The following is a 72089-nucleotide window of genomic DNA, read 5'->3' as shown; positions in this document are numbered from 1 at the left end:
GTTAGTCTGGACATGATCATTGCATGATAAAATAGCTTTTTGAGTCTACAATCCACAATTGTATAGAAGAATCGGCATTATGGGGCGGTTGACCATACATGTACACAGTCGGGATTGAAAGGAATGCCGTCTCCAAGAAATCGAACCAAACGCCCTGCATATTTATATACCGGGTAAATAATCACACACAAAAAAACCTTTTTAAAAAACAGATCAGAGAGCTATAGAAGCTCTTATTGAGCTCAAGTCACAACCACGGGTCAAGGATCAAAGGGCCACCTTAGCCTCCACGACAGCCAGGGAGGCACAGCCATCCATTGGAGGCTGCCAAACTCGTCGAGTCCCACGCAGACACATAACACTTGAACGCAACCGGGCGAAAGCCAGCCTGCAGCGAAGATGTGCAACCAGCATGGAATACGCCTCCCCCCCCCCCCACGCAGCGACTGCCGGCGCACCAGTGCAGCAGCACCCTTGCCGCATCATCCGGTGGAAGATAGGACAAGGGGGAGAAAAGTGGACCGCTCCACTTCCCGGACTCTCAGATCATACCGACGTCGTTTCTCTGGTTCGCCGCGCCGGCAGCAGGCGGAGAGAGAGGAGGTGCGGTTCGAAGACGCAGAAGGTTTGAACACCTGTACGTCAATAAAAGTGCGCTCGAACCCCCCCCCCCCCCCAAACTCCACTGGCCACCACATCCAAATGAGCTTGATCCTTGGTTGATGCTGACCGGAGCTGGAACTGCTCCCCAGTCAGGGGTTGGAGATCTGGCTCCACTGCGACGTTATGGGCGACGCCCTTCAGTGAGCTTGCCAGGATGTCGTGCACTTCGTTGTGGCGGATCGAGGAGAACCCACTAAAGGGACAGGACAAGGCGTGAGCACTAGCAGTAGTACTTCAGTAGTAGTATTTATTATTTTACTTGCGTATACCCAACAGGCCTATGGCCTTCTTGCAGGGCGCCCAAGGAGAAATTGTAAGCAGCTAGCGCGAAAAGCAGGCAAGTTACGCTGCCATCGTATGATAGCGGGTAGTGCATTAAAGCGGTCAGCACCAAGAAATGAGAGACTGTAGAGGCCTGGACGGGACATGAATGGGGAGAGAAAGAGACTACAGGATGTTTGGGCTGTGGTTTGGGAGGCAGTGTGGGTAGCATCATTTCAGGTCGTGAAGATTTGGGAGATGAGGGGACTGCCAAGGGACCTGATGCACCGGAAAGTAAAAATAAATAGCTTAAAAGAGTGAGGCGTAGGCTGAGTGGGTGGAGGTTGTGACAACGCAAAATGGGCTCAACGTCAGCACGGGAAGAGTAGGCCAATACAATACGAACGTCTCAACGATTCAGTCCTAGAAGCTTATCGTATTCTGCAGCGTGTAATGAATAATTATGATGTGCTGGCGTACTCTTATTTGCTCTGTATAACTCCGAGATAGAAAGCTCGGCGAGCCTTACTGTCCAGGTTGTCTCTGTCTTGCCTAAAAGCACCTAGCTTCATATTAATGTCATCACGGAGGTGGGAGATATGGGATCGAAAGGCCAGATGCGCATCGATGTGTAGACCAAGATACTTATCATGTGGGTGACGGGGTGATGACAGTGGTATAGCACAGAACTCATGCATTCACCGGAATTGAGTCACTGGCACGATGGATGGTAAGGAATGCTGAATGCCGTCTCGCAAATACAGGTGGTGGGCAGGCGAGAAGGGGTTCAACCGTGTCGGAGGCAGAGGCCAGCCCGGAATTCCCCCTTCAACAAAGCGAAGCCCTGTCGAGCAATGGATCGGCAGATGAGCCAGCTTGATGCTCCTTTCTCCTCTGCCAGACTGATAGCGAGATCGAGTTCGCTGTGTCCGGTGCGGAACGTATCGGCAGCAATCTCCAATTCCTTTCTGGCCGCAGAGCGAACCTGACTCTTGGCTCTGCGTACACAAGCTGCTTAGCAACGGTTTCGCCGATGCCTATTGGGCGCACACACGTTTCTTAGCTAGGGGGATAAGCCGGCATGCCGTGTAGGCTTCGATCGATGCTGGGTTGATGTACTGAGTGGCAATTCGCCCGGCACGCCTAGCCAGAGCATCACAGAGGTTCTTGTTGTTGTTTATTTTACTTCGCAGATTCTAACGGGCAAGTTGCCCAATAACAAGAAAGCGAAGGCAAAGAAAATACTAATACTAATAAAAGAAATAACTAGGTCGTCTGAAATGTCCCCAACGGCTGTGCACATACATGTACATCTCCAGCCGACTGCGTCCATCCCAGACGGCCCTGCAGAACCGGCGGTATGCAGTGCAGGTTGGCAGAGGGGAGGATGGGGTGGCAGGTCCGGGATAGCAGGATCAGCGACGTCGATTGTTGCTTGGGACACGTTGAGTGTGCCGTCGGGACTCTCCTGCCTGGGCCTCCGCAGCCCCCCCCCCCCTACCCACCCCACGCACACACTACATTGTCACTACATTGTCACATAGCACAACTCAACCATTCGCTACCCTGTTATTGAGCATTCCTGCTCGTTTGGTCTCGCGAATCCAAATAAAATCAATCAATCAAATCAATCCTCCCCTCGCGAGCAACAGTACAGGTACCTGAAACCCATGTACTCTGGCCTGCAGTACGGACCCACTCCGAGTTCAACAGTCGCTATGGGCAACGGCGGCCTCACACTTTCTCCTCCCGACAAGAGCGTATTCACGTTCAAATGAACCATAGCAGGGCAACTCGTTTAGTGCGTACTCTGATAAGACATTTTCCTTGCTTAGCACGTCTCACTGAAACTACAGTGAAGAATGTTGTGATAATAGCTATGAAAAGTATGAATGCCGCAGACATCACCACGCAACATGACAATTTGTTCAAGGTTTGGTTTTGTGTGTTTCCAAAATCGATTTTCACGTTCCGATCATCAGTGTAAATACGGAACTAAAGAGATCAAGGGAAAAACAAAGGTTAAAAATCCAAAGAATGCTGCTGATGCTTGGAGCTGTGCAAGATTATTACTGTAAGAACATTGTCAAGGATAGCTTCCAGTTTGTAGACCTCATCCGCACTCGCCAGATTCCCGCTACAGCGCACATGTGCTCATTTGATGTAGTCAGTTTGTTCACGAATGTACCGTTCGAACAGACCATAGATATTTGTGCGGATGTTCTCTATCACAATAACTCTGTTGACACGCCATGGCTGCCTGAATCCTCCTTCCGTACACTGATGTCTCTTGTTACTACGGGCGTTGAGTTTTCATTTGATAACGTGATGTATAGGCAGGTGGATGGGGTAGCCATGGGATCACCATTAGGTCCAGTGTTGGCAAATATATTTGTTGGCTACTGCGAATCTCTTATGGACCAGTCACTGTGGCCGGAGTTTTACGTTCGTTTTGTCGACGACTCGTTCACATTATTTTGATTCAGTACAACAGTGTGACGCCTTCTTGGACCGATTGAATAACTTACATCCCTCTCTGAAATTCACGGTTGAGCATGAACAGAATAACACCTTGTCCTTTCTAGATGTGCGTGTGGAGAAGTCAAACGATGAAAATGTAGCTTTGAGGCGTGCGATAATTGCTCTTTTGGGCACCTACTACTACTACTCTCGATTTCGGGACGGTCCCGCCCAAATCCGGTTGGTTGGGAGGCATGTACTAGCACGGGGAGCCCACACAATAATGTACAGTAGAACCTGTAAGTGAAGACCACCGTGACTAGCGACCAGCCTAGTACTACAGACCACTTCGCCAGGTACAGACGGTCTCACATTCATTATAATGGTTGTGCGGTGCAAACCTTTAACTAAGGACCACCTGCCACTAAAGACCGCTTTCCCTGGCCCCAAGGTTTGAGAAAAAAATTTTCCTTGAAATTAATCCTTGCTGGGTGTTTTTCATCTAAATGTCCCGCTATTATCTGCAGAGGTGATTTCTTCCCTCGTCGATTTCTTTCCTGCTTTTATACCTCGATATTTAGGTACTTGTTTCCCTTCTTCCCATGCTTCATCTTCCACTCTCCTCTCCCCCATTTCCCCATTTTTCTTGCGATATTTATGTGGGAGACTTCCGTGATAAGCATCCATTTGCTTTTGGAGAATCCTTTTAAATAAATACAATACAATACAATACAATACAATACAATACAAGGGGTGGTCGTTAGTCACAGGTTTTACTGTACGCTGATGAGACCTGCTACTCAGGTCGAAACCAGGGAGTCGTAAAATACCTATTTGACGACTCCCTGGTCGAAACACACAAGTAAATTCAAATACGAAAGACAAAATACAATCAGTTAGCTGTTCGGAGGTTCAGTACATCCACACGTCTGCAGGTTTGAGGTTGTTTTGTACAAATACAAGGAAAAGCGACTCTGGGTCATGGCGGGATTTTTTCTGATTTCTTCTCCAGTGTATGATTTATTGCATTTTAAACCAGTGTGTTAATTTGCCCGTAAAAGAGGCCTCTGACTCTGGGTCATGGCTATAATTCCCAAACTTTTTGAGTCAGAATGAACTACTGTAGTACGACTATCTCAATGGTCACAGACTACCGAACAAACCAAGGTAGCGTGAAGAGTGTGGCCGAGGTGATGAGAATAAAAAGCAAAAATGTTGCGACTGCATAGCATTTATGCTGTGATCGACGAGTTAAAGGGGTGGGGGGGGGGGGTGGGGCGGATGACGGGCCAAACCAGTTGTGTGTGACAAGACAGTTAACATTCATTTTGGTGTCAGGCTTAATGCAGCTAAATCCGTTCGTGTTGTATTCGGAAAACTTGACCCCGTCCAGAATCCTGCCCTGCGTGTGGATGCTGCAGACCTACGTCCCTCGACTACCCACCGCCATCTAAGAATCATCTTGGGTCCCGACCTTTCTTTCCAGGTCCACTTCAATACTGTCACCGCCATATTTCGTCGTCCCGTTGTTCTGCTATCCTATTATGTCACCCAATCTGATCCCTAGCCCTGCTCTCATTGCCCGCCTCTACAAAGGATACGTCCGTCCCTCCAACGAGTATGCTTCACCTCCGTGGAACAACAAACTCACCCCAGGAAATATTGACACCTTGGAACGATTGCAAGCACCCGTGGCCAGGCAGTATTTACATTGTCGGAAAGCGGCCATTCCTCATAGCATGGAGAACGTGTTTGAAGCTGCTGAATGGGAAAGTCTTGCGTGGCGGCGGCACATACATTGCCTCAAACTGTTTTACCGTTTCACACGCCAATACCCCAAAACGTAAAAAAACACACCAGGCAATATGGCGGTAAATACACGCTTGCCCTCACACACTCTCTAGGCTGCAAAGTTATTCTGGCACAGAGCTCTCCTTCTCACCACCAGCAGCAGCAGTTCGCGCCTGGCGCCTAGTCGATGCATGGTTGGTGGTATCCGACATAGCAGGCTGGTACATCAGGTAGCGCATAGCAGATGGAACAGCAACGGCATAGCTCGATTGCGACATACAAGTACGTTTTGTCCCCACTGGACTCATCAGGAAATCTTCTTCTTGGCTGTCTTCATATGGAGTTTGACTAGGGAGAATGAAGTTGAAGACACCAATGCAGCTGTACTTGTGGTTGATTGAAATGGTGGTAAAATACACACCTGGAAATATGGCGGTAAATACACGCCTGCCCTGCCCAGGTGTGTCTTTACCACCATTTGAATCAACCATAAGTCCTGCTCCATTGGGGATTTCGTGTCTTCAACTTCATTCTCCTGAGTCAAGCTCCGTGTGAAGACAGCCAAGAAAAGGAATCGAGCTATGTCGTTGCTATGCCATCTGCTAAGCGCTACCTGATGTACCAGCCTGCTATGTCGGATACCACCAACCATGCATCGACTAGGCGCCAGGCGCGAACTGCTGGTGTGGTGGTGGTGAGAAGGAGAGCTCTGTTCTAGAATAACTTTGCAGGCTAGAGAGCGTGTGAGGACAAGCGTGTATTTACCGCCATATTTCCAGGTGTGTTTTTACACACCATTTGAATCAACCATAAGTACTGATGCATAGGTGTCTTCAACTTCAATACCCCAAAACGCACACTAATATCAACATAGTTCTACCTAAGAGTGCACGACGCCTTCACTTTTCCCTCCTGTTCTCTCACACTGGTCCCTGTTTCCGCTCCACTCTGCTACATTCCATGATCACCACGCCCTGCCTACCGATATCTGGATATCTGAAACCCGTGGTGTATTTAGACGAAGAGGCTTCATTGAACGTTACGTCGCGAGCGGATACAGCTGAGAGAACCAGCAAGACAATTCTCGAAGGATCATCGGCACTTGATTGAAATGAAAGTGATTCGCGTGCAACAACGCCCCGCTCATTTCTGGATGTCACCCCGGCAACTGGAGCGGATACGACTGAAACAGCTCAATGCTGATATTGCTAATGGATTTGTGGTCAACTCGCCAACTCCTTCTAAAGAAACGCCCCGAACGTCCTACGTTGGAGTTATCAGAATGAGGATCATGGACATGATTGCAGGCAAAAGGAGACAGCGGTCGCAATACGTAGCCATGGACGATGGGGAGGATGATGCTAGATTAATACGAGTGAGCCCATTAAAATAACGTCCGCAGCAACAATAGTGGGCCGTGCCTACTGAACCGTAGCCAATCCAGCTCCTTCAAGTCATACGCGTATGTCACGCGAATTGTGAATTAATTAACATCGCGTGAATAGTGGATTTGGGTGGGAGTCATCAACATGGCAATGGTTTACTGTAGCAGGCGCTGACAGTACACGCGTACCCGGGATGATCCCGGATTTGCAATCTGATGTTATCTCCAGAATCCAACGAACATTGAATTGAGTTTTTTCCGAACTGGAACCTACAATGTACTTGACCAACAAGAGCCTCCCGCCGCGCTGGCGGCTTCTGACGCAGCTATTGGTGTTTAGTATTTCTTTTTAGAACTTTTTAAATATTCGACGTGGAGACAACAACTCTATTTTTCATATGTATTTGTTAACGGCTTTGTGGCCGGTTTCCTCACTGTAATAATCATTAAAATATCATAGTGGCATTGCTCAGTGCTACCACATAAAAGAAAAAGAAAAAACGAAGAACAAAACAATGTGCTTGCCCTCCACCGACTACCGGTACATTATCATCCGCCCTGCAAATGCACCGTCTGAAGATTGCCTGGATGCGTGGAACTTACTTCACGCTGCTGCAGCTAAACAGATCTTCACCGCCCGTGTGTGTGTATGCGACTAGACTACCGGTATGTGTGTTATTTGTGTGTTCGTTTTCACCATGGCATTTTCACCATGGCACGTTCACCATGGCATGTTCACCATGGAATTAGCAGATCCCTCACAGGCCAAGCCTCTGACTCTGAGACACCCTTCAAATGATACGAAAATAGAACGTACGCCGACCGCATGCATGTATCCTTCACCCACTTCATCACGTGACAAGGACAATGATTATTAGCTAAGGGGCCGTCCGTAAATATCGATATTTTGTTCAAGATGATATTTGTTCATTTCTCCCCTCCCTCCCCCCTCAAAACGAACATACACATGTTTATGCAAAGGATCGATATTTTTTAATGAAGTTCAATTTCCTCATGAAACGTGACCAGCTGCAACTCTAATTTCACCATACACCTACATGTACATGTAGGTTTATGTTGCCACGGTCGAACAACCTTGCCATGGCTATGCTCATGAGGTTGACTTTCACTTTGTGTAGGTCATAAACTACTTCGAAGTATTTGTTCGAACAGTGCCCGTCCATAGATAGAGTTCGATATTTTTTTCTCAAAGACGAGATGAACAGGGCCCAAACCCCCTCCCCCCAAAACGAACGAATATCTTCTCTAAAAAAACATCGATATTTGTGGACGGCCCCCTAAGGCTTGTTTTGGTTGAAACCATGTTGTTTGGTTGACAGCATGTTACAAGGCGGAGGACGCACTGTGTTCGGAAACAGTGCCCTATTATTACTACAACCTCCACGGTTGGCAGAGCCCCTGTCTTGCGACCATAGGAACCGTATGGGTGTTAGCCCTGGTTAGACCCTTATTATACTAAGGTTTTTTCTTTAATCCTAAATAATACAATCACTCACCAATCCACGGAGTTGACTGGCTCAATCAATTTCATGCACACGACCGTCCATGTCTCACCAGATGGCTCAATGTCCTATGAACTATACCGCAAGCCATGTCACAGCGGACTGGTACCAGACTACAACTCATCAGTTCCCAACAAGCAAAAGAAAGCAATTGCTTCCTTTGAGTTCCTAAGTGCCGTCCGTCTATCTTCAGATGCTGATACCCTTAAAAGGAAGTGAAGAAAAAGTAACCAACATCCTGCGTTCCCATACGCGTAGTCAGTTATAGTTTTGGCACGTGGACGAGCTACATGTATGCGGCCCCGTCGTGGCAGAGTGCAGAATGAATACCGTGTCACCCTCATTGCAACACCGAATATATCCACAACAAAATTCATAAAATTACTCCGTAAGTACAAGATAAATGCCCAGCTGATCTACAGGAACTGCCGTCTAAGTTCGATGCCTTGCACATCTGGCCTCAGCAAGCCACCATGCCGCAGGTATGTAAACCCGTCCAAGCCCCGTGAACGGGGACGGCCCAAAGCTGCTTGTGTCACCTGCATGTCTGGCTCAGAAGTTTGCACAAAGCGAAACGTCATATTATATCACCTCGAGTGCAAATGTGGTGATAGATATTATGTCGGGGAGACTTATCGCAGCCTCGCCACCAGGACTAAAGAGAGAGTGGTGGGCATGTTCAATTTCATTCTCCCGTTTTGATTGTAGTAACTTAAAGTTTCATGCCATTATAGCAATCTTCAGACAACTTTCCTTCCTATGCTACTGTATAAATACCATACTAGCTGTGCATCACTGTAATCAGTTGTCTGAAGATTGCTATAATAGTATGGCATGAAACTTTAAAGGGGATGTGCATCGATTTTTCAAGTAGGGCTCAGATGAAAGACAATTGGATATCGGTTCCGATGGTATATCTCTCGCTTGCGTACGGCAAGGGAAACTTGCCATATCGCCGATTTCCTGATCCCGTTTCCATGGCGACTACAGGTGATGACGCACATTCTGCTTAGCTCCGTGAGAGAGAAGGTCGATCACTGCAGAATTGTGTCATTTTCAGTTGTCTTTTTCAGTTGTCTTCTTGTATTCACGAAGTGAAAGAAGTACTGTGTTCAATGCTGTTAGTGCCGTGAACTGTTTATTAGTAGTCCTCTCCGTTGTGTACTGGGACGTGACACCGACAGGGGAAAGCTGGAGTGCGGAGACGTTAGCTGGCAAAGCGAAAATCGTGACGAACCAAGTGCTGAAATCTTGGTTGGGACAAATCAAACGTTCAGCATTTACCTCAACCAAGGACCATGCCGTTTGCTCTTTCTACTTCCTGAAGATGGATGCGCTGCCTGCTGGAGACTCTCCTATCTCTCGTAACATCTTCTGAAGCCAGGTGAGACGACGAGTAGCGGAGATTAGCGAACGAAATAATGTCGTATGTTGGTACTCCTGACGGAGAATATTCTCCATGCAAAGGACGCGCGACTAGCCAATGGTGTGTGTTTGCTGGACATGTCCAAGGCTTTCGACAAAGTCAAGCATGACATTCTCGTACGCGATCTGTTCGAAGTTGGTCTTCACGGCCCTGCACTCCAGTGGTTTGCAGACTAGCTCGAAGGACGCACCCAACACGTGCAAATCGCTGGATACGTTACGTCGTTAGTGTCTGTGGCACATGCTTATGTGTACGAGCGTAGGGGTGTGCGGATAATGCTCGAAGCCGAGATTGCTAACCACCTCCAGGAACGGAATCTAATCCTGAACACGAGCAAAATATATGCCGATGACACCACGGTATATAAGTGTATCACGACCCGAGCCAATATCCCAGATGGAGTCGCAACGCTCCAGCAGGCTGTTGATGCACTTGCCGACTAGGGCACCCTCTGGCGGACCAGGTTTGAGCCAACGAAGACATTACTGTCAAATGCCGTGGAAACTCGCTACCGGTAGTCCCCCATGCAAAGTACCTGGGCATCACGATAGACGAGCACGTTCGATTTGACGAACACGTTACCAATGCTGTAAAGAAGGTCACGAAGAAGGTTGGAGCACTCTGGAGAGCCCGCCGTTGCCTCACAATGTCCAATAGTCCTACTAGTTTCGTCATCATCCAGTAACTTTCGGCATTCTTTGCTGCCGTGATGCGTAGCTCGTGCTCTTCTTCGTTGCGCTTTCCTTCCCCTCTTGGACCTTTCCGAACCTGAGCCTTCCAAGTTGGAAGTTTGTTGGTTTGCGCCTTGGAGAAGTGTTGGAGCTAGGTGTCAGGTCGCCGAATGTCTCAGTACTCCTTGTCAGTTTTGTGCCATTTTGTCGTACTCGCTGACTGTATAAGATCTGGTTACGTTGGTGGACAGTTAGTCATAACTCGTAACATTTTGTCCTTCTCCTTTTTCACCATTATTTATATTTTATTTTTCTCTTCATTTCTAGTCTTCTTACTGGTTGTTATCGCTTTCAGAACTGCCCGTTTGACATGTAAGGCCACCCTTTGTTAATTCATTGTTTAACGTCCTTTTTTTCGCGAAAAGGTACGCGGGAGGGCGGAAAAAAAACAAAAGCCCATTGCAAAAACTGGAAACCCCAATCAAACATTTTGACCAGTAAAGCATGTGATACAATATTTCTGGGTCTAACGGCACTTGCAGGCATAGAACAACACTCTTTGATGGTACATTGGAGCACATGCCTGATGAATCCAACAAAACAGGTACATAGCATGGAGTTAGCATGTCATGAATTCATTACATCTGGATTTTTACTAGGACACACACCGTACGATATTTAAAAGCCAACAAAAAAAGAAAAAGAACACAAGACAAAGTCATGCCCGGGAGGCAATCATGTATTTACAACTTCGCATATTATTGGTACTACTACTTTCTTGTTTTTTTTCCGGTCGGAGGCAAAAAGGTACGCGGGCGCGGACGTTAAACAACGAAAAAAGAAAGGGTGGCCTAATGCAAAATAAAATGAACAACAACGACAAATCCGACCCGTTGAGTCAAGTTCGCGCCGTGTCGCAGTGCAGTGGAGTGCACACCACAGTGACACTGACAGTGTTCACAGGTCTACAATGCTGGGCCGCCCTGTGCCCGGTGTGGCATGGACTAGCTCTCTTGATCGGATTTCACTGAGCAGCACGGCGTAGTCATAGTCTACCAACATTCATGACTGTACTTCCTGATGTACAGTGCTGGCAACTGAAATCCGACGCCTTGCCGGCGCGCCGCGCCGGCAAGGCGTCGGATTTCAGTTGCCAGCACTGTACTTCCTGATTGACACAGAAAAGTAGTTGGTTCTCGACTCGATTATTATTATTATTATTATTTATTCATGATTTTGATAGGGCAATCCCCACAGTACAGACTCAAGGACTTAGGTACTAGGTACTCGATCGACTGCTTCTTTCCGCTCAAATTATTTCCCGAAAGCTCGACTGCTCCGCCGACTGTCGAAACCAGTACTCTACGACAGTCTGGCGGTAGTCGAAAGGTATTCCGAAATTCGAAATACCGAGCCTCCCTAGACTAGCTGTAGTATTATCGAAACGGTGTTAGTACACGTCTTCCCTGCTTCCCTTGCTGGGAAACAATTTGTTTGCAAGAAAATGCAGCCTTCCTTGTTCTCGTGTATGCTGTGGCGCATGCTGAGCGTTCACACTGTGACCGGATGCAGCCGAGTATCTTCGTCAATGGCTGGGCGTAGGCTCTACCGGGTACCGCTCGGCTTGGGGAGACCGGCAGCGGCCGATGCCATCCGCCATCGTCAGTTGGGCACGGGAAGTGATGGATGTGTTATGAGATCGAATTCCAAGGCGTCCCTGTGGCAGCGATAGTCCTGCACAGAATCCTCAGTCAGGAAAGCGTCCTACGGAGGGACGAGTTCCTGCGAAGGTTCGGAACCGAAGAATGCGACGAGCGGAAAAAGCTGTGCCATCCCTGCATCGGCGCAGAAAGCACCGTGGCTGGACCTAATGGCGAGTACAGTAGTTTGGCAACGAGAATGGCAGTGCAACCAGCAGATATACCTGCGATCCGAGTGTCGCTTGTGTACTTGAAAGATGCATCGCGGCCGGTCCGCGATACTTGCACTGGAAGAAGATAACGCATCGTGGCATTGAGTCTGAGAACATCCTCATGAGGAATGCCTGCCCTTGGACAAGAATGCGGGTTACAGCCTGCCCTTAGACAAGAATGCAGGTTACGGCCTGCCCTTGGACAAGAATGTGGGGTACGGCCTGCCCTTGGACAAGAATGCGGGGTACGACCTGGCCTTGGACAAGGATGTGGGTTATGGCCTGGCCTTGGACAAGGATGTGGGTTAGGGCCTGCCGTTGGACAAGGATGTGGGGTACGGCCTGCCCTTGGACAAGGATGTGGGGTACGGCCTGCCCTTGGGCATCATCTCATTTTGGCATTCTCACACTGAGTGGTCTCAATGGCAGGCATCCTGGGCTACTCAACAACAATTTGGGAGAGTGAATGGCAGTCGAGTTGCAATCGCCGAAGCGAAGCGGCTGGAACAGGATCTCCAGCACCTACCCACAACTCGTTGTGCGTAGTTATGTTAGTGCCTACGAGATGCTCCGGATCACAGACCCAGGGTCGTGCAGAAGCAACGTGCCGCATACTCGGTAAGGGATTTCCGTAAAGGTTTTCACTCTGTAATATCTGACATGATTGATATCCTTGCTAGCAAGATTACATGAAACCCAGAGTGAGAAGCTTCTGAAATTGGCTGCATGGGTCAGGGCCTGCTGGAGAGCCGGGTCAGCCGGGTCACGCGCCCGGCTGGGGAACTGCACGACCTGGCTGAACAGATAACACTGGGTCCAGTCTGACCCGGCTGAAAAATGTCTCAAACTGACAATGGATTCCTAAAATACCGGTATTTTACGACTCGCGGACCCCATCTATATCTGTTGCAAATCTAGCGCAACCGTACACACTACAGTCTACAAGCGACAGAAACTCGGCTAGGATCAACTGGGGTCAGCTGGTTCGAGCGCGATCTGGCCAGCGGCGAGCAGGAAGTCAGGACATTCAAAGTCGATGGGACAGGCAGTCAAAAGCGTAACTTTGGCTATAGCTTTTGACACAGTTGCAAGTTTTCAGCCGACTGGTGATTTGGACGATGGAGCCCGCAGCGAAGAGAAAAAGAACTCACGCTTTCCAAGACTCTTGGAAGAAAGGTCGACCCTGGCTGGACTACGACCATGCCAGTCTATCCATGTCATGCGCTTTGTGCAAGACGCATTTCCAAAGTGTTGGAAGCTTCACAACAGCCGACGGAGGGAATCGAGTTTGATGTAAGGTCTTCAATCATTCGAGAGAGAATCGAGAGAGAGTCGAGAGAGCTCGACTGAGGAACAGCGCAATATAAAGGGCCTGGGTAGCTATGGCAAACATGGGCGCGCAAGTAGCTACCCAGGCCAAATGAATAATGCATGAACTTGTGGGCCTAACACACCACCCCTACGTTAAAAAGAATCCCCGCGTCCTCACGGAGAAAAAAAAGAAAAGAAAAAAAGAGAGAAACAGGTGTCTAAATTCTTTTATCTGCGAATAACTTCTGAGAGAACGACATTTTTTTAAAGGAAAATAGTTAAAACAGTAGTAAACCCAATCATAAAAATTAATGTAATCGACATTTAAGGCATGCGTATAGTGTTGTAAATCTTGGGGCGAGGCGATCTAAGAAGAACGACAAGGACAACGACGAGGAAACGACAGGCACCCCGGAAGACAACAACTTCCGAAGCGCCTGCCCGCACACGCAACAAGTTCACACATATACTCAAAACAACAAGAATAGCACTACACAAGAACAGGCGAAAACCTGGCGAAAACCGTCGAGGTGCGAAGAATCGAATAATCCTTCATTAACGAGACAAATCCTCAATTGCACACTCGCTCTGAAAGAGTGGGCGTGTTAGCAACATCATCGGGACAAACGGACCAAGACCCACAAGACACAAAACGACGCACACACAAATGATATAATCCGCAAGTTCAAATAAAAAAAAGGAGAAAAAGAAACGCACACACAAGAAACAACAACGCACACACAACCTGGCAAGGACGATGGCTGCAAATCGGCACGAAAAACGACTAGGACTACCTTGTTCAGGCAATCAGGACAAGGACATCACAAGACAAACCAACGGCTGGCACGGACGATAGGGCCCACGACGAGGGAACACATGACGAGGACGACGATTGGGTGGCGGGTGAATGCCAGGCGGTAGACCACGAGGATCTCAGGGTCGCGGGCTTTGGCAAAAGTTGGGCGCCAATGTTGGAAGCTTCACAACAGCCGACAGAGGGAATCGAGTTTGATGTAAGGTCTTCAATCATTCGAGAGAGAGTCGAGAGAGAGAGAGAGAGAGAGAGAGAGAGAGAGAGAGAGAGAGAGAGAGAGAGAGAGAGAGAGAGAGAGAGAGAGCTCGACTGAGGAACAACGCAATATAAAGGGCCTGGGTAGCTATGGTAAACATGGGCGCGCAAGTAGCTACCCAGGCCAGATGAATAATGCATGAACTTGTGGGCCTAACAAAAGGAAGACGAGCGGCGGTGGATTTGGTCGCGATGCGTGGTTGAAAGGGAAGAACTCACTGCTTCGAATTATCGGCATGCTGCTCGGCTCCACCCTAGCTTTCGACATCCGCTCAAGTAATCGTTCCTTTTTTCAAATTGTTTTAAATCAGAATCCAATGGAACTGCTTTGCATTCTTCACGTAATGATTGTCGTTTACCTTCTACGTTTGCGGACTTTGATAGTTTGCCTTGTTCTCTAAAATTTCCGATTTCCGGCAATAAATTCGCCTTTCTGTTTTCCTGCGTTTTGAGCAGGCTTTTTGGTTGTTTTTCTGCCGGATGATCTGACCCAGCTTGACCCGGCTGGCCTGCATGCACCAGGTACACTCTGACCAGGCTGTGTTGAATGTCTAGAGCAGGCCCTGTGGGTGTCTGTCATGGCGGAATTCCGGGGTTACATCACAGTTGGTGCAGGTATGCCGCGGGAAGTGGCGCAGTGCGTTCAACTACAAGTAACTGAGTTGCAGTTGTGCAGCAGGAGGTCTGAGCTGCAGTTGTTCTGCAGGAGGTTTGAGCTTCAGTTGTGCTGCAGGAGGTCTGCTTGAATCCTGCTTGTATGCCCTACATCAGTTAATATTAATGATGTAGCTTTTTATGATCCCTGAATTTCGCCATGACAGCACTTCATCCGAGCTGCACACTCCGGGTGTCATGTAAAGTTACAGGAAAGCCTGTCAAGACGACCACTCTCAGGGACGTCGGAAGCCGGGTATTTTAGTGTGGTACGGTTAGCCATCTGAACTACAATTTACCTGTGGGGAAGGGGTGGCTGAGCTGAACATTTCGGAAATTTAGACCCCAGATCGGTGTATTGTTAGGGATTTACAGGGCGGGCAGGGCTACAATAGTTATATCAGTGCATGATCACTGGATTGTACGTAGGAATGGTGGGGGACCAGTCCGGTTGTTCAGGCCATGGCTGCACCAACGTTTGGGCTACCACTCCAACTGGTCACGATCCACAGTTGAAAAGGTCATGTCTAACCTCCGAATCATACACAAAGTGTGAAAGGATGAACTCGGATGGAGAACCAAGGATCAATTGATAGCAAAGAAAAGGACCAAGGAACTATGTCGGTCAGTGTCGTTCAGTGTTATAGCATGAGCTGATTGTCAAGTAACTGGTGGTGTTCGTCGACATTAAAGCGCAACTTGTAGTTCCTTGGTCCTTTTCTTTGTTATAAAAGACCAGTCAAAAACTGCTCCCGCTGGTCTTGGTATGCGGTGTTGCGGTGCCGCACCACAGGAACTACACTGGCGGCAAGTTAAGTCCAATCCCAGGAGCAGTGCACCAACATAGCACACACGACCGCACCAACCTCGAAGCATCTGTACAGTGCATGCAAGCATACTCTGGATGATCAGGTGCTACTCTTGGATGTGAGCGTCCCATTCAACCACAGGCTCAACCGAGAAGGGGTCCAGGGGAGAATCAGCACTGCCATCTACAATACACCTGGAAAGATAGTTTATTTTATTTTATTTTTTACAAAAAGCCATGTGGTGCACGCAATGTGAACATGCAGCAGCCATGGTGGTGGGCCATGGGGGCCAGTTGCCGTTACAGGTCTACCCTCATTAGTATGACATCAGTTATGACAAACCTTATTAGTAGACAGTGGGGAAATACTGTGTCTTTAGTGGGGAAACACACCACTGTGTTCATCTACTCCCGTTGTACCCAGCCCTGGGTGTCGGGTAGCACGGCGTCCCAGCGAAGCAATATGAGATGCCGAGGCAGGGGTGGTCCCCCCCCCCCCCCCCCCCCCCCCCCGGTATCAGAGCTTCCTTGCTCGCAGGCTCAGCCCCAGTGTTCTGGAGCTGGAATGAAAACGTTTTCTCTCAGATGTGACCAGTCTAGTTCAAACTTACAACTTTTGGCCAAACCAAAGTAGCCGAGGATGGCCACAGGCACATCCCCCCCCCCCCCCCCCCACACACACACAAACACAACACACACTTGTACAAACATTGACGCGAGATAGAAGACCGAGCTCACACCTGAGCCGATTCAGGCAAACACATAGCTGCATTCTGATATTTTCAAAATCTCTATGGCACTGGCTGAAAAGCTCGGTCCGTTCGGCTTCCGGCTGAGGGTGATGTTGGGCAGTTGTGGTTCCCTATTGAAGTTTTGGCTGGATTCTCTGCAAGAGATTTTCTACATCATTAACGTTATAAATATAAAGAACAGATGGGTGCGAGGTAGGAGCCCCTTCCCACTACGTACTGTCACGAGAGATGAGAGCCAGTCAGAAAGTGCGATAACTGGCAGTGTGACAATAGACAGGTTCCGGAGTACGATTTTTCGTGTCAAAATCTGTAGAGGCACTACGGATTTTTATACGTCGTTTTCGAGTTTTCGAACAGTGAAATGTTCCGGAGTACGGAACTTATGTGTTTTCCGTCATCGCCTAGGCTACGATCACAAACACGTCACGGCACGGAGAATCATCGGATTCTCCGTGCCGAAAAATCTTATGAGGCACGCCTCGAAAAATCCGTAGCGCCCATGCGGATTTTGGCACAGAAAATCGTACCCGTAACCTCTCTAGTGGCTCGTAACTCGTAACTCGTACCCATGTGTTCTTTATTTCTACATTCTATTATCGGCTCAATAATTATCATTAACGTTATTCCCGCTTCAGGAACTGCATCTGTGCCTTGATCCTTGAGGGTGGTGGCGGTCGGTCCTTCGGATGCGGAGAACTCGGTCTAATCGAGTCTCCACGCAAACCGTGAATTAAACAGATGCATGTACATGTATGTCTTGCTTTCCATTGCAATGTGTTTGAAATGCGTTTGAATTGTTCCTCGGCTCCTTTTGTTGTCTCTGTTCACTATTGCACAGGTATTCTCATCCGCCAGCCATGTACACATTACACGGTGTACGTCCAAGCAGTATGGGCGTAATAAGCCCTCCTCGCTTGCAGCTCATCCGTCAGGCAAGGTGTTTGCTGTCGATCACGACAGTCATGAACATTTCACTAATGCATGTATTTAACCAGACAGCTAGGAGACAACAATTTATACCTACAATCGATAGGAAAAGCTGAATCGGCAAGTGGACAGTTTATTCTTGCAGTACCGAACGGCGCAAACATTCTGCAATAACAGCGACGAAAGTAAGAAGAACTCGCGAAGAGAACCAGCTGCCTTTCATGGTACGGTACGGGACATGTACGGGATAGCGCCAGGCATGCCGACGCGACAGGCACAAACAAACAATTACCGAATGTGAACCCTGGCTAGCGCCAGATGTTACTGAAGTAACGTCATTTGCATTGCTACAGGGATTAAACCAAGTTTACGTGCAACACTCAATAGGAATCTTCATTGTAAGATAACCAGCACGTACTAACAACACTGAAGTGTGGCTTGTAAGCATTCACAGTTTGACCTGGTTCTCGGTAGTCTGTACACGCCCTAAGCTGAAAACTGCGCGTGTATATCTCTATGCCCTAGAGATACGCGCTTGCATAGTCCTCTCCAATTCTAGTGTTGTCCAACATTCGCGTGTCCTGTCAAGTTTGATCTGCGTGAGTGTGTGGCTCTGAATTTTTGTGACGGGTTTCTTTTTGCTTCTCTTTCTCTTTTCTCTCTATCGATCCTCCCTATCTGTGTATTCCATTCTGCCACGGTTTGCTCTCACCCTTCACCTCTACTGATTATTAAATATTGGCCATCTTTTGATAAATTGATAATCCTTTTAAAAAACCTTTCAACCTTTGTTCAGCATGTGCATGTTTGTGCGAATTAGCCTCCGGGTCGCAGGGCAGAGCCTAGCTGCTGTGAATCCAGAGGTGTTGGAGGATGCAGGAGAGAACGGGTACTGCCCTGGTTACCAAGGTGATACCATCTGCTGTCTCCATGACAAAAACTTCAGTCTCCATGGGGATACTGGTAGAGAACATCGTGCACCTGCGTTCCCGCCAAAGCCGTTAGACACGGTGGTGCGTGCGCTGTGGATTTTTTGAAAACGTGCACGGCGTCCAACACTGCCGCTAGTTTTGTGAACATAGCCACTGGGGGCGGAAAGTCTATATGAAAGAAGGATCTGGAAGGGGTGGAGGTGGGGAAGCAACAGCATCAGCATAACTGCCAGCATCTCAACTACCAGGTCTAGAAACAAACTCTGTTGCTCTGAACCAGCAAAATAAGCTAAAAAAAAGATCAATAACCATCAGGAAATTTTTCATACACCATCCCCCTACATACAGTATAGCACCACACAGGCACAGTCATACATACATACAGTCAAGAGTACTCTTTATACAGTAAATATCCATTTTGCACTTATTGACTGTCCAGAATGTTGTGGTAGCAAAATGTGAGCTCCTCGGAGTCGGCTTTGAACCTTGCAAAGCACGAATGACAAGCAAAGACAGGATCCACATGGCCATACTACCTGGTGTTGTCTATGTTCAAGCACTGTGTGCATTTGAACATTTCCTCATACCACACTAGACAATACCTCCATGCATGACATCATCATGCATGGAACTAGAACTGAACAGGAGGATTGGTGGCATACATGTATGATGTAGCCAAAAGAGAGGATGCAAGTGGAAATTTGTTGTAACTAAAGTCTCATGCCGAAGCCACCATCAGACAACTGGACACCTGGATCGGTGACATCCAGGCCATCATTCATCCCTAAACGATGGACCAGAACTACTACTTCATCGGGGAAAAGATGCGCTCACGCGCGCTGCTGATCCCGCAACCCCTTCCCTAGTAACAAACCAAGCAGAAATCGACTCCACATGTTACTCGAGATTTGAGTATTACTCGAGATAGATAGATAGATCCGAGTGTCAGATATACTTGATAAAGTGCTTTATCAATATACTGGATAAAAGCACCAAAAAATGAAGTGCGTGTGTGTGTGTGTGAGAGAGAGAGAGAGATAGAGAGAGACAGACAGACATACAGACAGACAGAGAGCGAAAGAGAAGCAGTTTTCTCGTGCGTGCACACACACACACACACACACACACACACACCGACGCTCGTACAGCCAAAGTACGAGGACTACAACTAAAACGGCTGGCCAGCCAGAAGGGCATGTTTACAAGACACTTGCAACAAGAGAGCAGATGCACACTAAATGCAATACACGATAAAGAAATAAAAGACAACCCGTCCGAATTTGAATTTCAAGTTGGAATATATCTGTTGTGGGCCAGTCGCACAGCAACGTTTGTGGGAAAAAAAGGAGCGGAAATGTTCAAGGCAGGCGGCTAGGTGATTGCAGGAGTCCTGTGGAACTAAGAAACTACACAACATGACCAGCCAGCCTACACAACATCTGTGGCCATCACGTTGGCCTGAGCACTAATAAGCTAGCGCAGAGTTAGCGTACAGAACGGACGCGGGGAACAAGTACCACGCAGACCAGAAGAAGGCAGCGGAGGCGAGAGCTAGGCAGACTCGACTGCAAAGAGAGGGGAAAGCAAAGACTAGCAGCGGCAGCAGCAGCGATGATCGCTGGCCTGCACAGTGCCAGCAGGCTTGCACAGCAAGACTGATAGACAGACATCGCACCAGGACTGCACGCCTTGAGCGCACAGTAAAATCCTCAAAACAACATGATAATTATGGTACTGCGACGGAACCTATTGGCAAGGCGCTAGAGTTAACACAACTGGAGCCATCGACAGTGCAAGTATAAAACACACACACACACACACACACACACACACACACACACACACACACACACACACACACAGACACACACACACACAGACACACACACACACACACACACACACACAGGCACACACACAGAGAAAGAGTTCCAAAACTCAAACCAGCCTCTTCGCGGGCGGCTCCAGTTCTTCGCTCAGGGTGTACGCTTCCTTCTCGGTCTTGTATGGCATGTTCAGAAGATACTCTCGGACCGGGGACCGCGAACCACACGGATAAATACTAGCCAGCTGGTAGCGCCACAGCTCTGCCTGAATAGTCGAGCGTAACTGAACTAGCTGCCCGCTGACGCTGTCGTCAGCAGCAGCGGCTTTGTCCTTTCGGCCTTCAGTAGACGGCAAGGGCGTTTGCTCAGGTTGCTGTTCCTCGTCTTGTTGCCGTTGCTGCTGCTGTGACGGGGCTTTCTCGGAATCGGCCGGTAAAGTCGAAGTGGAACACAAGGATATCGTGTCACCGTCACCGGGAATAACGCACGCATCGGCAGTGACGTCCGCAGCATCCGCCGCCGTCTCGTCGAAATGCGTTACATCCACGGTGGTGTTAGTGGACGTGGTCGGAGTCAGCAACGGGAGTTTCTCGGCCGACCGCATGGCAAAGCCGACGGGGCTGGAGCCATCTCCGCCGCGCGCAACGACCGGCGTGTCTTCTCGACTCGACGGCTTAGAGGAGCTGCCATCACTGGCAGAGTCAAAGACGAGAGCACCAGGCAGGTCGCTGGTACCCCCCGCCGGCAAGCCGCACACCGTGTTCTTCATTAGGTCCATGTTGACGCACTGGATGTCGAAGGAGGACAGGCCGGCGTTCACAATGCTAATGCTACTGGTGCGCCGAGACAGCTGGCCTTCGGGCGAGCTGATGAGCCAGTCGTCGGAGACGCTGTGGGGAACGGGCTGTCTCATCGTGCCATCCTGGTCATCATCACCATCGTCCTCCTCCGCTTCGCACAGCTCGCCACGGCGAGGTAGATCGTGCAATGATTGGCTGGATTTCTGGATGGTCCGTGCCGCCGACGGTGTACGAACAGCCGGGCAAGCTGTTCGCTGGCCGCCACGCGGCGAAGGCGACGGAATCGACGGCGCCACCGGCCCCTGCGCAGCACACCTTCCCTCCTTGGTAGCGTCGTTGTTGCTGATGGCGTTGCAGCTGTGCGAGCCGCCGAAATGCCGCCGCTGACTATCCGAGCGGCCGAAAATGCTCTCCGGCGTCAGAGCCGGTGCTCCGTCGCTGGTGACGCTGCCCGAATGCGAACTGGAGAGCGACGAGGTGGATCCGCAAGACGGCACACTGCCCAGGCTGGCCAGGCTGCCGCGGGTCAAGCGAGGCACCTTGAAGCTGCGCCGCGCACAGCGACTGCCAGGGCCTGCCGGTGACGTGGCGACTAGCTGCGTTGTGTTGAAGCTGTCCGCTCCTTCGTCCTGTTCTTCCTCGTCCTCCTCGTCCTCATCATCGTCTGATTGTTCGTTGCCGGGCACTATATCATCCTCGTCGCCGTCAAACAAACTGCTCGGGTTAACAGGTGCGTGCCGGCCGTCGAACGCCATGCAGTCGAGCTGCGCAAAGGACATTCGTCGCGACTTAATGATGTCCTTGCGTGTCTGGTGCGAGTCGCCCTGCTGCGGGTGGGTCGCCGCCACGCCGCCATTGGCTGCGTGGTCGCCGGGCGTGGCAACGGACGACGTAGAGCCGTTGCCAGGGGTGTCCGCTAGCGATACGGGACCGCTAGCGACCGGTTGTTGCCGCTGGCCGGAGGCGTCGGTGGTGTCGCACGCGCCACGCGTCGAGTCCCGGCTCTCCACCTTGGTGCGAGCGGGACGATTGGGCGGGCCACCACTGCTGCTGGTCTTGCTGCGCTCAGACTGGTACGCCTCCATCTGCACTACCTTGGAGAGGAAGACGCCGAGGAACGGCACGCACGGAGGAGTCTCCAGTGCCGTCTCCAGCGACTGACGGTAGGTGGCGAAGTTCTCTTCCTCGCTCATGATGGTCGAGAGCTTCTTGAATTGCCTAGAAAGTACGAGCATAAAGAACGGAACAAAGACCCGATGAATATGTGAAGTTACGATGCAAAACGCGACAGATCCATTCCATCACTTTTCAGATAATGACCAAAATCAATAGATGATATGCCAAATAACGTGCAACTAGTCTTAAGAGGGCATTGCAGAGTAGTTGAATACAAAGTTCAAAGTTGTACGGTTACCTGTGACTTGCATTCCTGCAGAGCTCAGGGCCTACCATGTACACATTGTAGTATAATTTGTATGCAACTTGTGTGCGATGCCCTCTCAAGTCTAGTTGCGCGTTATTTGGGATATCATCTATAAGAATTCATATGCGGTTTGTATCTCAATCCATATTCGGCCACCATTTTTTAAGTGGTTCTGATCAGATTTTGAATGCGAACATTTTCCTGAATGTGCCTCCAGACAGTTTGATTGCACTGAGCTCAAAATCTAATTTCGTCAAATCTGGCGCTTGTCATGTATAACAATACCCAATGGAATCAAAAAGGCGCAGTGCACATCAACCAGCGGCTTCATAGCAATCTAAAGATTACGATCAGCTGCATTGTTTCAGCGGTCTACTTCGCTCTGTGTCAGCCATCAGTGCAAAAGGAGTCAAGAACAAGCCAGCACAGAAATATTCACACAGCTGTGGACGACTCCCAGTGCCGCAATCCACACAGTCACACAAAGACTGTCGACGTCAAAAATCCCGGAGCATCGTTGGAGGTTAGTCGCAACAGCACTCTGAGAATATAGCACACAGACAACCACATACATCATCCCTCTATTTGAAGGCCCTCTCGGAGGCAATGCCGCACACAACAAGAGGAGAGAGACCGAGAGAGACCAAGAGACAGAGACTGAGGGAGAGAGAGAGAGACCGAGATTGAAAGATGGAGATCCACAGAGAGAGAGAGAGAGACAGACAGACAGACAGACTGAGAGAGTTACAAGAGGTGCCAAGGAAAACCTACTTTTTCCGTCTGGTCGAGACTTCCTTCCAGGTCTGTGACAATCGATACACAGCAGCACACTGCAATCCACCCAGGATAGCTCGGAGTGAATTGAAGTTGCACAGAATACGACATTCCACCGCCAACTGCAAAAATGAAGGCAAGACACCATTGGCAGGCAAGACTGATGAAGGAGATAACAGTGTGTTTTTAGTTCTTCTAAAGAAAAAGGGTGACAAAACACATGGCTTGACAGAAATGGTAACAACCTTGCCGCAATAAATGTTTGTAATTAAAGGTCGCCCTTTTTCTTTACTCTCACATTGTTGTTGCTGATACACACATGCAACGCTTAGTTCTCAAACCCTAATTCTTCTAAAGCGAAAGTTTGTTCTTCTTACAACAAGGTTTCACTGTACCTTGATGAAATACATGATGACCTGCGCCCGCACTTGCGGCGTGGGCTGCGACAGTATCTCCGTGGCAACGGCCAGGGCTACGCGATTGAATGCATTCACCATGCTGACGATATTCGGCGCTAGCTCCTCCTGAACACACATGCACAAACAGGGAAAACAGAAAGACTGAGCACTTGATTCGTTCATGTCGAGAGGAATACAAAAGTGCATTGCCAATCTAGGGGTTATGTGATTACAGTCTACTTGTATATACAGTAGTGCTGCATCTGATAGCCTTGTTTAAATCAGTAATTACCCCCCCCCCCCCTGCCGAAAAACCAGCGGGGAAAGGACACGGTGTGGTGGTGTGTGGTGGTGTGGTGTGTGGTGTGTGGTGGTGTGGTGGTGTGGTGTGTGGTGTGTGGTGGTCTGTGGTGGTGTGGTGGTGTGGTGTGTGGTGGTGTGTGGTGGTGTGGGTATCAAATGTATCTTAGGATGCTGTACATGCCAAACTCACAGGTACAGACTCACTCGCATAACCAACACATGGCGAGCCTCGCACCAGTTTGATACACTGCACTACTCTTTTCGCAGTGCATGCACTTTCATTGTAACCGAGCAGAGTGGGCAGCTGCACTTTGCTGTCCCTACAGGATACAGCGATTCAGCGGACGCGCAATTTTCTGCGTTATTGGTTTTCATCCGCGTTTTAGAGAGATCTTGCATACAACCCGTTTCCTACATGTCACGTGCCTGTTATCAGGTCGTTGCTAGCATTTACATAATTGGCAGTACTCCAGCGCACATAGAACACATGGGACCATTCCTAAGGACACCACATGCGCACACACACCACACAAAACGAAACTACTTACGTACGTGCACCGTCCAAAACAATTATATTGTACTAGCAATGTCGACATAGGAGAAGTAATTTATAACAACGTGACAATAGCACACAGCATGGCATTACCATGCATTACTAAATTCAAGTCAATTGAGACGAACAAGTCGACAGGTGAACATGCATCACAAAGTTACCTATCTGGAATAGATCAGATTGTATCTCGAACTCCTACAAAATATACAGTTACATCTACATGTACATGTACTTCAAATGTACCTAGCTGCATTATACATGTCCAGTGTACATATGGACCTCAAGTAAACTGAAAGCAATGCGAACAAAATCTCAGATGTATGTGAAAAAGAATCATTGTTCCGAATAAGAACACTTACAATGTACTCTCAAAACTAGTCTAATTACTAGTGCCACTTGGTCAAGGATGTTTGCGTCCAACGTTAACTCCAAAGCAGCAGCGAATCAGCTAACTTCCGTACCACCCAATAGGCAACACTAACACCAAAATGCAAAGGCATATTCCTGGAACTGCAAGTAAATCTGACACAAAACGTTCTATCATTCCACGGAGAAAGCTCCTTCCGATCTTGTTCGACCCTTCATTCATGTGACAGCTGATTGGAACCTTCCTCCTCCCTTGACTATGTTTACCTTATTTGTCTACAACTAGGCACGTGGCATGTATAAACTATAATAAACACATGGTGCGTCGTGCATTATGGCTGATTGTATGCCCTCGTGCGTAGCCCTCGGTCGTGCACCATAGCCCATGGCCCACGGGCTACGGTGCACGACCTCGGGCTACGCACTAGGGCATCAATCAGCCATAATGTCCTCCGTACCATGTGTTATTATATACGTTATTCATGGGAAATGTACAGTTGTGGCAAGTGAAATCCGACACTTGGCATAAGGGACTGCACCATGCAGTCTGCAGCCCCTGCAGCCCTGCATACGTCATTCAGTACAGGTGTTACATACAACTTTATCTGTCTGATGACAAAACTCGTACTCACAGTCAAGGTTCAAAAGGTGCTGGCAAAAATGAATGGGGATTGGATACCAATACTCCTTATGAGTACCATCAAGAGTACATAAACCAGAGTGTGCAACTGTGCATATCAGATCTGAAACAGCGCAGTTCGTGCACTACGTCACCCTGATGAGATCAGCCAAGCCGCGACTTGCGTAGAGCTCAAATTTTCATGTTTCATAGCCCGGAAATCAGCCAAGTTTGCTTGATTTTAGACGTCCTGTTTCAGGATTTCGGTGTTTTGTGTGACTGTGTACGCTGCGTACATCCACCGACAAGTAAAGTCACCAGGCTATCCGTCTCAAAAAACCGAAATCAGGACAAACTCAGTGAACTGCACCACCGCGACTGGTTACGCAACTTTTCACCGTACCTGTGGCTTACCATGCCGTCAGAAATGACGTAGTGCACGAATTACGCTCCCACAGGAACCATCCCGAGTTGCACACTCTGGTTTATGTACTCTTGGTACCATGCCTGCGAACTGTGTGTATCTACGCTGTGACCTTTCGATCTGTTTGTGATGCATACGGCTCTATAGTACAAATTAGGTGCAGTGCATTACATCATTGGTGTCCATTTGATGTGCTGTCCCCTATGGCAAGTGTTGGATTTCACATGCCACAACTGTACAAGAAAATAGTACATGATGTTGTGATCAAGGTACGAGTACCGTAAAAAATACCGTTGTTTGCTGAGGGTGTCTACTGACCGCATTATACCTCATACTTGCCGCACAATCCCATTATGGCCTGTTTTCACCCGCATAATTTTAGGATTTCGTCCACGTTATTCTGTGGGGCCAGACTTTGAGCCCAAAATAGCGCATCTAACATGCGCACAATACTCAGGAAGATACGGTACCTCCCAGGCACGCACAGGTAATGCGCATGTGCAGTTGTGACCAAAGAAATCCGACCCGTGCCCTGAAAGCAGCGCTGAAGCTCATGCGGTCCCGGCGGCTCTCGCTGGGTTTTAGCCAACTTTCTCGAACCGTGCGTGATGTAACTGAAAAGGAAATGAGGCGCTATTTTGAGTTGCGGGTCGGATTTCTTTGGCCACACCTGTACTTTAGTTATAACCGACGTACTGTGTATCCATGGTCAAGTGACTAGTGGCTTGTCGAATACAGTTCTCCAACTAAAGTGCCTTAGGCAAAAAAACAAAAAAGTGGCTCGTTTCGCGTCTGCAGATTGGCAGAACCGAAACAAGCCACTTTGTTTGCTTTGGCCTCACAATGGCATAGCGCTCGAAATCTAAATCTACGACTAGAATGAAGGCTGCAGATATCGCCACGCAACATGACACTTATTCGAAATGTAGGTGTGTATTTTACTTTTTTTCTTCCAGAATCGGTTTTCTTGTTCCGATCATCAGTGGAATATACTACAGAACAAGTGTCATGTTACGTGGTGATTGTCTGCAGCCTTCGTCCTATCCATAGCTCTCATTTAAAAAAAGCTGGTCCGGGAATAACCTGACAAACAGGACTGGCTGATTCAGAACAAGTGTCATGTTACGTGGTGATGTCTGCAGCCTTCATCCTATCCATAGCTCTAATTTAATTATAATTAGGGCTGAAACGGTTACACATTTGTGCTTAACGGTTAGCTGTTAGCATAACGGTCGGTTAACCGGTTATAACCTATAAGACTACAACATGGAAACTTCATTGTTTTTGACGCCATTTTTATGCTTTGACTGAAGAATTTTCATGATTCTGTACAAAATACTCGAAAATAGGTAACATCTGCTGGGTAGCTAAAAAGCGGAGTGCACAATTTTCACCTTACACCTGAGGTCATAACTTTGGTGTCCTTCACTTGATTTTCACAATCTTGGGCTCCTTGAGAGCAAAGCGACGATACTAGTTTCCATCAAACAATCTCCACATATCAGGCGCAGGAACACAGCGAAGTCGTTTCCAAGCCCGATACGCAAGCAAATCCGTCCCATCAACGCCATTTCACTTTCTTCCATCGCAGAACAAACAAATATTTTGAGACGTTTGAACTTCAGGCCGCTACGTCACTAGCTTGTGCTCAGTTGCTCCAAAGGCACGCAAAAAAGGATTTGTTTCACAAAAGGTGGTCATGAGTATCGATCGAAAATTTGAATTAAATATTTGCAGAGATAGGAATTCGACACGCGATATCTCTGGAGTCAGACATTGCAGATCTTCGGCGATTGTTGCAATGGAGAGCTCGGAGTGTCCGCTACCACGTAGAGCCTTCGATTGTTGAATTTGAACAAGAAATGACGGAGTTATGAAGGTTCCTATTTTTCGAAAAATGTTCGAAAAAATCGCTGCATAACCGTCGATCAAACGGTTATCCGTTTGTTTGGCCCTAGCGGTTACATAACCGGTTATTCGTAGTAACCGTTTCAGCACTAATTATAATACAGTAAAACCTGTAACTAAAGACCACCGTGACTAGCGACCAGCCTGGTACTACAGACCACTTTGCCAGGCACGGACGGTCTCACATTCATAATAGTTGTGCGGTGCAAACCTCTGAATAAGGACCACCTGCCGCTAAAGACCACTTTCTCTGGCCCCAAGGGGTGGTCGACAGTTACAGGTTTTACTCTATGGTTGTTTGCTTGATGTCGGATAACCCATCATACCCTGAGTACTATGCAAGGACACCGTACCTTGTTCTTCTTGATCCAGCGGCAGTCCTGCAGTTCCTTCATGCGGATCTTGCGTAACTGCTCGCCGTCAATCAGCGCCAGCTCCTCTGCCAAGTGCCGGACGCTGTACTGAAGCACCAGCGAGTTGCTCAAGTTGTTACGAGCAAACAAGCCCGTCATCTGCACATCACAACATACGAACGGACAGAGACGCAGTACATGCACATGCACACACACACACACACATTCACAGACAAACACACACACACATGCGCATAGCACGAGCAGAGGAAGAAACAATGGCTATCAGGGAACGCCATGGGTAGCATCACGACGACATACGCACGGGAATGCCACGGACCAACTACAAATACACACCTGACCACACTAAGATAATCTGCTGAGAAGAATATGTTCTGCCATAGGCGCCGAGCACCGTGACCTGTTGTCAACGTTCCTTTGTGCTCAGAATACAATATTATTAAGCTAAACGTCAACGTCTAAATTGCTACGGAATACTACAATTTTTCCTACTCCTACCATACGCTGGATATAAAATAAATAAAACATCCATTTCGACTATCGACGACTGACAAATGAAGCAAATGATGACATGCTATTCACTTCCGGATAGCAAGTAGGCCAGTGCATGATCAATGACTTAGCTCGACTACGGCGCGCCGCTTACTGATTTTTCCGAATCCGACTTTGGATCGCCACCGGCCTGGCCACTCGGGTGCAGGAGGCGATGGCTTAATGTGCGGCCTAGCAAGCTGATCGGATCGGACACGTTGCGCCTGTGCTGCTTTGTGAAGCCAGGCAGGCTGCTAGACGGCACAACTACAACGCTGTTCCTGCTACGGGTGGCGTTACTAGTATCAGGAGTGTGAGCACCCACACTAGTGCCAGGAAAGGACTGAGCTGGCATGCTATCAGTGCTGGTGCGTGTCGCCAGTTTGGATTCAGTGCGTGCTCGCAACGCCTTATTCGGATGGAAGCAGGGCTTACTCGCGGATAGACTGGCCGTGGTGGATCGGACTGGGCTACAGGCACTAGTAGATCTACCAGACCAGGTCTGAGGCGAAGCAGAGCAGCTGGTCAGTCGCCGTCTGGGTGGGGTGAGGGGCGAGAGAGGCACGGACGTGCGACGACCTGCCTTGTCATACTGCCGTCGGAAATCCACCGCCTTGATCCGGTTCAGTGAGTCCTGGCGGGTGAGCAGGGACGGGCGGACAATGCTACTTTTCTGGTCGTCCAACAAAGCTCCAATGGAGGAAGTCGAAGTCGAGGTCGAAGACGAATCGGTCGCGTCCAGTTCGGAGATGCGCCCAAGAACTGACAGAGACTGCGAAGAAGCGACCCGAGATCTATCAGTATGGTTCGCCACGGCAGGACTAGCCATAGCTCTTGCTGCTGAACTGCCAGTGTCAGAATTCAAACCACTCACCGACTTTGCCTCTCCGGACGAGCTGGATTTGTTCACCTCAGCTCGAATTTCGGTGTTCTTTTCGCGCTGGAGATGTTCGCCACCTGGAGCTCCATGCTGATCATCAAGGTCTTCATTATCACCACTATCGCCTCCACATCCACGGAGAAACAGTGAGTCGTGGTCTTTTCCACCGGCTGCAAACCGTCTTCCAGCAAAGTAACTGCAACTGTCAAGCGGAGAGTTTTGCTCATCCACCACGTGGTGCCCAATGAAGTGGTTCTCCATCATTTCGCAAACGAACCCCAAACTAGCTAAATTTGGAGGAGCGCACATCCTGTCGTACGGATCAGGACAAACAGTAGGGTCAGGTGCGACAAAAAAGGAATATCGAGCATGAACTCTCACTCCTGTTGTGAGTAGGGGCAATCAGTGGTACCAGGAGTACATGGGGGTTATGTAGTCCCGGTGGTACTCTACGATAGAAGTGACAATGGTGCAGATTCGGAGTACATTTACACTACAAACAGTGTACATTGCCTACTTCTGTAGTTCCTTTGACCAGACACTGCTACTCTACGCACTCTACTACTATACTCTACTACTATACAAGAACCCTACTACAACTGCAACAAGTACAGAAACTTGAAGCAACAGTCAAAACGAAGAAGCGAGAGTTGGAAATGGTCAGGAAGTCGGCAATCACATAGACACGAGCGCCACTCTGGCACTGACTTCGAACCAAAGCAACCGGCGCACAATAGCAAACTAAAATCATGTACATGGCCGCCAGCACAGCACGCTGACTCGACTACACTACAGGCTCAAGCAGGCACACAAAAGTAAAAACTGCTCTTTTCTGCAATGCACGCGTGCACGGGATCTGTGGTAGTTCCGCCGAGCTGTGATGAAGCGCAGTGAAACGGATCCAGGACTGCGTGTGCTGGCTGCACTGACAGACTCCGTGCAGTGGCAGCAGGCCGGCCAAGGCTTGAAGGCTTGAGTTGAAATGAAACCAGAAATAGCTCAGCGACTCGAGTCAAGTGCTTCACGTGAGGGTGTGATCTCTGGAATGATGACTCCGGCCGGCAGCCCCTACTCTACTCCACCAAAACCGCTCCGTACATGTAGCAGTACATCCAGAAGCAGCGGAACAGAGCAAACTAAAACCTCCCGCTAGGCTCCCGTTCGTATTGCCTACACTAGGCTACAGCGGAGTGACAGAGCTAGCTTGCTTCAGATCCGTAAACTCTACCAAGCGATCGTTTACCACGGGTCTGGAGAGAATTCGTGGCATTTCCGATCCGATGGTGCTTTCGCCATGACTCCGAGCATGAGTATGACAGCAGGAACGAGCAAAAGATGAGGGGTAAAACTATGAGCACCGTCCGATGAGAGAAGACTTCAAGTGTGACTGACAGTGCGAATCGCGAAGTACTTGTGCCTGCACATCACACTTGAGAAAAGAGTTCACGCGTTGCTGCCTGGACCATGGACCACCGCCGATTGTTCCCGATCCAGGCACTTGGCTTGGATCTTTCCATTCTGTAGATCTCGAGTGCGCTGTGTCATGTAGACCGTCCACATGTCGTGTACTTCACCTTCCTTCCTTCTTCTACAAGGGACTCAGCAATAGTGTGCCAACAAAACGGAACCCAACGGAGCGCAGTATCAGCGAGGGGCGAAAGGCGAATAACAATACCGTCGCACCGAGCGCCGCTCTCAACGAAGCCGAAGACGACACGAATTATTTTCCCTCGTGCAGCAAGCGCTGGATATGGCCGATCACAACACACCTACAAGAAAGGAGCCTGATAACGAGATGCTGGGGTGCTGAACAGGACGGGGGAAAGGTGTGCTGCATGCTCGCTACTGCTGCTGAGTGCTGGCATGCTCATGTCATGAGTCATGACCATCAGGGCAATGACAGATGAGGGATTGAGGGTCAGCTGTGCTATGTCAATGCCACTTGCCAGGACAATGCCAATGGTCACCTGGGGCGGCTGTTGGCAGTGTTGCAGAGTTCCACGGACAAAATTTAATCATAGGGATTGATGATCATTCCACAGCTTGCAAAGCAACATGCAGAAAGAAGTACGCGGAGCGTAGATTCTACGCGTGGCGAGGGGCCGGCTTGGAACGAAACATTGCTCCATGCATTCAGGAATGTCCAGCAGGCAGCCTTCCGAATGATGAGAACAAGCCTCCTTGATTTACCACCCTGCCAGTCCCTAGACTGATGGTGGACAGCCGGTATTCAAACTCTGTCTGCCGATCAGATCATCATAGACATAGATCTACAAGAGTAGACCTACTAGCACTGGACAGAATGGATATTCTTGATCGTAAGTACTGATCTACTGACCACAAGCAAAGGTTGGCTTTTTCTTCATGGCTTCACGGGATTAGCTTAGAGCCTTTTTGACCACAACTGTGAGACAGCTGCGGTGCAGATCTACAGAGTCAGTACATATTCCTGCGAACACTGGCATGTGTGTATTTTAGGTCAAATGTGAAAGTCATCTAGTCACTTCTTCCACCATGTGGCCTGGCCTGGGCCTTGATTGGTTTGAGTCTGGAGCTGTAATAGACCAATCCCGAAAAGATTGTCTGGGTTCGAAAGGGGGCATGTCAACTGAGAGTACACTGTACAACATATACATGGCACTACCTGATCAGCATGCGGCACAGGACGTGTTTGATAGTTCGCGTGTGAATGCGAGGGTAAGTACACGATTTTCTCGTTAGTTGCATGCAAGAGAGACGATGCGACAGAAAGCGAAGCCCTTTGTAGTTTTCTCTCTCGCACTGGTAATGGTCTGCTGTTGGAGTTGAAATGCTAAGACATAATCCTTGTTTCGCTCTTCTGTGTAGTGTGAAGAGGTCAACGAACATGTAGAGCTCACTTTGATGAAGTAGGCAAGGCTGTGAGCGCTGTGGCTCAAAGCGATAGGCCCTAAATCTTACGAGATATTTCGAGTGCTATTGTTTGTTGCGAGCGCTTCGTCTTCGATGAGTCCTGCCTCTTTCCTGGCAGCTGCCCTCCTATAGGACCAACCACGAAGTGACTGTACTCATCTGCAGCCGATCAATGTTATATTGCACAAGAAGATATCGTTTTCGCCAAGCCAGTGCCCCGCCAAAGACCATCGCCGTGTCACACCGTCGGAACGAGTTCATGATGAGAAACATCATTCGCGCGAGCGTGATGAAGAAATATTTCGAAAGACAACATAGTCTTTACCCCCGGGACGACAACTATGTGCACGTCCTGCAAGGGGAGAATGTCACCAGCGACATCAACGAAGACGACGGCAGCATTTCGGAAACCTGGAGGCAGCGGAGGTCGTCAAGCTCCTCCGCGACCCGGTACATGTACAGTATGTGACATGTCGACACGAGCGTGCGGAAACACAGCATACTCTGTAGTACTGTTGCGAGAGTTTGCGGAAGGAGTCCAAGTCGGGAAATCCATCAGCTCCAAAAGCTACCTGTAGGTGGGCGATGAGACTCCAGCTTCAGACTACAACAGTCAGGACTTGTAAATAGTTGAACTTTGTGAAGCATCAGATCGAGAAGTTAGCTGAAATCGTAGCTGTTGCAGTATGTCGGCGCTATGTAGCTTGCATTTTTTACGGAGAGTCGATCGCCACGCGAATGTTTCTCTCCTCACCGAGAGCTATCTGGCCTCCAAACTCCGTCAGGGTCTGCCTAAGGTACCGAAGGTCCTTTGACTAGCTGCTGGCAGGACTCCATCAAATCCTTTAGCTTCAGCTCGGCGAGCAAAAGTCTCTCTCTCCTCCGCCATGAGCTGACACACACAAACTGAATACAAAACGATACACTTCACACGTGCTGGCTTGCACGCGTGCCCCCTTTCACGAACCCAGACAATCTTTTCGGGATTGGTCTATTGTCTGGCCCCGAGTGGGTCATCAGATTATGGCTACGGCTGAGTTCCTGCAAGGGTGCTAATGGCCAGCAACTAATTATTACTTATGTAGGGGTACATTGCTGTTACAGGAAACCCCTCGACAGGCGAACCGCCTTTGGGGAATCCTTAATAAAAATATATAAATAAATAAATACAATACTTGTTATGCCAGCAAGCTGCTCTGCATCACCTCAGTCAGGTTCTCACTGCAAGAAACCCTGGAGGTCCTCACTGCAAGAAACCGCTGGTCACCCGTTGCAACCAACCAACCAACCACCGTCGCCACCAATGCTTCCTGTTGACTGACTGACTGACTGACAAATGAAACACTGTTCGCAGGGAGTGGGACTTTCTTGCAGGTTTTACTGAGTGGAGGGTCTGGCATTCTTCTGGCGTGCTCCAGGCGGCAGTTATGAGTCCGTCAGTGGGCAGACAGTGCAAGCTCCAACGTTTGGAGGAGCCACCGTCTTCTACAATCACCGCCGAAGTCGCAGTATCTCAGTCCGTACAATGAATAAGAAAAGAGTACTATACTTGTAAGAAAGGGTTTGCTCCCCACACCGGAGCTCGCGCTATTCCGCCGACTTTACTTGACTGTGAAAGTCATCGCCGAAGTCGCAACCACTACTTAGTACTATACTGTATACTTTTTTGAAGTAGTACATTCAACTTGCCTTGTGGTGAAAATGTACTACAAAGTAAGTTGTATAGGCACACGAAAGCTGTACTTTGGCATTGTGCTGAGCAGAAAAGTTGTACATCAGCATGAGTATGCACGAAGGCGGGCGGGCAGGGCAGGGCAGGGCAGGGTAGTGGGTTGGTCTAGGAGCATGACTGAGAGACGAGAGGTACCAGGATCAAGTCCTGCTGCTTGGAAGCGGGTGGATTTTCTAACTTCGCTGCAATCTGTAATTTTTTTAAACTATTCGACAAAAAAGACAAAATATAATTCCCAATGTCGGAATATTATTATTTTTGCTTGAACAGTATGTGATGTGTGAGAGTGTCAACTCACAACACAGCTTATAAGAACTTCACTGCACCCCTGGGTCTTGGCACCGGTGACTTGCAACTTCAGCGCCACCGTTGCAGCGCGATACATTTCAGTGCCAGCACTTCAGCGCATGATTTCACAGCGCCAGCTTCTTCAGCGCCATGACTATCAGCGCGGTAAAGTACAGCGCCAGCAACTAAGCACAAAAAAGTAAGGCGCGGTAATTTACAGCGCGAAGAAGTATAAACTTAGAAGTGCGACTTCGGCGGTAATAGTCAAGAAGTTGATTGTTCCAACTAGGAACACACGCTTCTTGCCGAACTTGACACTTGACTGACTCACGACTGCCATCCAGAGCACATGAGGAGCACATCGCACCTTCAAGAAAGCACCACTCCCTGCAGCAGCAGCAGCAGCAGCAGCAGGGAGTGGTGCTTTCTTGCAGGTTTGCCAAGTGGAAGGTGCGACGTGCTCCTCGTGTGCTCTGGATGGCAGTCGCGAGTCAGTCAAGTGTCAAGTTCGGCAAGAAGCGTGTGTTCCTAGTTGGTACAATCAACTTCTCTAAGAAGTATAATATAAAAAATTATATAATTGTATAATAAAATGGTGCTGAGAAACATGGCGCTTAGATCTGAACTTGAGGGTGCTGAAACGGCATGGAATCTTGGCACCAATGCCAATGGTTCTGAAACACGAACTATGCAGTTGAAATCAAAAAGTGCTGCACTTCTGCTCACAAAAGCACAAGTGCTTAGAGACGTTCTGCAAAACGAAAATGCGCACGAAGTTTCGGGACGGCCCTTACGGAAAAGTGTGCGAACTTTGTGTTCTGCACATTTTCGTAGTTTGCACGTGCCCAGGTGCATGTACACGGTGAACCCGTTGACCCTATCTCACAAAACATCTCACGGAAGTTCATTTCCCGTTCCCTGCAAGTTTTGCTTCTAAAGTTGCGAAAGCGCGTGCAAGGTTTCACGTTTCATTACGCAGAGCGAAAGTTTGTACGCATTTTCGTTTTGCAGAACCTCTCTCTTATATGCGACCGGTCACTGTGTTTGGCACACTCAAGAAGTCATTTTTGTTCACATAAAAGGACGTGCATATAGTATATGGATGTGCACAAGACCATAACATGCATATGCCCCGTTATGGATGCAGATGCCAGTCTTCATGCACTTCCACACTGGCATGGTCTGCATATGGATATTCCCCGGCAGACTTGGGTGAAAAGTGGAAAACTGAAAAGTGATCCTGGAGATTTATGTAACTGTACATTGATCTCAATGTCAACACGTGAATTATGTAATAAACTGCCGGGTGCTAGCTAAAACATTATGTGTTCATAGCATAGGAGAAGTGCTCATATGCGGATGCGTGCATAATGTTATACAGTTGCGCTCACTGAAATTCGACCCGAAGTGCGAAACTGACGCCCTGGACCAGTTCCGATTACATCACTACTTCTGCATGTGTACGTCCAGCCGCATTCGTACCACTGCCAGCGCGTCAAGGGTTGTGTAGGTTGAGGGCGCCAAATATGCACTTTAGGTCGGACTTCACCAAGTTGTGCATGTGTGCACGGAAGCACGGCAAGAATGGCGTCCGGACACAAACGAGAACGCGCAACTCGGCAATACTAGTAGTCGGTATATGAGATCTGGAAAATGGGATTCATCACTTTACATCTTTTTCACTAAAACATTATGTGTTCATAGCATAGGAGAAGTGCTCATATGCGGATGCGTGCATAATGTTATACAGTTGCGCTCACTGAAATTCGACCCGAAGTGCGAAACTGACGCCCTGGACCAGTTCCGATTACATCACTACTTCTGCATGTGTACGTCCAGCCGCATTCGTACCACTGCCAGCGCGTCAAGGGTTGTGTAGGTTGAGGGCGCCAAATATGCACTTTAGGTCGGACTTCACCAAGTTGTGCATGTGTGCACGGAAGCACGGCAAGAATGGCGTCCGGACACAAACGAGAACGCGCAACTCGGCAATACTAGTAGTCGGTATATGAGATCTGGAAAATGGGATTCATCACTTTACATCTTTTTCACGAGTTTCGGAAACCATGATTCACAACTTCCCGCAATCTTTGCACTACATCAGAAATTCAGAACAACCTATGCCATCTACTTTTTCACTCCAAAACTGGCTAAGTGGCAAATTCTAGTGGTCATATGCAGAATAGGCGGATAGCCATTACATTCCTACAATCGCGGTCTTGAGCACCGTCAGCACAACGGATGGTTCCTCCGGTGGTTCCTAAAACGTATGTAGGTCATACCAGCGAGGTTTAGTTCGACATAATCCGGGGGGGGGGGGGGGGGGGTTGGCAAAGTGATTAGAGCATGGGCCTTCCGAACATGAGCGTGTGGGTTCAATTCCCAGGTTGGTTGAACATTAATTCTACCTCCAGGAGACCCATCTGAGGATCGTTACCTGACTTCACTGACTTCGGCTGGAGGGGTAAAGGCGACAAGGGAGATGAGATCAGCACTGCCCTCACTACGTCGAGCTCCGTGAAACAGGAGGTTTCCAACACCTCAGATTCGACTACGGGCTTCCTTTATGGACCACCCACTCCTTTTTTAATCTGTGTGTACTTTACGTGTGTGTACCGCGTGGTGCTCAGCGACCCATGGACTCGCGTTTTCTGTCTCACGGCATGCCGTGTGTGGGAGCTCACTCACGTCGGGCCTGAACAAGAGTGAACTGCAGAATGGATGGCACTATGAAAGCTGTGAGGGTCCGTAGCCGGAGACCTTTCCAAAGCACGAAATCAAAATATGCAATGAGTGTGACACTCTTCGAAGCTCATCCTCCCGTTCATTTCAGTTTGTCGCAAATGAATTTTTCTTTTTCGAAGCATAGATCAGCGTTTCCTCAGTCCTGTCGTTCTTTATTCTACGTGAGGGCTCACGTAGAAAGGGGAGGGTAGTGATACTCCGCCGTAACTCGGGTCAAGATAAAAACAGACGTGCTGAAAAATCAAATAGCGTGTGATGTCTATCTTGAACAGCAATCCGAGGCACAAAATAGTCTCAACCAGCACACCTATAATCGATACGAAAAGGTGAATACAATTTTTTCAAAGTGCTTTTGTTGTGTCCAGCACCCGAAACCTTATCCAAGGTTTCGCTTCTGTCCAAAACAATAATGTTTTACACGCAATCGTACTTTTACAAGTTTTGAATCCATGTGACTAAAGTCACTTAACCCTTTGGAGTCCATAGCTTTTTTTGCTTCCTCGGAATTTATGGCAGTCACAAAAATGCGCACTCAATTTCCAACATAACTTTGGTTCTACTTCACCGATTTTGGCTTGGGCTCGTTGGAAAGCTCTTGATGAGAGAAATACAATGAGCCCAAACTCGCCAACAGCAATACTTATTGTCCGCCACAACGCGCTCCAAATGCGAGTCCAGCTCCAGATCTGAGACGAAATCGGTCTCCTGTAGCCATTTCACTGAATCTAGCTCGGAACTAGGGGTCAAACGGGTGTACCTTTAACTAACGAACGGGTAATTTTCTTAACGGGCGGGTTAACGGGTGCCCTTTAGCAGCCATATTAATTTTTTGCGCATTTCTCACATAAATCATGATTTAAATTTGTATATTCTCAGGTTGTATTTGATACCACATTATGATTCGCAATTGATTCGGGTCTCATAATAATATTATGGCAATGAAGGTTTCAAATGAATGTCATCTGTACATTTGCCCATGTACACAACTTCACAGGCAGTTACAATCGTACATGGTCCTAGTGCTACATGTATTTTGATACACGTACGCAAATCAACTGCAGATCGATGTGATTCAAGCCATGCAAGGACAGAGTAGTTTAGCAAAACTTCCGTGATCTCGCGCTATTTGCTACGTTTGCAGAGAGCTGGTACTCTTCACATTCAGAAGATGTTCGCACCCATAGCTAGCTGGGGTGCCTGACACAGCTGATGTGCTGCTGGCCAGCTAGCTGCTAGCTCGTTGAACTCGTGAAACGAATCTTCACAAATCCGAAATCTTGTATGCAATAATTTGAACTACTTTTCAACTACAGTCAAACCTCGTTAGGACGAACACTGATAAGGCGAACTTTCCATTAGTACAAACTAAGGTCAATCCTATGGTTGGCCAGGCATCAATTCTAGTCAAAATTGTTCGTTTAAGACGAACTTCTGTACAGCGAACTTTCGCGAAGACGAACTATTTTCAAGTGTGATTTGAACAAAGTCAGTGTGGTCATGTACATGTAGTACGAACTTTCGGTCCAGGAGCGTGCGCGTGCGCTGGCTGCCTTTTTTCTTCTTTTTTTCAATAGTCGAGGTCATTACTTTACGTACAGTGCAAATTGTTTTCAAGCGCGTTTTGAACAAAATAATCAGTGCGTTGTACGAACTAACTTTCGACACAGTCGTGATTCATTGCACTTTAAACTTTGTCATTGTACTTACATGTACATGTACCTGTTTCTGGCTTATGCTAAGAATAACATGCTTCCCATGTACCACAGCATGCACCTTCACGTAAAAACAATCCATCTGATATGCATATCGATTTTTTGTCAGATCTGGATAAGAAGAACTCCCGATAAGACAAACAAATTTGTTCAGTCCCTTGAAGTTCGTCCTAACGAGGTTTGACTGTACATGAATACCAAGCTCGTCGATTGAAGGAACAAACTACAACCATGAGTATCATAGCTACCACCTACGGACATCACCGTGTGTGACACTTCGACTGGTCACTCAGCCTGGTGACACTAGTTCATCTTCAAGCACTGTGGCAGTTTCGATGTCGGAGAACCATCGTAATTTTCTAGTAACTCAGCTGCCATACAATCATATCGATGTCGGAGAACCAGCGTAACTTTCTAGTAACTCAGCTGCCACCTCGAACGAGTTCCAAGTCTTGCATTTTCTCACATCACAATCAAAAACCTCCAGTACGAGGATTTTTACGTGCACTACAGAAGAGAAAGAGTGTCTTTCAGCCTGCTACTGCCTGACAAAGTCGAAAGCGGGAATGCACAGGTAAAAGGAAAAGAGTATCCGCACTCCAATTTTGAGTCTCGGCATACGATAGGATCATCGAGATACCTTTTTTAATTTTTTATTTTTTTTATTTTTACAAACGGGTACCCTTTTACTAACGGTACCTGAGATTAGCGGGCGGGTACCCGGTACACCCGTTTGACCCCTACTCGGAACTGTTCAAAATGTTTTCGAGTAGAAGCTTACCTCGCCGTGACTTTGCGCCGCGCCGGTCCGGCACATGTCGCCTGTCATGAAGCTGGGAAAAGCCCTTTTTCATACACTGCTGACTCGCAGCACGCAGCGCAGAAAATTCAAAATGTTCGATCGCCCGCCGCTCACTCAAACTTTATCGGAGAGCCTTCGGACCTGTTCGAGGCGATAGCTGAGAGTTTTTTTCTACCCCCTAGACCCTTCGATTGCTGAAATTTGGTCAAGATTTGGCCGAGAACCGAAAGTTTGACTGCACCCACGTGCATACAAAATGCCCATGGTTCGAAATCGAACCATGGACGCCAAAGGGTTAACACAACAGTACAAACGCTGTATGAACTTTACATAAATCACACACATTCGAGTATCCATTACGTGTAACTAAACATCCCTGCTGAAGTTCTAAGAAAAACAGTAAATGTATGGCTCCCGCGAAAGTAAAGAAACGTCAAACAAGTTGTGCTTCAGACACCCCTCTGCCTTAGGGGCCATCCGTAATTATCGATCTTTTTCACGAAACGAAAAAGTTTAGTTATGACCCACCCCCACCCACCCACCCCCCTGAAACGAAAAAATTAATTGACTTGAGACTTTGTGCAGAAAATGATCTTGATTGGCTGTTACAACACAGTGAGGCCACATTTTAATTTTGTGTGATTGTGCAAGTAAGTATTTAGTTACAAGTATGTTTTCTTGGAAGTCTGGTACTACTTCTTGACCATGGAAACATTTATTTTCACCTACCACAAAATGAGCACCTCTACGTCTAAACACGGGAATTGTACACTTGCAAATCGTCAGAGTTCCGACATTGACATGATACTGCCAAAACAAGACGACTTCGGAGCGGAAACAAACGCCATAGCTATCACAGACTTTAGTGGTCGTGCGGCGTGCCTCGTTCGCAAATGAGAGCAGCATCGCCCCAGAATCGATGTCGGAGAGCTCCGTAAGGTCGCACGCACGCCGCGCTGCCGTCAATCAGGTACTTGCAGTACGTAGAAAGTCGATGGCCTAAATTTCCGTCTCTGGAAGACTGTCGACACGGGGATCACTCTCCATGGCTTCCCCACCATAAGCACGATCAGATTCTTCCAGGTACATTACGACATCGTCTTCAGCGGCTGGCGCTCCCCATATTTGCGTGAGAGTTTACTTGGCGTGCGCCCCGCTCCGTAATTTTAAATTCTCTTGCATCGGCGGCTGGAACGAAATATTTATCTATCTGTCGTCGGTCCCAGAGTGAATGACCATGATGACTGCTTGGTCCTCGTCGGAGAAGTCATCCGAGGACGGGGACGAAAGGAACTCACTGCACTGAGTACAGAGTGGTATCAGTGCCAGGGGCGTAGCACCCGCTACGACTGGTACGGCCATGGCCGTACCACTTTTCGAAAAGTGTGGTCCGTCCGAAACGTGCAAAACCGTGATAAAAAATCAGGATCCATCGATGGCATGCATATAATGCGCATCAGACTTTGACCTTTTTCTAGACTCGTAGATCTGTTATGCATCTGTAGTCGTAGACCCTACTGAGTACTGTACTCGACTCGACTGCACACTACGAACGACGTTACGTACACGTAGAAGTGCGCCAGAAGTTCCCAGAACGCAGGATTTTGTGTCTTTTTTACAAAATGTTCCCGGGGGAGGTCCCCCGGACCCCCCCCCCCAACCCGGCCTTCGGCCGCAAGGACCTTCGGCCGTACCACTTCCAAAACCCCTCCTACGCCCCTGAGTGCATCCGCGCGGCGTACTGTCTGTCGATCTACTTCAATGTAGATCTACATCCAGTGAGCGTTGATTTTTCCGCTTTCGATGTTTTTTCAAAACGAAACCGGTCGCTACCCACCCACCCATAAATGAAACTTTTTCGTTTCGTGAAAAAGATCGATAATTACGGATGGCCCCTTAGGGGCCGTCCGGGGTTACCGATTTTTTTTACAAAACTAAAAGTTTTTGTATTTTTCAGTCCCCACCCACCCACCCGCCTTTTCTGCAGGTAAAACGAATTCCAATAAAATATTGATGTCAATTTTCGACACCCAGAAGTAACTGAGCATTCTCCATCGGCATTCAATAATTATTTTCAAAACGAAACTCTATCCAACCCACCCAACCTTAAACGAAAACTTTTCGTTTTGAAAATATTATTCGTAACCTTGGACTGATACTGTATAGCAGGAAAATATAGCAAGAAAATTTCGGACGGATTTTATTTTCGTATGATTTCGTACTAAAATTCCGTGCTAAAATCTGTTCTGCTGTTGGCGAGTTTGGGCTCATTGCATTTCTCTCATCAAGAGCTTTCCAACGAGCCCAAGATCTTCAAAATCGGTGAAGTAGAATGAAATTTGTTCAGGTGAAGTGATGTACACTATATATGCGTACTGCACGCGAACACGTGCATTTAGCATGCAGCACTGTACGGAAAAAATCCGTACGAAAGGTCGAAATTCGGCTTTGTCCGAAAATATTCCCGACCGAAAATTTCATGACATTCAGTATTCAGTATTCACTTTGTTGTAGACCCTCTTGATAGGTGCAGTGCTTCTGAGGAATCCAATAACAATTCACAAAAAGTAACGTGCGCAAACGCGACACAGTCACACACACACACACACACACACACGCAACCCCCCCCCCCCCCCACACACACACACACAAATGGGCAAGAACACTGACACGGACACTGACCTTGTTCATCTTCTTGGCGCCGGCATTCATCTTGTCCAAGATCTTCTCGAAGTCCGCTCCGCTACCAGAACCAGCTGGTGAGGGGCACGGCGAGTCTTTCTTTTCCAGTAGTACCCTGGCGGCCGAGATCAGATGCGGATCGAGGGCGGACACGCGCCCGCCGGGGCTGTCCGGGGCGCGGGCGAGCGACGAGCGGTTTTTCGTCGTCACGCGTCCCTCCTTCACCGCCTGCAGCAGGTCGTTGACCGAGGACGAGTTGTTGCGCAACCGGCGGCTGAGCACGTTGACTAGATGCCGTCGCTTCTTGTCCCGGTGAGACTCGGGCGGCGTGTTAGGCCCTGTGGCGGCGGCGGGCGGGCCATCCAAGGCGCTTCTCGCCGCAGCCGCCGACTGCTTCAGCGGTAACGATGTGTGGGAGGCAGCCGACAGAGTGTTATGGCAGTCCGACTTATCCTCCTGCATGGTTTGGCTGCGGCTGATGCTGAAGCGGCGGCGTTGGCTCTTCTTCACTGGCGAGGTGCCAGTCGACGCGTCGTTCGTGGAGCTTTCCACCGCATCCACGACCGAAGGCGGCAAGTCCCAATGCAGCTGCTGACGGGTATTGCTGCTGATAAACTTGACCTCTGCCCCGCCGCTACTACCTGTCGCATGGCTTGAGTTCACACCGCCGCGGGGGTGGAATGGCGAAGAGATCGTGCCCGCGCCTGAGCCCTGCCAGGAGCCGGAGTCCTGCGATGTCTCGGGATCGGACGACGGGCCGGTGGACGACATTGACTGGCGCGCCGACATACCCGTGCTCGCGCTGCCAGCGTCGGAAGAAATGGCATCGCCCAGCGTAAGACCGCTGATACCAAGAGCCACCACCGCGCAGCTGTACACCAAACCGTTGACGATGTACTTGTATTTTCTGCACATCGCCGACACATCCACATCCGTATCCGCGTCCTCCGCTTGCCGCTCACCACCATCCTCCTCCTCTTCCTCTTCCTCCTCCTCGCCTGATGACGAAAACGTTTCCGACTCCGACTCGTGTACGCCGTACGACTGCTTGGCACCGCACAGCCGGCTGTCCGAGGAAGCGAGCGCCAGTTGGGACGTACTGAACGGTACCGGTCCGATGTCGCCCATGCTCGCACGACATCGTTTGCGCAGCTGGTACGAGGGTGGTGGCGACATCGGGCCAGCCGCGGCACCGGCAGACATGAACGACGCGGGCCGTTGCAGCTCCGGACCGCCCAGCGTAGAGCTATACGTGCTGGCGTTCTTTCCACTGGGCAACTGCTGTGCCTGGTTGGTGGCACGCAACTGGGCGAGGCGATTAATCGGCGTTATACAGGCCAGAGGTAGACTGGCAGGACCGCCGCTGGGCGAAGGCCTGAGGCTGACTGTTTGACTTCGGATCCTCACCATCGGCTTGGTGTCCATGTTGCGACGGCGAACGGCGTGGCGCCGGGTGATGGTGACGTCCGACGCCTTCCACATCGTCCCGGATCGGTGTATTCCCGGCGACGACCCCTCCTTCCACGTTGTCTCAGATCGGGGTTTCTCCGGTGACACGCTCTGGCCGTCCACCTGGCAGACTACACTGATGTGTGGAAGTGGGGCCCTCTGACTGGCAGTTGCATTCTGCTCATCCGGTTTAGCCACATCACTGTTTGCAGCATCCTGATCCAGGGTGGCATCACGCTGTGCTGATTCCTGACCAGCACCCTTAGCTGCACCAGCCTCAGCTTCCTCATTCAGCAATTGATCCAGCGAGGCTATAGACTCAGAACCACTGACAGAGTCCTTTGTCCGCCTTTTCCGTCTCAGCTTAACCCGACCAAATGGCGATCTCTCCGAGATCCGTTGTTTCAACTTCTTGACTGGAGTCCCACTGCCATCACGAGCCTTGCCAGTGGCACGCGACACATATGGTGACGGAGGTGGAGTAACCTGACTGGTACTTCTGTCATTGCCAGGGCCACCGGCGTCTTGGTGTGACCTGGACGGCGTCACCATGCTACACATAGAGAGCACACTACACCACACCTATCCATCCCCGCATGCCGACTAGACCATTGACGATACGTATTTGCTTTTGCTCTGCTCAACGCAAGCACGATTGTAATCATTCAGGTCCGAAGAAGAGGCTGGCTGACAGAAGCTAGTTGAAACAGGGCAATTGCAGCACCGGCAAACCATTTGACTCTACTTCCCACAGGTAATGGCAACCACAGACGAAGCACTAGGAAACGGAATTGTAGCAACACTTGACAAATCAGAACTTTTCATTATCCTCTCTCTTCTTATTTTTTGAAGTGAACACGTCTTCAAAGACTCTGTGTGCAGAAAAAGACTTGCCTGTGTGTAGCTGTGTGATCTGGTGATGCGGAAGCTGCGAAGCAGTTCCCGATACGTCACGGTATGACTCACGGTACGCGATACGCCCGAACCAGGGACCGGGGGGGCCCAAACCGGGGTACTTGACCAGTGACCTCAGTGGTGAATGTGATCGTGCATGTAACGTTATCAAGAGTACAATCATGAACCTTTATGTACAGGGTAGGTCTACGTACTCTTGACGTTATGCATGCAGGCCTCATATCATACCGGTACCATCAAGAGTGCATGTTTAACGTTTATGGACTATTGGTACCATAATGCATTATAGCAATAAAAACTGCTTTATGGCAGTTTTCTAAAAAAAGTTATTGTGTTCTAGTCCATGGACCCCGTCTAAAAAGTAAGAAATTACCGAAATGTGATAGCTGAAAATTAAAATTTCACACAAAACCTCACAATAATCACAACACTTGAAAATCTGCTTTCAACTTGAACTTGTACTGCACCAACAATTGGCAACATGCATGCATAGGAAAGAGGATCACGAGGGGAAAAGGTCTTCTACATGTAGCTTTTAATTCTGTGTGTGATTATTGTGAGGTTTTGTGTGAAATTTTAATTTTCAGCTATCACATTTCGGTAATTTCTTACTTTTTAGACGGGGTCCATGGACTAGAACACAATAACTTTTTTTAGAAAACTGCCATAAAGCAGTTTTTATTGCTATAATTTCTTTTGTTTTTTCTGTCACCAATCAATGGAATGTATATCAATATGGAAATGATGGCCTTCACATCATATCAAGAGGTTTATGTACTCTTGATCATATCAATACCGTATTATACCAAGAGTACATAACCCCCCCCCCCCCCGGGGTTATGTACTCTTGATTATACGCATTGATGTGCAAGCCTTTTCTTGCAGAAAATGGCACTAGCATAATGCATGTTCTTCTGCGGGGGAACAGATTATTAACCTTTCTAGGGGCTCCCGTCAAACGTCAGTACGAAAGCTAAGTATCGCTCACCTCAATGTATGTAGCCTGTATAATAAATTACATGAAATTGAAGCACTCATGCATGCTCACGATTTAGACATATTAACGTTAACGGAAACTTGGCTATCCGACAGTGTACCTGACATATGTATTACAGTACCTGGATACACCATGCATAGACTTGATCGGAACTCAAAGAGAGGAGGTGGTGTCAGTATATACGTAAGAGAAGGCTTTGATAATCGAGCACTACATCACTCCTCTCCCATTGAAGCCCTCGCAGTACACGTGAACATTCACCCCCAGCCTCTCACTATCCTCTGTGCATATAGAGCTCCAACAGTACCTGTGGCATTTTGGCAAAGCCTATCTAGCCTAACTGATGACATACTGGACTGTACACCGGCCTCCTCCGCGTGCATAATTCTAGGCGATTTCAATGTCAATGTCCAAGACCCTAGTCACGCACACTACCCTCACCTACGAACATTCTGCTCTGATTTTGATCTCCGAAACGTTGTCACGTCACCAACTAGATTCCCCAGTGCAACAACCATAGACCTAGCACTGATCTCAAGCTCCTCCTCCACCACGTCCACTGCAAGACCAGGCAGGGATGAACTGATTTACAAAGACTGCAATGTTATTCCATGTGATATTTCCGATCACCAACTTGTTCGTGTGACCTACACTATCCATGCTACCACCAGCACGCTCAAGACAAACAGACAGGTACAAGTACGAAAGCCACCGCTGCGCGCGTTGAAGATCAAGCAATTCCAAGAGACAGCTGCTAAGCATATGTATACTCTCCACCAGCAGATCACACGCAGTTCATCACAGATGTCTCTAGATAGTTATACTGAACACTGGCAGGATGCAGTCAGTGATGCCTTGAATGAGTACTGCCCACTAAAGACCGTTAACGCCAAGAAGAGCTATACTCCATCGCCTTGGATAGACGATGAGCTCCGGCAGACTTTATTCAAGCGTAAACGAGCACACCGTGCAATGATAAAACGTCCAGATCGCCCAGACCTGCTGCAACAATTCCGAACTCTACGAAGACAATGCAAACTTTTGACTAGGAAGAAACGGTCTACATACTTCCAGCAACAACTAATCAATCATCGAAACCACCCAAGAGAGCAATGGAGTGTCATGAACAATCTACTGGGTAGAATTAAAATCAACCAGGAACCTGCTGCCGAAGTAGCCGACATCACAAAGACATTTACAGACGTTGTCAACGATACATCACTTTCTGGCAGTACACTACGCACTCCCAATGGCCCTTTATCGGAATACTCACTGACACAGTTCACACCAGTCACTGTTCCACAAGTCCAACTCCATATCCAGAGAATGAACAGTCGTAAAGCCACAGGACCTGATAACATCCCCGCCCAGGCTTACAAGCTCATCAACGATGAGATCGCCCCATCTTTGGCCAAACTATTTACCATGTCTCTTACATCTGGCGATTTTCCATCGACTTACAAACTAGCAAATGTGCGGCCTATCTACAAGCGTGGAGATAAGTCAGTCCCATCCAACTATAGACCAATATCACTCCTGTCCCACATGTCTAAGCTACTGGAACATATTGTACACGACCAACTAATGTACTATATCTATAATGCACCACCACCACTGGTACCCCTACCTGCTGAGCAATTTGCCTACCGCAGAGGCCACTCCTGCGAGGACTTGCTCACTCCCGTGATCAACGACTGGATGCTCTCCTTGGACAAAGGTGATTATGTCGTAGCTGCCTTTCTAGACATGTCTAAGGCATTCGACACAGTTAGTCATGCAGTTCTACTGAGTGAACTTCTGGAGATCGGTGTCGGTGGTACTGCCTTGCAGTGGTTCTGTAGCTACCTTACCCACAGGAAGCAACGTGTAGTCACCAAGACACAACACGGCCTAGAATATAGCAGCAACAGGGGGGTTCCGCAAGGCTCCGTCTTGGGGCCCTCTCTCTTCAATCTATCAGTCAGAAAGCTCCCCTCTGTACCCCGGCACTGCAAGGCTCGACAGTACGCGGACGATGTCTCCCTTTACAAAGCTGGCAAGAACGTTGAACAGTTGTGCAAGGAGCTGACGGAAGACATTGTCAAAGTGAAAGAGTTCTTGGCGGCCAGAGGCTTACTGCTGAATCCTTCCAAGACGCAGTTTGTCGTGTTCAGGTCAAAGTGCAAGCCCCTTGACCCCAGCGTCGCTCTACAGCTGGGTGAGGTCACAATCAACCCTAGTGCACACATTCGATACCTTGGCGTTGTACTCGACGAACATCTCTCCTTCGGAGAGCAGGTTAGCCAACTAGAGCGGAAAGTTGGAAGTAAGTTAGCCATGTTCAGAAAGGTCCGAGATCACATGACGGTAACTGCGAAGCGTGCATTTTACATTTGTTCCATTCAGACAGTACTCGAGTATGGGAGTAACTCATTTGCTCATTGCTTGTCAGTAACTCTTCATGACCGTCTAGTCCGTCTTAGTAATAGAGCTCTACGCATTGTGTTCAGTATGCCTCGCTTTTCTGACGTATCCCTTGTTAATGCACGCCATCACATTCTCCCTTTGTCTGTGCGCTATCAGTTCAAACTCTATATCTTAGTGTTTCGTGTCCTGAATCAGTTAACTACTACTCTCCTTACTGATTGCTTTTGCCTTCGTTCTACTTCTACTCGTACCAATTCCTGCACTCGCTCTCAGGTATCTTCGTCTGTCACTCTACCAAAAGCTAAAACTCGTTTCGGTCTCTTTTCAGTTTCTTTCATCGGTTCCGACCGTTGGAATGCACTCCCCGCTGCAGTCCGCTTATGCTCTTCACTGCACCTATTCCGTCATTCAGTACTTTCATTTCTAGGGTACCCTGTAAGAAGGCCTTAGGCCTGTGGGGATTGCCCTATCAAAAATTTGATAATAATAATAATAATAAGAAGAAGACCATAGGTCTGTGCAGCTGTGGGAAACACCCTAGTAAAATAAATAACAATAATAACATGTGAGTAGTGGTGGTTATACTTTTTTTATACACAGGTCATTCTGTGCATGTTGCTGTTGCAGAATTTCATGACTCATAAATTTGTCTTGCCTCTCAGATATTTCAGATTTCCCCACCCTCTATCAGATTTATTTGAGAAATGTAGCCATGCGCAAGGTGCGTGTCGCAGATGTTTTTGTTGATTCTTTGTTTATAATGGTTTATAATCATGGGTTATCGTGATAAGGTCATCCAGCATCATATTGCACTGAAATCGTAATCCTGTTGATGTCGTTACAAGGTTTGGAAGTAGTTCAATGACTTCAAACTGTTAGTCCACGATTTTCTAAAACAACACAGCAAAGGAGGAACAATAAACATGTATTAAAATGTAAACAAATACATTGCTGAGTCCGACACCTCGTTCCAACAACTACACTGATCCTGAGGATAAAAGGGTTGGAGGTACTGATACTGAGAGATAAACAAGGCACTCCGTGATAATAAAATCTTACACATCTTTTGGTGAGTATGAATGATATCCAGTCGAACCTCTTTAGGACGAACACCAAGGGACAGATGGTATTTATTCTGTGAGTTTGTCTTAACCTATTTTATAACCAGTGAATACAATTATTTCTCCAATAGACATACGAATAGATTTCTTCTACAGCGAAAGATTCTAAGCCACACCGACTCATTGACTCGTCTCGCATGAACCAAAAGAGTCACTAGAGAGGTTCCTCAAAACGAAAATGCGTACAAACTTTCGCTCTACATCATGAATTGCGAAACCTCGCACGAACTTTCGCAACTTTGGACGAGAAACTTGCAGGGAACGCGAAATGAACTGTTGTAGGAAATTTCGTGAGATCGGGTCATGGCGTACGTGCACTTGGCCCGCGCAAACCACGAAAATGTGCAGAACGCAAAGTTCGTGCAAAAATTCGTACACACTTTCGCAAGGACTGTCGCGAAACTTCGTTCGAATTTTCGTTTTGCAGAACCTCTCTACTGAAACAGCAACAGAGAAAGTACGATACATGTACCGCACATTCTTGCAGGTACTACAGGTACTACAAACAGATTGAAGATCGTAATTCTTGCTTTGGCGGCACGAAACTTTATTTGGGGCAGCGCAATCTCGGCGGTACTCACAAATCAAACAGCCCAGACTCGAGTAAACAAATCCAATCATACAAGTACGAGATTTTCACGAGACGAGACTGCACCCATTGGCTTGTTTCGTATGAAGCAAACAAGTTACTGAACCTCTCCACAATGGAGATTTTCCCTGATATGAGTATTTCGACAACACATCTAACATAAGCCTTACCGTCAAGAAGGTGAACTCGCGTTCTTCGCACACTGTAGGCAAGGGCAAAGAGATAAAAATGGATCTAAATCCGAACAAAATCAGCACACGTTTCCGTAAATGAAAGGGTGAGCATAAGCAAATGAATCGAAGGAAACTGGTCAACTCAGAGATCACCTGTGTCATTGAGTATTCCGTAAAAGGAGGCCTCGGCAGCGGAAAAGCTAAATTTAGAAAGGAGATCCTGTCAGCTTTTCCATTATTTATTGCATTCCGCCCAAAATCAGCACACTTTTCGTAAATGAAAGAGTCAACACAAGCAAATGAATCAAAGGGAACTGGTCAACTCACCTGTCATTGAGTAATATTCCGCGAAAGGAGGTCTCAGCAGCGCCGAAACGAAATAAGCCAGGCCAGGAGACGAAATATCCGAAACAGCTCATGCAAGAAGCAGTTCCAAAGAAGGAAGTTCCTCGTGCATGCACATCCGAAAAGGCAACAACAAAAAGTCTGCAATGCACACGCATGCGGCCAGCCGGCCGCGCGATGGTAGGAGCCATGGAGTAGCTCCCCGGTCCAGGACCAGGTACCGAGCATCTTACGTAGAAATCTACGTAGCTACGTAGCCAAAGTGTCTGAATAGCGGTGTCGTTAGGTAGCGCCATGTGAACACAATAATAGAAAAGCTGACAGGATCGCTTTTCTAAATACCATGCTGTCAGTCCGGGGCCGGGCGAGGGCAGGGGCCCGGGCACAGAATCGTCACCATGGTCACCGGGTGATAGGCAGGAGAAAGTGCCGGGGTGCCTTTCCGAGTCGATATGGGTACCAGATACTAGTCCACCTGTCCCAAAAGGGAGTAGTAGCGTGTACTCCACTACCTCCTAGTCCCAAAACGGTTGTGTCCACTCCGGCCCGCGGGGGGGGGGCAGCATGCAAACAGTGGTGTACTTGGGAGTCGGGTGGTCGACTCCCAATCCCTGCACCAACAACTGGCAACCACTTGAACCAGGGAGGAGACACACGACAAGGTGGTCATAGTACCAGAACCACCAGAAGTCCACCGAACCTTCGACTCGGCAAACCGGCAAGAACGCACCACTCCCCGGAGAGAAGTGTAATATAAAGTCAAGTCGGCGGAAAACAATCATCACCGATAATAGTTACTAGCCTACCACTAGGCACTAGGCACTATCTCGTGTTGGTGTGCCCAGCGCGGGCTGGCGACTAGCTGGCTTGGAATGGAGGTGACAGCGTTACGAATGACCAAGGCCAGGGACCAGGGTCCTCAGCGTCTGTTCAAGTAGTTAGTTATCAAGGAGTACTCCCCGGCTTTTACCGTCCAGGAGTCACGCTACTATCTACAATAGTTTATAGTAGATGTATAGGTTCTGATCGGTGGAATATGCTGCCTTCCACTGTTCGCTCTTGTACAGATTATCGCCCATTTGTTCGTTCATGCTTAACCTTTCTAGGGGCTCCCGTAAGAAGACCATAGGTCTGTGGGAAACACCCTAGTAAAATAAATAAAATAATAATAATATTTTAATAATAATAATAATAATAATAATAATTCAAACAGTAGTTTGGAGGCGGTGGGAAAAACAGTTTCGTAATACGTATTCGCATGCAACGTCGCAAATCCACACAATTCAGTAGACACTTTTTCTATCAAACGTTTTCTTTCCCTTCTCTTCAGGATAGTACAGGGAATGTTGGAAATTAGAAAAACACATAACTATATAGAGAATGAAAGAAAGAAAAAGTCAACACTTCAACATAGGTGTTAAAAATGATTAAAGTGTTAAAAACTCAAAAACAAACAGCTGCAAGTTGTAGACAAACACGTTGAATACATCAGGGAACACTTGTCACACTTTCACGAGGTGTGACACCAAACAACTGCAACGATAACACATTCTCCTTCTGTACACATAGTTCTGGATCTAGTTTACGAATATACAGAGCTTCTAACACAGCAAGATGTAACTTAGACCTTCCACGAGTCAAAATCGAAAAGATATCATCACTATACAACTTACGACAACTAGCACTGCCCGACAAATGACGCTTGATGGACGATGTCCGATCACTTAGCTCTGTCACCTTCGACGCCTGCCGTTGTTCTCTTCCGTTAGGCTTGTTTGGTTGGTTGCTCCGGTCCACACCTCCAACGTCCGTTGATTTCATGTCCGTTTTTGTTGATTTCATGGCCGTTTTCGTGTCACTTCTTGGTCTTCCTCGTTTCCTCTTGTTGATCGTTGTTGTCACTTCCATTATCGACGTATTCAGATCCCCAGTACTCCGTCTCTTCACCTTGCTTCTGGTAACTCTTCCGGTGTCTATGAGCTCCAGTGTCACATTGGGTGGTTTTCGAGACGGTCTCCCTCGCTTCCTCACGCTTGTCTGAGATGGGCCAAGCTCCCCGCCCGTCGAGGCGGAGGCGCGCATGCGTACATCTACACTGGACGCAGACAAAGGCGTTCCAGTATCGGACTGCACAGCACATTTTGGAGGACGGCCACGACGAGGACGAGTACCACGAGCGTCAACAGGGACAAGACCTAACGGCACATGTTGACGGATGCGTGCGCCCAGGTGTTGAAGGGTTCTACCTACGTACCGATCTTCACATTCTCGGCACTGAAAAAAAATAGATAAGGTTGCTTCTACTAAGGGTAGGTAGAACGTCCTTCTTCACACTGAACGCACGCGTCGTTCCAAATACTAAATACAATTTCACGCACGGGTAAGACGAACAGACAATGTTGCGCACCTCCTTCTCGACGCGCGCAGAACCAGCACCCACCCAGGGTAAGCGTAGTACCACGGGGCACCTGTCCGGTCCAAATGGTTTCAGATCCTGCGTGATTGGTTTGTTATTAATAAGTTTTGTTAGTAGTGACGAGGGGTATCCATTGTTTGTCAAAATTGATGTGAGCCGCCTCAGTTCTTCTTGAAGAAGGTGAGGAGAGCAGATTCGATGGGCACGATAGACTAGTGCTTTGACAAGGTGAACTTTGGATTTAGTTGGTGTGTAGCTTCCCCATGGAATATACAAGCCAGTAAAGGTGGGTTTTCTGTAAACCGTCATGTCTAAACTCTTGGTGTCGTTGTTGCGGGTAATATTGACATCTAAGAAGGATATCACACCGTCCCGTTCACCTTCCGCAGTGAATTTTAATGCAGGATGTAGTCCGTTTAGGGTTGTTAAAAAGTTCTCGCAAGTTTCTTGGTCCTCGTCGTGACAAAAAACATCATCTACAAAACGGTAGTATACCGAGGGCCATAGCGATGGGGGAATGGATGACTCGCAAAATCCAACGAATATGTTTGCTAATACCGGACCAAGTGGAGATCCCATCGCAACTCCATCCAACTGTTTATACATGACATTGTCAAAGGAAAACTCAACACCAGAAGTGACCATTAACATCATTTTGACAAATTCGCTCTCATTCAAATCTGGTGGAGTCACGGACTTGTTATGGTACAACGCTGCTGCACAAATATCAATGGTTTCACGCAATGGAACATTGGTGAACAAACTGACGACATCGTACGAGCACATGTAACCACACGACTCAAACTTCGATTTCCTGATCTTATCTACGAACTCGAATGTGTCCTTGACGCAATGGTTATTGTAAAGGGCGAGCACAGTCTGCAGCATTGCGCACAACCACTTGGATATCTTAAATTGCGGAGAACCGGACATGCTTAGTATCGGTCGTAATGGTATATTCTTTTTGTGAATTTTCGGCAGGCCATACATCCGTGGCCGAGTGGATCCCGTTGGTGCTAGCCGGTCATGTTCATATTGAGTAATCTGATGAGATCTAGATAGAAACAGTAGGTATTTACTTAATTTCGTATCTATGTTTGCAGTGTGATCATAACCATCGCACGGGCCGAGTCTACAGAACTTAGTGGTGTCATTGAGTATGACCATCATCTTCGCTCTATACTCCACTGCCGACATAATCACCGTTGCCCGGCCCTTGTCAGGGCGAGATATCACGATTTCAGGGTTCTTCCTAAGTTCCTTGAGAACGCGTCGAGAAGGAGGTGCGCAACATTGTCTGTTCGTCTTACCCGTGCGTGAAATTGTATTTAGTATTTGGAACGACGCGTGCGTTCAGTGTGAAGAAGGACGTTCTACCTACCCTTAGTAGAAGCAACCTTATCTATTTTTTTCAGTGCCGAGAATGTGAAGATCGGTACGTAGGTAGAACCCTTCAACACCTGGGCGCACGCATCCGTCAACATGTGCCGTTAGGTCTTGTCCCTGTTGACGCTCGTGGTACTCGTCCTCGTCGTGGCCGTCCTCCAAAATGTGCTGTGCAGTCCGATACTGGAACGCCTTTGTCTGCGTCCAGTGTAGATGTACGCATGCGCGCCTCCGCCTCGACGGGCGGGGAGCTTGGCCCATCTCAGACAAGCGTGAGGAAGCGAGGGAGACCGTCTCGAAAACCACCCAATGTGACACTGGAGCTCATAGACACCGGAAGAGTTACCAGAAGCAAGGTGAAGAGACGGAGTACTGGGGATCTGAATACGTCGATAATGGAAGTGACAACAACGATCAACAAGAGGAAACGAGGAAGACCAAGAAGTGACACGAAAACGGCCATGAAATCAACAAAAACGGACATGAAATCAACGGACGTTGGAGGTGTGGACCGGAGCAACCAACCAAACAAGCCTAACGGAAGAGAACAACGGCAGGCGTCGAAGGTGACAGAGCTAAGTGATCGGACATCGTCCATCAAGCGTCATTTGTCGGGCAGTGCTAGTTGTCGTAAGTTGTATAGTGATGATATCTTTTCGATTTTGACTCGTGGAAGGTCTAAGTTACATCTTGCTGTGTTAGAAGCTCTGTATATTCGTAAACTAGATCCAGAACTATGTGTACAGAAGGAGAATGTGTTATCGTTGCAGTTGTTTGGTGTCACACCTCGTGAAAGTGTGACAAGTGTTCCCTGATGTATTCAACGTGTTTGTCTACAACTTGCAGCTGTTTGTTTTTGAGTTTTTAACACTTTAATCATTTTTAACACCTATGTTGAAGTGTTGACTTTTTCTTTCTTTCATTCTCTATATAGTTATGTGTTTTTCTAATTTCCAACATTCCCTGTACTATCCTGAAGAGAAGGGAAAGAAAACGTTTGATAGAAAAAGTGTCTACTGAATTGTGTGGATTTGCGACGTTGCATGCGAATACGTATTACGAAAATAATAATAATAATAATAATAATAATAATAATAATAATGTGTTGCTCACGAGGTGTTCGTAACGCTGGAAACGGAGCGTCTCTGTAAATGTGTGTCCCTGGTGATGGTTTGGCCTGGAGAGCACTACACTGTAGATGTAAGTGGTGCTCTTCGGACACGATCGGCCTCAGCCTATTCAAGCTCAACTTATGAGGGGCGAGTTCCCATAAATACTGTGCATTCAATGCAGTTTCTCAATGATTGAGCTGGGAGTGGTGCTTTCTTGCCGGTTTGAAGGTTCGATGGACTTCTTGTGTGCTCTGAATGGCAGTCGTGACTCAGTCAAGTGTTAATCTGAAGTGATAGTATTAAAAGCCAAGTGTAAAATTTCCTAAGGAATTCAGTTCAGTTACATTTTCCTTTCTTCTTCATACACATTACATTTTTATAATAGCTATAAAGAGACCAAATTCTGCTGTCATCGCCACACTACAACAAAGTCATGAAGGTTTACCAAAATCGATTTTCTTGTCACAATCATCAGTGGAAAGCCGTGACTGAAGAGTAACCATGCTGAATCAATGATTAATATACATTCAATAATGTGTTACGAGAACAAAACAAAGTGCTAAAATAGAATGAGGGAAGGTGAGACAATAGAAGTGAAGTGAGAGCTAAGTGCAACAGGGGTGAGGAACTAATTACAACGCTAGAACTGTGTATTGAGACAAACAATCATGCTGTGCACCTACGAAAACAATCTTAACGCAACTACATGTTTCTTCTGCTTACAAAGATCAGGCTTATGCAAACGAATACAAACAGCCTCAAGTACTTTCAACTGACTAGCGTACCGTGCACGACAAAGAACAGAAAAACTAAAATCATCATACACCTGCAGACACTTAGGGTGAGACAACAGATGAAGAAAAACGGCAGACTTCTTACGATCACAATCACCATCCGATTCCTCGTCTCCACCAACCGCAACCTCGTCCTCCGTCTCATCTTCCAACTCGTCCTCAGTGTCGTCCCCCGTGTCATTCTCCTCATCCACACCGATCGGTCCCAGGCTCGCTTCATGTTGCTTAACCTCTGTTCGTTGACTCCTCCTTTGATCTTGATGGTAATTTGTTACCATTGTTGTTGTTGTTATTGTTGTTGTTCCTGTTGTTGTTAAATCTTCTGTTCCCAGCCTGTGTCTTCGCCGGTGCTTGACATCCAGTACTGTAATAATTCATTGAATAATTAGCCGTTGAACGTCTAGGTCTTTGAATGTTGATCGTGTTGTTTTCTCTGTTGAATTCCGTTCCTTTCAGCTTTCTTTCTCCTTGTTCATGTTCAGTGCTTGCCTCTTCCATATATATATGTTCTCTTTATAGCTATTATAAAATTGTTGTCTCCACGTCGATTATTTACATTACATTTTCATCATAATTATTATTATTATTATTATTATTATTGACTGGTTTTGAGGGAAAGAGACAAACGGGAAAAGTCTGAAGAAAAAATTGACTGTCACCACCAGGACTCGAACCAGGGACCCTCGCTTGTAGCCAGCGATGCTCTAACCGCTGAGCTATGGTGTAGTCGTCATCCAAGCAGAGACCGTTCAACGTTTTCTTCAGACTTCATAACTCACACTTCCTGTGAATCCACACAGGCGGGTGGGACGCAGCCCTCACTGTAACCCACACACTTCACGTACAAACTAGCACGCGGGGAGCCCCAAGTCATATAATATTGACTGGTTTTGAGGGAAAGAGACAAACGGGAAAAGTCTGAAGAAAAAATTGACTGTCACCACCAGGATTATTATTATTATTATTTATTCATAATAGGGCAGTCCCCACAGACTCAAGGTCTTCTTACGGGGTACCCTAAGAATGAAAGTAATGCATGGCGAAATAAGGATGGCGATGCAGCAGTGCGGATATCAGATGGAGCACTATTCCATCTGTCTGCCGCCAAATAAGAGAGAGAAAACAGACCGTAGCGTGAATAAACTCGGGGCAAAACAAGACCATTGGAGGAGTGAAGGCGGGTCCGACATTGCAAAGTGTTAGCTGCTGAAGAGCGAAGTACAAAGAGGTCTCGAAGAAGGGCACTGGTCTGGCCTAGGACGCAACGGAAAACAACTGAGTACAATTTTAAACTGAAGCGGACTGAAATTGGCATTTAAGAGAAGCGTGCGAGAATTGGGGCTGAATGGGAGGACGAGGGGTAACCAAACACTATCCGTAATGCACGTTTACTGATCTTGATCAGGTTATCATATTCTGTGATGTGAGGACAGTGTACATATGCATTACGCGCATACTCAAGAGTGGATTGTATGAAGGATAAGTAGAATGTACGTTTAGCTCGGGTGGTCAGGAGGCGATGTGTTCTGTACATGGTACTTAGCTTGGCGCCAACTTTCCTCCGGAGGGCTGCAACTTGTGGTTTAAAGGATAGATGTTCATAATTATTGTGAGAGCTGTGTGCCAATAGCCCTGGTGAGAAGGCAGTATTGCCTGTTCATATGGTGAATTAAAAATATTATTCATCGTTCCTATTATTGTTCTTCACATCACATTTCCATCATAGTTATTTCTTAGTTGTTGTTGTTGTTGTTTATTTATTTTACATCGCATGTCAAACGCGCAGTTCTGCCCAATATTATGAAAGCGATGACAACCAGTAAGAAGAGTCAGAAATGAAGAGAAAGAGAAACAAAAATGCGAAAATGGAAGTAGCAATGGGGGGGGGGGGGGAGGCAGGGTTAAGACGGGCAGAAAAGGGATCTCAAATTTACAAGTCGGGTCATCGTAGCATGATTCTATCTTTAGCCCTTTCCCAAAGGTGCTCGCCCTTTTTTCGCCCTTTTTGGAAAAGCCCGTTACTTTCGCCCTTTATTGCGTTTTTTGGTGAATATCGCCCTTTGTTAGCTTTTTTTAGCTGAAAAAGTGCTAAAATCTGTTTGCTCATGCATGTGATCACAGTTTCCGAGTGCTCGATGGGCCTTGGCACGCCGCTTTTTGGGGGGCGCGGGCAACAATTAGTTGGTGAAGCTTGTACTTTGTACACAATGCTGTAAAAAGTGGGTTTTTTGAACTTTACTTCCTGTTTTGCCTTTCGTGGACCCATACATGGAAGAGTGCGTATTCATTTCTCAGCTTGGGTTCATATCTGAGCATGTATCATGGCTATGCTTCACTGAAAAAAGAGCACTTTTTGCCTGTTTTCACTGAAAAAAGAGCACTTTTTCAGCACATTTTGAGGGACGCGAAAAGCACTAAGTGCGAATTAAAAGAGCACCTTTGGGAAAGGGCTACTAGCTGTCCATCATCACTTTCTCTAGAATTTGTTCGTGACATCTCAATAAAACCTTCATAAAAATTAATGACATAATCTTCATCTGCGTGTTACATCTTGAGCACACTCAATCTGCGGACAGAACTGTTCGGTCCAGTGTGGACAGCACAGAGAAATTAAATAATAATAATATCTTTATTAGGATGACCCAGAGGCTTGTCGCCTATCAAGGGGTTCATCGCTTTGAAGGATGTACATGTACACGTATGAGCTAAAGTGAAAGTAGTGAAAAGTTGTGCAGCGTGAATGCGTTGGGAAGCACACGGGGGGGGGGGGGGGGTTATGTACATGGCGTAGGCATACCGGAGAGCGAAGCACTATGTTTGCAAGTGAGTTTGCGAAGCTCATTCTTGAAAACAATAATGGATGGTTCTGCAGTTAGTCTTGGTGGGAGGCGGTTCCATAAGAGGGAGGTTTGGAAGAGAAACAACGATTTATTAAACCAGACACACCTTGCCAGAGTGCTCAAAACTGACAAGTCAGTGAGCTCTACATGAAGAAAAAACAGGAAAGGCACTACCCCACACGAGAGTGCTCAACTACCACAAGACCAGGAGCGAAACACTCAATCTGCGGACAGAACTGTTTCGTCCTTTTTGGACTCAGCGCAGCACAGAGAACATGAGGAGTTATTATTATTATTATTATTATTATTTAAATTTTGAATAGGGCAATCCCCACAGGCCTAAGGCCTTTTTACAGGGTACCCTATGTGATCACGTACAGATTTGCGGAATAGTGAAAGCGAGGAGCAAGAGCGAATGTCAGCTGGAAGAGAATTCCAGCGGTCAGAAGCCAGAAAGCTCAAAGCGAATAAGCCATAACGATTGCGTGCTGTAGGCAGAGCAAGGGAATCTATGGACTGGGAACGTGTACGGGCAGCTGTGTGTGTTGCGGCAGAACGAAGGCGGAGTACATCTTGAGCTCAATACAGTAAAACCTGGTTTAAGCGACCACCCCACGGTGCAAGCAAAAGCGGTCGTTAAAGCCAGGTGGTCTTCAGAACCAGGTCCCACAGTTTCTGTGTACATGTAGAACTGTCCGTGCCTGGAAAAAACGGTCGTTAAGAGCAGGTGGTCGCTAAACCCAGAGGTCGCTCACACCAGGTTTCACGGTACATGGACATGTACATGTACGGTAGTAGATTATTTTTGTGGTGCTCGTAGAGCGGATGCAAAATTTGAAGCTCTGCATGTACCGGTACTCGCGATTCAACATCCTCTCAGCTTGTTTGTGAGTCTGCAACTGTAACCCATAGAGTCTGTGACTTGTACTGTGGACTATGGCCACCAATGAGCATGTCGACCTGGCCCTTCTGACGTTTGACTGCCTCCATAATCTGGCCACCCGGAACGGCATCTCGAAATCTGATTCTCTCTCGCGGCCAGACCTGGTAGGAGCACTCCGGAAGGAGGGGATTGGGTCCCACCCCATCCTGGAAGGTATGACTGGTATAGGAGATATAACGACTGCCTTAGCCTCATTGTCCACCACAATAATGGATTTAAACAAGGAGATGATGGCGACAAGGGGGGCAGAGACGATGAAATTGCGTCCTTGAAACTTGAGATTCAACAACTCAGGCGGGAAATTGCTGACCTAAGAGACAATAGCGTACACACCGCAGTACACACACAGCATGCCATGCCACGCGTACACGGGAGCCACATGACCTCTGGCAGCACAGCACAGTACAGCGACGTACTAGCAGGAACATCCCAACAACCTGCACGTGCACCCGCTGGACCCTCCAGCTCAAGCCCGCCGGTACACACCCTGTACGGTACACACGCACATGCTGGCAGTGCCAGCCAGCCCAGTGCACACACTGTACAGCAACCAAGCACTGTCGACTCCGTCTCACACCGTAGATCTACGCACACCCCTCAACCCGACTGGCAGGACGTCCAAGCAAGGCGTTTGCGCAGGGCTCAGCGTTCAAGCACACCCGTAGAAGCAAGAGTACATAAACCAGATTATCCCATGGTACGGTACTATAGGCCTGTTTCAGCCAATCAGGAGCCTTGCTGACCGGGAAATAATAGCCAATACAATCCCGCGCGGGATGATATTCATTATTAACTGGGTTCACTTTTACCGTACCTACTACGGTGCACCCTGTATTGGCATGCCCCCACCCCCTCTCGATTCGATGCAATGCATCTTGCCACTGGAGCCTTTCGATCAGAACCCAGCGACAAAATGCACTACACAGAACCGTGAGAGGGTGGGAGCATGCCAATGCAGAGTGCACCGTCGGTACAGTAAAAGTGAACGGAGAGAACTTACCTCCGCGACTACGTCCAAAACCAGATTCCACACAAACAAACAACGAACTCCAATCACTATTCAACTCAACACTACGACACAAAGGAGACCTTCGAAGTGCATCTGTTCTCATTCACTCTTTGTAAAATCACAAAAACTACACAAAGTATCAACATCCGAGTGAAAATTACTAATTTCAAGGAGAGATACCGTAACAACTCGAAAAGTACAAGACGTGAAAGTGAGAGGAAAAATCTTGTACAGAATATTCAACAGTGTGAAAGAAGAAGAGGTCAGCAATCCATGTATGATGTAGATAAGATATGGATGCAAGATGCGACCCGCAGTGATTTTCATGACATTGTATCCAGTAGGATTACCACAAGACAATCTAAAACGTAGATGCTGCTACACATCCAGTATGCCTATAATATAACAAGATCAACGTTCTTCTGATTGCATAGTGTCCGAGAGTGATACAACGAAGAGTCTTGATACAACGAAATGCACTTTACTCACTGGTGCCAATGTCCGACGATATGTGCAATGTGGTTACTGCCTGCACGGACAGTGTTCAGCAAGGATCCCAAACCGTTGAAAGTTCCACGCCGATCCAATGACAAGGAAGTCAGCACCAGCCTCCATAATGACGTGGTATCTCGCCGTGACTTCAAGTATGGCCCTTACTTTGAACCAAATGACTATGTATCATAACAGTGCAATCTTCGTCAATTCTCTAGTCCAACTACTAAAATGCAACTTGTCTCCCGAGCTCCATTGCTCTCAAACCTTGACTGGATTGAAAAGAAAGGCAGCATCTTGTTTTTGGTATAGCTGTACCTTGGTTATTGTATTCAGAACGCAGTTGCGTCGATCTCCAAAATGCGTAGATGTACCTGGGATAAGTAGGATATTGACCCGCGTACTCGGGTGTTACCGTACCCTCATATCATCCCTCCTGCTTCGCAGTCGGGATGATATTCGGGAGGTAACACCCTCGTACTTGGGTAATATCCTATACGTGTGCAACTCGGGATGGTTCCTGCGGGAGCGTAATTCGTGCACTACGTCATTTCTGACGGCATGGTAAGCCACAGGTACGGTGAAAGGTTGCGTAACCAGTCGCGGTGGTGCAGGTCACTGAGTTTGTCCTGATTTCGGTTTTTTGAAACGAATAGCCTGGTGAATTTACTTGTCAGCGGATGTACGCAGCATACGCAGTCACACAAAAACACCGAAATCCTAAAAGAAGACGACTAAAATCATGTAAACTTGGTTGATTTCCGGTCTGTGAAACACGAAAATTTGAGCTGTACGCAAGTCGCGGCTTGGCTGACCTCACCAGGGTGACGTAGTGCACGAACTGCGCTGTTTCAGATCTGATATGCACAGTTGCACACTCTGGTTTATGTACTCTTGGTAGAAGGCAATACTAATATGCAGACATCCTTGATCACCAAGCGCGAGGAGAAGTCCCGCTACACAAACGAAACACCCCCCGGTGGCCATGTTGCTGAGTTGACGGCAGCGCCCCGGGCAAAGCGTAAGGTCTTTTACATAGGGAACGTTCAACCTCACTGCTCCGCATCATCTATTGCTAAATGGTGCTCCGATCATGGGGTCGACATAGTGCAATGCGTCGTCTATGCATCAGCCTACTTCAGGACTGCATATGCACGCGTGACTGTGGAGGCAGCCGACGAGGAGAAAGTAGCCAATAAGGCATTCTGGCCTGACATGCTTTCCCACACCATCTGACCCTGGCGCTTCAAAAGTGACAGCTTTGGCACCAGCGCAAACGATGTCGCAACAGCTAGCGAATGATGGCCAATTCTCACCTAAATCCACTGGCTCGGCCCTACTACCCGCGCTGCCAGGAAAAGCTAAACTTGTTCTCCATTAACTGCCGCTCCGTTCTCAACAAATCCGCAGAATTGTCGGCTATTGCCGAGATCCACAGACCTGACATTATCTGCCTCAGTGAAACCTGGTTAGCTCCAAGTGTCGCTCTTAGTATCTCTGGATACACCACCTTTCGGCGTGATCGACCTCCTAACGAAAACAAGTCTGGTACCGCCTCCAGGGGATATGGTGGAGTCGCTATTCTCGTTCGTGATCATCGTTTCAGTTGTATCCAACTTCGCAACGACCTCAGTCGCCCTACCTGTGAAACAGTGTGGGTGGAGCTTAAACCTTGTTCCGGCTCCCCAAAGCCTATTATTGTCTGTAGTGCCTATCGCCCACCCTCTGCCAAAAGCACAGAGATAAATCACTTCTGTAACATGCTCACCGATGCCCTGGTCACTATCCCCATGTCCTCGTACCACGTCATACTGACTGGAGACTTCAACTGTAAGCACCAGCACTGGTGCCCAACTGACTCAACGTCCCCCGCGGGAGCTGCGCTCTACCGCCACCTCACCTGCTTCGGACTAGAGCAGCTTGTGAATACCCCAACGCACACAACACCTGCAGGGACCCATGCAGTCGTGCTTAGACCTTCTCTTCGTCAACAACCCCCAGCTTGCAACGGATATTAACACGACTTGCGCTCGTGGATCCTCGGATCATCTGACCGTGTCATGTCGGTTCGAGCTCTCACCATCGCCTGGCCAACATCTGCAGCAAGCACCACGCAAACATTTCCCTTACCGCTATCGTCATGTCCCCTCTCACTGCTGGGACTCTCTTAATTCCGATCTCTCTCATTGTGACTGGTCATTTCTACGCCCAGGCAAGTCCCCAACTGTTGACGACGCAGTCGATCGATTTTCAATCGTCCTGGAACAAACCTTCCAGCACCACCTCGCTGATTTTTCCACCCATTCTTGTCGGTCAAACACACGCACATCGTCTGTGACATCCAATCCACCCTGGGTGTCGACTGTCCTCGTATCTGCGGTGAAACGTAAACGAGACCTCTTCAGTGTCAGCCGAAAATTTCCAACACCTGTCAATATGGAGGCCTACCGAGCTCAACGCAACTTTGTCAAATACCTATCCCGTAAAACCTACCGCTCTTACATCAGCTCCCTCTCTGCAACAATCTCATCACCCAATCGTCCTTCTCTCTATCAGTTCATTCGCACCCAGCGTCCCAGTGTCTCTCGCGCCCCAATCCAGTGCTTGATTGATCCTGATGGCAACCGTCAGTCTGAGGCAAAGTCCATTGCGGACACTCTGAACAAACAGTTTGTCTCTCCCGGCTTTCCCGACGATCCGAACTGGGTTATCCCGCCCCTGCACCCAGCTCCAGAGCTGCGCGCTCCACTTCTGGAGGTCTTTACAACAACTGGTGTGGTCCGCAAACAACTGAAACGTCTTAAGAGCTGCAAGTCTCCTGGAAAAGACGGTATTCCAAATGAAGTCCTTAAACTGCTGGTGCCTTCCTTGTCGCATCCCCTGTGCTTGCTCTTCAACTTGTCATATCGTGCAGGAGTCTTCCCATCTGCGTGGAAATCTGGCTACAAGCGAGGGTCCCTGGTTCGAGTCCTGGTGGTGACAGTCAATTTTTTCTTCAGACTTTTCCCGTGTGTCTCTTTCCTTGTGTCTCTTTCCCTCAAAACCAGTTAATAGTTTATGACTTGGGGCTCCCCGCGTGCTAGTTTGTACGTGAAGCGTGTGGGTACAGTGAGGGCTGCGTCCCACCCGCCTGTGTGGATTCACAGGAAGTGTGAGTTACGAAGTCTGAAGAAAACGTTGAACGGTCTCTGCTTGGATGACGACTACACCATAGCTCAGTGGTTAGAGCATCGCTGGCTACAAGCGAGGGTCCCTGGTTCGAGTCCTGGTGGTGACAGTCAATTTTTTCTTCAGACTTTTCCCGTGTGTCTCTTTCCCTCAAAACCAGTTAAGAGAGCATGTCTGAGAATACCAAAGTATGTGTGCAAGTGGATCTCTCCGATTTCGCTCAAAATTTGCAGGTAGGTTCCCTTTGGGGTGTGGATCGATTATGCAAAGCCCTTGAAAAAGTTTCTGAAGGGAACCTTGAAATTTGCATACCCCTCAAAAATGGCCGAAATATCACATTATTTATGGGTCTAGAAACGAGTCACGCCACAGCGTATACGAACAAGCTATGAACAAAACTCCATCAAGCCAACATTGCCTCACCTTAGAAGAGTTCCTGGAGCAGTACCGCTTAGCCACGCCAGCATCCCAGAAGACGAGGACTCTCAGGTCCATCACCAGGTTACGGCGCTCAAGAACACGCTGACCGTGTTATTATTATTATTATTATTATTATTATTATTTTCTTATTTTGTTAGGGATTTCCCAGCAGGCAGTGTTGCCTTTTTACTGGGAACCCTAAATGAGACTTTGTGTGAGCGCGAAACAAAGCAGGCGACTCGGCCAGGCGACAAGATGGAGGCAGCGCATTCCACCTGTCGGCACCAAGATACGCAATGGAATGGAAACCATACCGGGAGTGGCAGGCAGGCAAGACAAGAGCAGCTGTAGCTTGGCCCCGGGTTGTGGCAGCAGAATGTGGGCCAGTGCAGCGGGGAGTGAAGAGGAGGCTGAGAAGTGGGCTAGATAAACCATGCAGACAGCGAAAGACGTATTGCTTGAAATTTAAGCGTTGCTCTAGTGTGTAGATCTTGGTGTAAGCGTACAGTGTCTCAGTGGGAGTTCTGTGGTCAAGGGCAAATATTCTTTTAAGACTGGTACGGCTGGCTGTGATCAGCTGGTTGTATGAACGGTGAGATAGACAGTTAAGGTGGCAGACTACCCAAAAATTCGCTGAAAAATCGAATTTGTAAATTCATATTGAGTGCTACGTCAGTTGAAAGAGCATGAATAGCTGCAAATTCTCTGAAAATTGTGTCCCGATCTGACCGGCCGTTCAAGAGTTATTGCCGAAAATGTGCCCTTGCAAGGAAAGATTTTTTTGTTGCACGCTGTCATTTGCTGGCAGCACTGTATTTGAATGTGAGCAGACCGTGCGCAACTTGTCGTATCATGGAAACACGTGAAAGTGTGCAGAATTTTGCTCCAAGTCCAAAAAATCAGGTTTTTGAGCCACGTATTGGGCTGCACGGCGGCGGGCGAAGCCCAAGTCCAAAAAATCAGGTTTTTGAGCCACGTATTGGGCCGCCGTGCAGCAGGACTTTTGCCAGCACCCTCGTGACGTTGCAGATATGTGGCTTGATTATTGTAGTTGACGTTGATTTAGTGACTTTGGCAAGTTTGAGTCGTGTCAAGAAGTCAGGTAGGATTCAGTACTAGGCAGTAGTGAAACGTGAGTGGCAGTCTTTGCCGGTTTCTGAGGGCATCCTGGATTTGGTGTGCAGCGCTGTCGAAATGGCTTGCTGTGGAGGTCCCAGCACTGGATGTTGTATCAAAGGTACGACCTCGTAGCACACCCTAAACCTACAAAATTCAAAAATTGACTTGGGTCTGTGGGAGTCCGCGAGAGAACGCCCACTCGTTCCGTTGTGACAGATTCCAGGGCCACGCTGAGGGGCCCTACCCCACCACCCATGGCTGCTTCTGGACTTGTTTTAGGTTTGGGTCCCGCGCACGGACAGAATGGGCACGAAAATGTGAAAAAAATGTAAATGCATTTGTTTGGCTCCTGGGTGGCTCGCACACCGTGGCACTATGCCGGAAATTTGAGTTTTTCCGGCCTGGAAAGCCTGTCAGTGAGGCGCAAGAACTTGTAAATCATGTCCTGAGGGCCAGCATAGTGGCAGGAGTGTGTGGTCAAAATTTCACTCAAATCCACTGAGAAACACCAAAGTTACGGTCAATTGAATGCCATATGAAATTTATGGGTAGGCTGCCCCCTTAATGTAGGCAGAGCTAGCATACTCAAGGGTGGATTGAATAATGGATAGATAGAAAAGACGACGCGCTCTGTGTTGTAGGCCTACGAACCGGGACTTTCCCTGACCATGTAGGTCGAAGACCAGTGGCAGTGAAATGATGATGAAATCACATTCTTTATGACGTAAGAAATCTCTCATGCAGTTCACGCGACAAGTGCGTGCAGCCAGTGCTGCTCGCGTGCCAGTCAGCACAAAGGGACCGCGCTAGTCGCTTTTGTCGAGCATCGACATGAAAACAAGGGACTTTTACTGTTGGACTATGTTCGGGATTGCAGGAGGTAAGTGTGAAAGACGAATAACTCTCCATGCTGTACGGGGCATATTCCAACGGCTTGCTGCCATTGCAACACTCCTAGGACAGTTTGTGGGGGTTCTCAGCAGTTCAAGCAGGAAATGAAGCTCATCTTACCTCTGCCATCATCTGATCATGGTCTGTTCCGAGTAGCGTTCCAGGCACATTCGCGATCGATGGCCGCGTAACGTGATGCAGGAAGCGTCATCCTACGTCACAGAGCACGCGATCTCACCGTGCATCTTGCAATAAAATTCAATAACTGCGCTCAGGCCTTCAGTCACTTTTGCAGCAACAGTCGCACAAAAAATTATTGGTGGCGCAAGGAGAAGCTTGTCGTTTGGAGTGACAAGTGATCACCGCTGCTTTTCCTTGTCAGAGTCAACACTACACTTTGTTCTGCGGCCTTGGGAGTAGTGTTGGAGTAGAAATTGCTGAGGAGACGTCGCGGAGTAGCGAGCTTTCCTGCGCAGGTATGACTTTGGCCGTATTTCAGCATGGTCGAGTGGAAAAATTCAAAAAAGTTTATTTCAAGAAAACCCCAAAAGGAAGATGGGGGACATGTCCTCAGCGCTAGAAGAGGTGTTCTACTATCTGCCGGTGTATAGTTCTGGCCAATTGAGGACGTAGCTGGCTGTTTTGCCAGCGCTTGTAAATTGGCTATTTTCAAGACGATCATTTGTGGCGTCAGGGGGTGATGGTAACAACACAAGTGTGATCACTTCCAGACCAACGGGCGTTCAAGGCGAGTAACAAGTCAAGCGCACTTGACAAAGGTGACTCTGAAATCTCGTGAGCCGTGGGCCACGCGACTTGGAATTCTTGCGTCACAAGGCACGTGATTTCACCGTGCATCTTGCAATAAAATTCAAAAACTGCGCTCAGGCCTTCAGTCACTTTTGCAGCAACAGTCGCACAAAAAATTATTGGTGGCGCAAGGAGAAGCTTGTCGTTTGGAGTGACAAGTGATCACCGCTGCTTTTCCTTGTCAGAGTCAACACTACACGTTGTTCTGCGGCCTTGGGAGTAGTGTTGGAGTAGAAATTGCTGAGGAGACGTCGCGGAGGGGCGAGCTTTCCTGCGCAGGTACATGTATGACTTTGGCCGTATTTCAGCATGGTCGAGTGGAAAAATTCAAAAAAGTTTATTTCAAGAAAACCCCAAAAGGAAGATGGGGGACATGTCCTCAGCGCTAGAAGAGGTGTTCTACTATCTGCCGGTGTATAGTTCTGGCCAATTGAGGACGTAGCTGGCTGTTTTGCCAGCGCTTGTAAATTGGCTATTTTCAAGACGATCATTTGTGGCGTCAGGGGGTGATGGACCTCGTCTTCTGGGATGCTGGCGTGGCTAAGCGGTACTGCTCCAGGAACTCTTCTAAGGTGAGGCAATGTTGGCTTGATGGAGTTTTGTTCATAGCTTGTTCGTATACGCTGTGGCGTGACTCGTTTCTAGACCCATAAATAATGTGATATTTCGGCCATTTTTGAGGGGTATGCAAATTTCAAGGTTCCCTTCAGAAACCTTTTCAAGGGCTTTGCATAATCGATCCACACCCCAAAGGGAACCTACCTGCAAATTTTGAGCGAAATCGGAGAGATCCACTTGCACACATACTTTGGTATTCTCAGACATGCTCTCTTAAAGGGGAAGTTAAGGCAAAAATTAAAATTTCACCAGTTGTAGTCTTCGGGGTGCTGAGTCGAATGGTCTTGGTCCGAGGAAGCTGAGACGCTCCCTTCCTACTTGAATCCCAATCGAACTCGCGCACTTCCACCGAAACTGGGTGACTGCGCCCTACGAGATGGGGATTTGTATGCAAAATGTCACTAAAAGCGCCATTTCGTTCTTATAAAAGCACGGATGACCGCGATTGGCCCATATGTTGTAGTCTTTGGGACGCTGAGTCGACTGGTTTTGGTCCGAAAAGGCTGCGATGCGGCGTTCCTCCTTTATTCCCAATCGAACATGGTTGAAGAAGCGGTCACGTGCTCCTGCGTACACCAGTCACCTGGTCACCGTGCCTGCAGGGTACAACTTACTAGCCTGTTTGACCTTTTTTGGGTGCAGTCCTGTCACTCGAGTTGAACCCGAGTTGAACCTTGGTGTGAAAGTTGTCACCTGCTGGCGTGGTGACCAGGTGATTTGGGCACCCAGGACCACGTGACCGCTTCTTCAACCATGTTCGATTGGGAATAAAGGAGGAACGCTGCATCGCAGCCTTTTCGGACCAAAACCAGTCGACTCAGCGTCCAAAAGACTACAACATATGGGCCAATCGCGGTCATCCGTGCTTTTATAAGAACGAAATGGCGCTTTTAGTGACATTTTGCATACAAATCCCCATCTCGTAGGGCGCAGTCACCCAGTTTCGGTGGAAGTGCGCGAGTTCGATTGGGATTCAAGTAGGAAGGGAGCGTCTCAGCTTCCTCGGACCAAGACCATTCGACTCAGCACCCCGAAGACTACAACTGGTGAAATTTTAATTTTTGCCTTAACTTCCCCTTTAATATTTTATGACTTGGGGCTCCCCGCGTGCTAGTTTGTACGTGAAGTGTGTGGGTACAGTGAGGGCTGCGTCCCACCCGCCTGTGTGGATTCACAGGAAGTGTGAGTTACGAAGTCTGAAGAAAACGTTGAACGGTCTCTGCTTGGATGACGACTACACCATAGCTCAGTGGTTAGAGCATCGCTGGCTACAAGCGAGGGTCCCTGGTTCGAGTCCTGGTGGTGACAGTCAATTTTTTCTTCAGACTTTTCCCGTGTGTCTCTTTCCCTCAAAACCAGTTAATAATAATAATAATAATATTAGATACTTATATATTATTGTTCTTCACATTACATTTCCATCATAGTTATTTCTTAGTTGTTGTTGTTGTTTATTTATTTTACATCGCATGTCAAACAGGCGGTTCTGCCCAATATTATGAAAGCGATGACAACCAGTAAGAAGAGTCAGAAATGAAGAGAAAAAGAAACAAAAATGCGAAAATGGAAGTAGCAATGGGGGGGGGGGGGGGGGGGAGCAGAAAAGGGATCTCAAATTTACAAGTCGGGTCATCGTAGTATCATTCTATCGGTCCATCATCACTTTCTCTAGAATTATTTGTTCGTGATATCTCAATAAAAACTTCGTAAAATGACGTAATCTTCATCATGTGTGTTACCATGATTACATGTACATCTTGAGCACACTCAATCTGGGGACAGAACTGTTCGGTCCAGTGTGGACAGCACAGAGAAACTAAACCAGGCCCAAACATACCTTGCCAGAGTGCTCAAAACTGACAAGTCAGTGAGCTCTACATGAAGCAAACAGGAAAGGCACTACCCCACACGAGAGTGCTCAACTACCACAAGACCAGGAGCGAAACACTCAATCTGCGGACAGAACTGTTTCGTCCTTTTTGGACTCAGCGCAGGCTGCCAGCACAGAGAAAATGAGGAGTACACCAGGTCCCACAGTTTCTGTGTAGAACTGTCCGTGCCTGAAAAAAAACGAAGCAGGTGGTCGCTAAACCCAGAGGTCGCTTACACCAGTTTTTACTGTATTAAACATGTACATGTTAGTAGGTTCTCATGAAACGCAGAAGGCCTGCACACATACATGTATGGAAAACAAACCGAAAACAATAAAAGTGTACACACATGCACATACAAACACACACACACACACACACACACACACACACACACACACACACACACACACACACACACACATACACACATGTGAACACCTTGACCTAGAACTTGCCCATTGCCGTAAGCAATGATAGCGAAAGGACTAATTCGGCGGTTCGTGGCGCTGGAGATCGCCGCATGCGCAACGATATTGTGGGTCGGCGGAGACATCACGAGTTTGAGGACAACGGTGACTAATCTCCCTCCACTTCAAACCGGTCTGGGCAGTGTCGAGCCATTCCTTCTCCAGGGCAGGTGGATGAATGCGGTTGAAATCGTCCACGACCACATCCCGCGAACGCTTGCGCGGGCCATGCTGAAGTAGAGTTGCGGAGAGCTCCCCAAACAGGGTACACTTGGGCAGACGGCTATCGTCCATACGACCAATATGGCCATCTTAGCCGACGCTTACAGGTGATATCGCGGATGTACGAGTCAATTCCGAGGGTTTTCGCCAATGTTGAAGAAGTGACTCGTTCATCCCATTGCAGGCGTCTCGAGATGCCGACAATCGCCCGCACGCAATGATGGTGGAATACGTTAAGGGGCGAAAGAACAAGAGCCATGTTGACATATGTGAACACACACACACACGCACACACACACACACAGGCACACACACACACACACACACACACACACACACACACACACACACACACACACACACACACACACATACACACACACACCAGCACCCATACACGCACGCACACAAATACAACACGCCAGGATAGACAGAATTGGATGCAGAACTGAAACACCTAAGAATCCCTAAAAAATTCCAAAAAAGTCACACAGCAACTTGCTTACCGTACCTTTCACAGGTTTCAGCTAAGTCAGTCAAGCTCGTACCATTAAGTTCGTTTCCATCATCATAATAATGCCATATTTCCACTGGCAGTGACAACATGGTGGTCTGTACAATATCCTGGGGTCGGGTGTACAGGGCACAGTTGTTTGTGCAGCGCACACCAGACCCCCTCCTGCCTGTACTGCTACAGAATTTGATCACTGACTAACACACAGCTCCAGTACTGTCAAACTGAAGGGACTGACAGTACTGTCAAAATGAAGGGACTGCAGTGACTCACGAAACAGGGTCTATGCTTAATCTGATGGCTGACTGCCGTCTGCAATGAAACACTGGTTACTAGGTGGGTATGGTCGACAAATAAGCATGGCAGGAAGGGGGAGCCCAGTGCTGCAAGGCCACTGACACTGAGCTCTTCATTGAATAGCCT

The 72089-nt window shown here is 48.0% G+C and overlaps 1 protein-coding gene across 1 annotated transcript; it reads right to left on the bottom strand.

Annotated features, from left to right (window-relative positions):
- Positions 1 to 19439: 19439 nt before the first annotated feature.
- LOC135830064 (uncharacterized) lies at positions 19440 to 44800 on the bottom strand. Its single transcript, XM_065342450.1, has 5 exons — positions 42577 to 44800; positions 28292 to 28450; positions 23763 to 23891; positions 23365 to 23489; positions 19440 to 22388 (listed from the first exon to the last, which is right to left on the bottom strand). The coding sequence occupies exons 1-5, from the start codon at positions 44584 to 44586 to the stop codon at positions 20483 to 20485; spliced, it is 4329 nt and encodes a 1442-aa protein (XP_065198522.1). The 5' UTR covers positions 44587 to 44800; the 3' UTR covers positions 19440 to 20482.
- Between the last annotated feature and the right edge of the window lie 27289 nt (positions 44801 to 72089).

This window comes from Sycon ciliatum, chromosome 13 (genome assembly GCF_964019385.1).
Source record: "Sycon ciliatum chromosome 13, ocSycCili1.1, whole genome shotgun sequence".
NCBI lineage: Eukaryota > Metazoa > Porifera > Calcarea > Leucosolenida > Sycettidae > Sycon > Sycon ciliatum.
Note: the sequence above shows the minus strand (reverse complement) of the source record. Positions and strands in the feature narration are given on the sequence as shown.

What these genes read in the sequence shown, in the direction of transcription:
- LOC135830064 (XM_065342450.1), bottom strand. Translation starts at nt 44,586, where the DNA reads ATGTGTAGCATGGTGACGCCGTCCAGGTCACACCAAGACGCCGGTGGC. An exon ending in GCGCCAAGAAGATGAACAAG is followed by an intron (nt 28,451 to 42,576) that starts GTCAGTGTCCGT and finishes TGTGATGTGCAG; the next exon opens with ATGACGGGCTTGTTTGCTCG. An exon ending in TCATCATGTATTTCATCAAG is followed by an intron (nt 23,490 to 23,762) that starts GTACAGTGAAAC and finishes TCATTTTTGCAG; the next exon opens with TTGGCGGTGGAATGTCGTAT.